The sequence below is a fragment of the Coregonus lavaretus genome (genome assembly GCF_964263955.1).
Source record: "Coregonus lavaretus genome assembly, chromosome: 20".
NCBI lineage: Eukaryota > Metazoa > Chordata > Actinopteri > Salmoniformes > Salmonidae > Coregonus > Coregonus lavaretus.
In genome coordinates, this window is record NC_140007.1 from 39986153 (window position 1) to 40058241 (window position 72089).

The 72089-nt window shown below is 43.2% G+C and overlaps 3 protein-coding genes and 1 pseudogene across 4 annotated transcripts in view; 2 read left to right on the forward strand and 2 right to left on the reverse strand.

Annotated features, from left to right (window-relative positions):
• Positions 1-3916: 3916 nt before the first annotated feature.
• Positions 3917-17419, reverse strand: LOC311148165 (protein FAM3A-like; annotated as a pseudogene). Its single transcript, XR_014615643.1, has 8 exons — positions 17302-17419; positions 16671-16778; positions 11017-11140; positions 10409-10467; positions 10233-10281; positions 9898-9981; positions 9248-9374; positions 3917-5719 (listed from the first exon to the last, which is right to left on the reverse strand). The product of XR_014615643.1 is annotated as a protein FAM3A-like (transcript).
• An 898-nt stretch (positions 17420-18317) lies between these two features.
• LOC311147725 (isocitrate dehydrogenase [NAD] subunit gamma, mitochondrial-like) lies at positions 18318-40740 on the forward strand. The gene is made up of 12 exons (XM_084184483.1): positions 18318-18417; positions 18714-18758; positions 20918-21015; positions 25067-25176; positions 25709-25769; positions 26510-26642; positions 31922-32055; positions 35929-36031; positions 36290-36436; positions 37224-37318; positions 37458-37518; positions 38212-40740. Exons 1-12 carry the CDS (start codon positions 18337-18339, stop codon positions 38311-38313), a joined length of 1170 nt encoding a protein of 389 aa, XP_084040609.1. The 5' UTR covers positions 18318-18336; the 3' UTR covers positions 38314-40740.
• A 409-nt stretch (positions 40741-41149) lies between these two features.
• Positions 41150-46575, forward strand: LOC311147937 (translocon-associated protein subunit delta-like). The gene is made up of 6 exons (XM_084184785.1): positions 41150-41354; positions 41753-41871; positions 42576-42650; positions 42895-42984; positions 45374-45439; positions 45595-46575. Exons 1-6 carry the CDS (start codon positions 41306-41308, stop codon positions 45697-45699), a joined length of 504 nt encoding a protein of 167 aa, XP_084040911.1. The 5' UTR covers positions 41150-41305; the 3' UTR covers positions 45700-46575.
• Positions 46576-68796: 22221 nt separating this feature from the next.
• The window catches only part of LOC311148166 (vasopressin V2 receptor-like), a gene marked incomplete at both ends in the record, with an annotated part of 10930 nt that continues 7637 nt past the window's right edge, over positions 68797-72089 (reverse strand). The window contains one exon of the mRNA XM_084185054.1: positions 68797-68996. Within this exon, the coding sequence (XP_084041180.1) occupies positions 68797-68996 (200 nt within the window). The remainder of the gene's footprint in view (positions 68997-72089) is intronic.

Genomic DNA, 72089 nt, shown 5'->3' on the forward strand with positions numbered 1-72089 from the left:
TGTTTGGTCTTGGCCATAGTGGAGTTTGGAGTGTGACTGTTTGAGGTTGTGGACAGGTGTCTTTTATACTGATAACAAGTTCAAACCGGTGCCATTAATACAGGTAACGAGTGGAGGACAGAGGAGCCTCTTAAAGAAGAAGTTACAGGTCTGTGAGAGCCAGAAATCTTGCTTGTTTGTAGGTGACCAAATACTTATTTTCCACCATAATTTGCAAATAAATTCATTAAAAGTCCTACAATGTGATTTTCTAGAAAAAATGCTCAATTTGTCTGTCATAGTTGACGTGTACCTATGATGAAAATTACAGGCCTCTCTCATCTTTTTAAGTGGGAGAACATGCACAATTGGTGGCTGACTAAATACTTTTTTTCCCCACTGTATCATACTACTGATCAAATTGGATTAACAGAATGGCCAAAGCCTCTCAGACCACGGTACTTACTCTATTTCTATGTTACTGAGAGCATCACCTCTGAACCAAACTGTTTCATAGTTTATATTACAATAGTGAATTACTATAAGCATATGGATGCTCTACTCTTTATGGCTTTCAGTGACTGGGTTCAGGGTGTTAACGTATGAAGTCATCAGCATTTCTATCAAGGAGGAGTGGTCTGATAATGACTAGAGTACATCACTGTTATAGACCATGGCTGAATCCAAAATGGCACCATATGCCCTATACAGTGCATTACTTTTGACCAGAGCCCTATTGGCTCAGGTCAAAGTAGTGCACTATATAGGGAATAGGGTGCCATTTCAGACGCAGCCTATCTGCTATTATTCCCAGTAGGGTGATCCAATAAAACATTATAACCAGTATTTTGAGGCTCTCTCTTAACAAAAAAAAAAATATATATATATATTTTTAAATAATTACTATGTGTATATATATAACAAATAATAAAATTATAAGAATTACTATATATGTACATATATATGAATTATTATATTTCCATTAATTTCATTATATGAAGGTCCACCATCCCAAGTGATTATTCACTTTCATCATTTTCAATCTTTAAAAAGTGATGTTTGCTCATCAAATAGTCTACCTACAACTAATAACCAAATAGGCTACCTGTCAGAAAGAACATTGCTTGCTGTTAGTTTAAAAGGCAAAAGAGGACAATAATTTTACATAGGCAATTCTGATTTACAAATAGACATTTTTACAGGCTGTTGTATAGGGGCATGTGTGGTTGTCGTCAGAAGACACATCATGTTGATTGATTCTAGATTGACCATAACCTAAAAGTAAAACGCAATTAATTATGGCGTTTGTAGCCTATAGCCTGATATTGTTTACAAAAAACACTACACGGCCAAGCGCAGGTCCTTCCTCAAAAGGCTCCTCTTGCTTGCTTTTCGCTGGCTGCTGGAGCAGACTAGAAGCCGTGGCAGGATAAATGTTGTAACCTAGGCGCCAGCGCGCGAGGGTTTGCTATAATTTATGATTGACACGTCAGATTGAAATCCCTCCCCAAAAATGTTTTATGGATACACTACGTTATAATAACACAATATATGTATTGTTTCAGCAGGGGAAGCTAAACTAACGTAACAAGCAACTGGCAAATAATACATTTGATGGCATTTTCCATGGAGCAGCCGCACGGGCGCGAATACTAGGCTATCCCCACACTACTGACATCTGACATAACGTAAACAATGTAGACTATGAAATAATGTATGAATATTGTAGCCTACCCTGTGCTGGCGATTAAATAAGAAAATGTGTGGCACGATATCACCGGGTAGAAGAAGTTAAATCCCCAATCAGACATCACGGTAGTTAGCGTACAATAACAGATTGCAACACCCTAAGCTACTCTGGTGAACAGAAATAGAGATTCTATTCCAAGCTGTCGAGTACGGTTGGAAATTCGTTAACAATTTAAACAATGTAGCACGCAAACTGCACTTACCTAAATGTATCATCTCGTTGACGTCCGTTCTGATTTATTAGGCAAACTGGTAACCCAGACAGCTAGCAAGCTAGCTAACCGAGCCCAATAATATATATTCCGTTATGTAGCTACACAAATTATTTCAAACGTTGGTCAAGCGACCTTTAAATTGCACTTCATTGCCTATAATTGTTTTAACATCAATATACCATCAAATTATGCAAAATACGACTAATTTTCAAATTATATCCTTTTTTTATTTTGAGCTTCACCATGGGTGCTGCGTGTCGGTAAATCCAAGTTTGAAAATCCCAACTAGAGTCGAGTCTCTATACTAGAGCAGGCAGGATGTCTAACCATTCATGCCACACAGATGATGCTTGCCTTTCGTTGGTTTGATCTTTGATGTACAGATATCCCCGTCAGCCGTCGATGTGGCGACATAAATGTATACACTTATACATGCAGATACCTTCAGACGTTAATTTATGTACATAATTTACAAGATACGAGTCACACCGCCATCTGTGTACAAGGTGTAACTGCATGCGCTTGCTTGCTTCTCCATTCCTCCCGACAATCGGCGAAGAGGCACTTGCCACAGGCTCCAATGTGCGCACGCGTGCGCTGCTGAACAGGGCCACAAGAGGGCGGCATGCAGCTCGCGTGCATTCTGTTGTGGCCTCCAGTTGAATTAAGTATTGCAATACACAGTAGTAGGCCCCATTATATTGTTGTCATGCAAATACGATTATGTAAATGACCTGCTCTACATTGCATTGGAGTTAATTCTTCTTCTTTTTACAGTTAGATTTGGGCATGCTAGACATCATGTCTGGAATTGCACAAAACTCAGAAGTCAATGACTTGTCATTTGTGAAATTGATGTTTAGCTGTCATTTCCCCATTACTTATGCATCTGCTCAAAGTCAAGGACAGAGTTTAGCATATAATTTTCGTAATGCCCAAAAAGCATATACATTTAATAATGATCAAAGCTCTATGCCACAAAACCTGACAGACAGAGAAAGAGGGAAAAGAGATCTTCAGTGAAAGGGGGTGGGCCATTTTCCTCCCATTCCGCCGACCCCTGTTAAGGCACTCAGGCATGTACAGAATGAACTGAATAACCCCATCTTTTGGCGCCCCCTAATGGGTATGACTGCTGTCTGTCCACGGCGCTTGACACTTCTCCCTATTCTTCATGAATGAACGGAGCATGCAGATGGGAAATTATGCATGACTTCACACTGATCTGGGGCTGCATGTATCAAGTCTCAGAGTAGGCGTGCTGATCTAGGATCAGTTTTGCTATTAAGATGATAATACGATTATATGGACAGGAGGGACCCAATCAATCAATCAATCAATTTTATTTTATATAGCCCTTCTTACATCAGCTAATATCTCGAAGTGCTGTACAGAAACCCAGCCTAAAACCCCAAACAGCTAGTAATGCAGGTGTAGAAGCACGGTGGCTAGGAAAAACTCCCTAGGGCTGTACTGTATGTCTCAAGAGCATCAGTGCTGACCTAGGGTCAGTTTTGCCTTTTAGATGTCTTCTGTATGTTCAGTTGACATCAGCTTCTTCAATCTTTCACATTGTCATTACATCAACCCATAAAGGACATTGGTAATCTGATTACTGTAAATACATACTTTACATGCACTCATACTCCACAAAGGATAGCCTATAAAATTAACTCAAGGTAGTATTTTCATTGACTGACCTAAACCTAACCTGGTCCCAGATCTTTGTGCTCTTGCGAACTCCATTGCTCATTGTCAAGCCATGACAATCATTGACAAGGAGTTGGCATGATAGCACAGACAGACTGGCACTCAGGCAAAACCACACCGCATACACAGAGAATATTTAGATCTTTTAATATTTTACAAAATAGTATAAATCACAAAAATGAATAGTAGAACTCTATAGTACACTTGGTCTTAAAGCACTTATATTTCTGGACCAAAACCCAAAACGTTCTGCTAAGCTTGTTTTCAGTGTATTGAAAATGCAACAAATGATGTATATTTTATTATCAAATTCACAGAGAAGGAAACACGTGACATAAATATCAAACCTTTTCGACACGGAAAGAAAAATATTTGAAAATACAAATAAAGTGATACAATATCCAAATAAACAACATAGTAAGGACAAGGCCTGAGACACACAGGTAAAGGCATGAAGTGTTGTTATCCAACAGTAGAAATTCAAATGATAATGTTTATTTTAGGCACTAAAGTCCACTCTAGTGTGAAATCAAACCATGAATATAGCCTACGAGGTGTAAAAATAAGTATCTTTAGGATTCTAGACTAGGCTAGTTCTATTCCAAGTCAAATACACAAGATTACTCATAAATACACTCTGTCAACATTCGCCAAACTTGCTGTGCAGCATTCAATGTTCTCTCTAAGAAAAGGTTATTAGCACTTTAACCTGGTCCCAGATCTGTTTGATGGCACAAACAGACTGGTACTCAGGCTAGCACAACTATATTTAAATCTACAATTTAATATATTAAACTAATCGATACAAAATATTCATGCATTTTAATCTTCATTTATCACAAAATACAAGATCCTTCCTAGAACAGCCAGCAATTGCTCGTGAAGTACTAGTGTATCTATTAACCCTAATTGTATTCTGTTCGCAATTTCCATTCATCTAGGCAGTATTCTCTGGCCTCTTCCTGTTCATTTGCAGGGTTTTACAGACATGACTTCTTTCATGTATTCATTGTTTTCTATTCAGCATCTGATTATTGGATTCTTTTTCCTTTTCCAAGTCTGTGCATTTTGGTCATCAAACATTTGGTCTCTGAAATATCCCTGTCCTCTTATGTGTTCATTCTTCAATAACATTATTAAGCCTCAAATGATTTAATACATTCCTTAGTTAAAATGTCAAGTCCAAAAGGTTGCTTCAAAAAGTGTGCATATTATCAACCATCAGGCCAGCTAGCCTATTGAGCTCCAGCATTGTTACAGTGAGTCAGTCCACTCGAGAGAAGATGTCCTTTGCAGCACGTGTTACTTGACCAAAACCAAAAAGTGAAGAAAAAAATGGAGTATTGTAGGAGCCTTCACCTCCCTGTTGGTCCATGATATTGTAACAGAGCATCATTCATCCAACTGTAGTCTTGCATTACCAATGCCATACTCTCAAGTCTCATCAAGGCCAAACTGGCCATAGGGCAGTTCTGGCAAATGCCAGATGGGCTGGTCCATCTTAAGCCCATTAAGTGGGCCTGTCTAAATGGTTTGCTTTTATGCACAAAATGATCATTATTTGCCTAATAATGGGTGCCTCGATAGACAAAAGAGGGTGTGATAGAAATGCCGGGGCAGGTTTATGGTCCCAGTCCGTCCCAAGTTTCATTCATGAGAAGGAATGTGAGGAAGCCTGTAAATCGAGGCTAGTCAAAATGTCATAGTCAATGCTTCTGCTGCTACAGTTTCTCCAGATAGATATGTGCTGCTAATCATTAGAACCAGAGAGCCCTTAGCTCTCAAAAGGTGCTAATCCTTAGAACCAGAGAGGCATTAGCTCTCAAAAGGTGCTAATCCTTAGAAACAGGCCAACTCTCTACCCTTCTCCCAAAGTGTGCACTTGTCTTGCACACTCCCTGTTATTAAAAGTATTGGATGGATGTAGGGAATAGGCATCGTCTGAGAAGAGTGGAGGAAGGGAGGGATATATGCAGAGTGTTTAACTCTCTGAAGGGGAGCGGAGGGGGATACAGCCGTCCATTTCCAGAGACCCAGGCCAGCCTTCGTACTTGTTACTGTTCTTACTGTTTTTCATACGGGTGGGGGGGGGGGGGGGGGGGGGTGAGAGCGAGAGACAGACACAGACAGAGAGGGCAAGAACATTAGGCTTTACAGAACAAACACACTGACAGAGCCATAGATACACTGCTCAAAAAAATAAAAGGGAACACTAAAATAACACATCCTAGATCTGAATGAATGAAATAATCTTATTAAATACTTTTTTCTTTACATAGTTGAATGTGCTGACAACAAAATCACACAAATTATCAATGGAAATCAAATTTATCAACCCATGGAGGTCTGGATTTGGAGTCACCCTCAAAATTAAAGTGGAAAACCACACTACAGGCTGATCCAACTTTGATGTAATGTCCTTAAAACAAGTCAAAATGAGGCTCAGTAGTGTGTGTGGCCTCCACGTGCCTGTATGACCTCCCTACAACGCCTGGGCATGCTCCTGATGAGGTGGCGGATGGTCTCCTGAGGGATCTCCTCCCAGACCTGGACTAAAGCATCCGCCAACTCCTGGACAGTCTGTGGTGCAACGTGGCGTTGGTGGATGGAGCGAGACATGATGTCCCAGATGTGCTCAATTGGATTCAGGTCTGGGGAACGGGCGGGCCAGTCCATAGCATCAATGCCTTCCTCTTGCAGGAACTGCTGACACACTCCAGCCACATGAGGTCTAGCATTGTCTTGCATTAGGAGGAACCCAGGGCCAACCTCACCAGCATATGGTCTCACAAGGGGTCTGAGGATCTCATCTCGGTACCTAATGGCAGTCAGGCTACCTCTGGCGAGGACATGGAGGGCTGTGCGCCCCCCAAATAAATGCCACCCCACACCATGACTGACCCACCGCCAAACCGGTCATGCTGGAGGATGTTGCAGGCAGCAGAACGTTCTCCACGGCGTCTCCAGACTCTGTCACGTCTGTCACATGTGCTCAGTGTGAACCTGCTTTCATCTGTGAAGAGCACAGGGCGCCAGTGGCGAATTTGCCAATCTTGGTGTTCTCTGGCAAATGCCAAACGTCCTGCACGGTGTTGGGCTGTAAGCACAACCCCCACCTGTGGACTTCGGGCCCTCATACCACCCTCATGGAGTCTGTTTCTGACTGTTTGAGCAGACACATGCACATTTGTGGCCTGCTGGAGGTCATTTTGCAGGGCTTTGGCAGTGCTCCTCCTGCTCCTCCTTGCACAAAGGCGGAGGTAGCAGTCCTGCTGCTGGGTTGTTGCCCTCCTACGGCCTCCTCCACGTCTCCTGATGTACTGGCCTGTCTCCTGGTAGCGCCTCCATGCTCTGGACACTACGCTGACAGACACAGCAAACCTTCTTGCCACAGCTCGCATTGATGTGCCATCCTGGATGAGCTGCAATACCTGAGCCACTTGTGAGGGTTGTAGACTCCGTCTCATGCTACCACTAGAGTGAAAGCACCGCCAGCATTCAAATGTGACCAAAACATCAGCCAGGAAGCATAGGAACTGAGAAGTGGTCTGTGGTCACCACCTGCAAAACCAGTCCTTTATTGGGGGTGTCTTGCTAATTGCCTATAATTTCCACCTGTTGTCTATTCCATTTGCACAACAGCATGTGCAATTTATCAATCAGTGTTGCTTCCTAAGTGGACGGTTTGATTTCACAGAAGTGTGATTGACTTGGAGTTACATTGTGTTGTTTAAGTGTTCCCTTTATTTTTTTGAGCAGTGTATATAACACATAGTGTAGCTATAATATGGACAGAGCTACGAGCAGAGCTATGAGGAGAACAGATGCTTCACAGAGGTCACATATCCTTCTTATCTCATGCACATATGTACAGTGAGGGAAAAAAGTATTTGATCCCCTGCTGATTTTGTACGTTTGCCCACTGACAAATAAATGATCAGTCTATAATTTTAATGGTAGGTTTATTTGAACAGTGAGAGACAGAATACCAACAAAATAATCCAGAAAAACGCATGTCAAAAATGTTATAAATTGATTTGCATTTTAATGAGGGAAATAAGTATTTGACCCCTCTGCAAAACATGACTTAGTACTTGGTGGCAAAACCCTTGTTGGCAATCACAGAGGTCAGACGTTTCTTGTAGTTGGCCACCAGGTTTGCACACATCTCAGGAGGGATTTTGTCCCACTCCTCTTTGCAGATCTTCTCCAAGTCATTAAGGTTTCGAGGCTGACGTTTGGCAACTCGAACCTTCAGCTCCCTCCACAGATTTTCAATGGGATTAAGGTCTGGAGACTGGCTAGGCCACTCCAGGACCTTAATGTGCTTCTTCTTGAGCCACTCCTTTGTTGCCTTGGCCGTGTGTTTTGGGTCATTGTCATGCTGGAATACCGATCACGACCCATTTTCAATGCCCTGGCTGAGGGAAGGAGGTTCTCACCCAATATTTGACGGTACATGGCCCCGTCCATCGTCCCTTTGATGCGGTGAAGTTGTCCTGTCCCCTTAGCAGAAAAACACCCCCAAAGCATAATGTTTCCACCTCCATGTTTGACGGTGGGGATGGTGTTCTTGGGGTCATAGGCAGCATTCCTCCTCCTCCAAACACGGCTAGTTGAGTTGATGCCAAAGAGCTCCATTTTGGTCTCATCTGACCACAACACTTTCACCCAGTTCTCCTCTGAATCATTCAGATGTTCATTGGCAAACGTCAGACGGGCCTGTATATGTGCTTTCTTGAGCAGGGGGACCTTGCGGGCGCTGCAGGATTTCAGTCCTTCACGGCGTAGTGTGTTACCAATTGTTTTCTTGGTGACTATGGTCCCAGCTGCCTTGAGATCATTGACAAGATCCTCCCGTGTAGTTCTGGGCTGATTCCTCACCGTTCTCATGATCATTGCAACTCCACGAGGTGAGATCTTGCATGGAGCCCCAGGCCGAGGGAGATTGACAGTTCTTTTGTGTTTCTTCCATTTGCGAATAATCGCACCAACTGTTGTCACCTTCTCACCAAGCTGCTTGGCGATGGTCTTGTAGCCCATTCCAGCCTTGTGTAGATCTACAATCTTGTCCCTGACATCCTTGGAGAGCTCTTTGGTCTTGGCCATGGTGGAGAGTTTGGAATCTGATTGATTGATTGCTTCTGTGGACAGGTGTCTTTTATACAGGTAACAAGCTGAGATTAGGAGCACTCCCTTTAAGAGTGTGCTCCTAATCTCAGCTCGTTACCTGTATAAAATACACCTGGGAGCCAGAAATCTTTCTGATTGAGAGGGGGTCAAATACTTATTTCCCTCATTAAAATGCAAATCAATTTATAACATTTTTGACATGCGTTTTTCTGGATTTTGTTGTTGTTATTCTGTCTCACTGTTCAAATAAACCTACCATTAAAATGATAGACTGATCATTTCTTTGTCAGTGGGCAAACGTACAAAATCAGCAGGGGATCAAATACTTTTTTCCCTCACTGTATATGTATAAGCACATCCAATTATAAACTTGACGCAACTAAGCAGGATCGCCATTTTGCTTTGCGCTCTTGCGCTGTGTTCGAACGGTATAATTTAGGCTTAAAGTAAAGGTAGTCTACCTGTTCGAATGGGCTCTTGTTCTCGATGCCCTTGGCTCCTACAAACACCCAGCTGTCTCTGAAGGTGAGCTCCTTCACTGCTGTGCTACCCAGCTCCTCAAACAGATGACGAGCCTCGTCATTTAACCTGACACAGGTGTTAGGAGAGGGAGACAGACCGTTACAGTAAAGTAGGATAGCTAGATGAATGTCCATTTAACCTTACAGTACTATATACAATTTTTGTATAGTTTGACACCACACATAACATTGTCTTAGAAATGTTTACAGTGGTAAGAAATAGACTGGTAGATTTACAAGTTATGTCAATGGTAATTTGGTTCTGTTAAGCATTTTACAAGATTGTGGTGACTGTAAAACAACCCCTATAGTATTGTGTGTGTGAGTCATGCACCACAAAGCATAATATTATAACCACACAGCGCTGAAAGCATTGCACGGGACTGAGGCTCACTTAGTACTGTCCAGGGGGCTGAAACTACACAATAACAACTCTATAATCAGGGGGAGGGGAGATAACTATCAACAGTACAACATTAACCGTTCTCAGAGTGAAGAGGCTTCCATGTGTGTCTTCGGGGTAAGGGAGGGAGGGAGGGAGGGAGGGAGGGGGGGGGGGGGGAGAGAGAGAGAACATGCTAGACTCTTACTTTGTGCAGGATCATCAAAGGAAGCTACAAACACAAGTGTTCCCTCTTGTAAAGGCAGGAGATACTTCAACAGGTCAGTAACATCTGAGAATTGAAGACAGACGGGGAGGATGTAGCCTATTAAAGCACCTGTATTTAACTGAACAATATGTAGAGGGGCGTCAAGCTACTTTTAACCTCTTGTATAATGAAAATATAGAAGATATTGTTTATTTTATACATAATTCATTCAAATAGAACGAATTTGGCCATCAACGCACCTTTAAAAAAGAAGTGCATTAGGCATGCATCAAATGACAACAGCACATCAGTATAAACTTGTTTAATCCTCTCACCTCCTGCCCACGTATCAAATGATTGTGTCCAAGAGCTCTCCACATACCCCTGATGAGCAGAAACATCAATTCATTTAAAGTTAGCAATCTGTGCAACAGTCAAGTCAAAATCACAACTGCACAAATGTACTTATGAAACATAACTATCAAGAATTGTCAGAGATTGTTCTAATTACCATTTACTAAAGCAACGTTTAGTCCTCTACCAACATTGTTGTTGACACGGCTGACAAGGCTGAGGGAGAAGAAAAGGAGAGGTTGGGGGAACCATAAGTACCAACACTTTACCTGGGCTGTTTAACGTACTAACTTACTGGTCAAATTTCCCAAAAGCCCATCATAAACCCATTGTAGGCAGTAGACGAAAGATGAGCTTAGAGCTACTAAGCTTTCAGGAAACTAACCCCTGAAGAGTTCATCTATACATTGTTACACACCGACACTGAAGGAGCCACCATAGACAGACAGAATGACAGGCAGACAGAAGGGGTGATGCTACCGACAAAACCACCCCTTTGGTCATTTTTCATAGGAGTTGGCAAGATGGCCCAAACAGATCTGGTTTGGGCCATCTTGAAGGAAAGCAAGAAAGACCGAGAGAAATACTTGCATTCAGCTCTTCAGACAAATTTTAGGGTTAAAATGAGATTATGGCAGAAAGAGAGTGATATGAGAATTAAAAGGAAACAGAGAGGCAGGGGGAGAGAGTGAGATGGTTGGCGGTGACGTTCCATACATTGGTGTAAGAATTGGGACGGCCCCAATGATTTACAATAATTCTCACATCTTATCCTCCAGGCAGATCTTAGGCCCAATGACGTTGGCAGCTCCAGAGACGACGCGGAAGGCCAGATGTTTCTGAGGACAGGGAGCCGACAGACCACACTTGTACCTGCGTGGTTTGGGCTCTGCAAGAGGAGAGGACAAACACAAATTAGCACATTTACATTTTAGTCATTTAGCAGACGCTCTTATCCAGAGCGACTTACAGTTAGTGAGTGCATACATTTTTCATATCCCATTTAAAGCCACGGGAATTAAGCTAAAACCTTATTGTATCCATTCCAAAGATCCCCACATCATCCATGCATTCATTAGTTATCATCTCCCAGAAATGACAGCTCAAACACAGCTGCTATAGCTAGCTAACAATTACATGTAACGTTAACAGAGATCTTTGAAAGTAGCATAGCCATGTAGCTAGCACAATAGAATGAAAGCGTACCCAAGCGGGGAATATGTTGCTCAACTGAGGGACATCAATTAGCACTGTCCCACTGACGTTGAAATGGTTAGGTTCCAAAGGACAATGCTTTTGTGACTGCCACTGTAAATAATGGTCTTAACTTGCCACATACCAGCCATTGGCCTCATGGTGAAATCCCTGAGCGGTTTCCTTCCTCTCCGGCAACTGAGTTAGGAAGGATGCCTGTATCTTTGTAGTGACAGGGTGTATTATACACCATCCAAATGGGTAATTCATAACCTCACCATGCTCAAAGGGAGGAATTGGAAAACCTCCCTGGTCTTTGTGGTTGAAATTCACTGCTCGACTGAGGGACTTTACAGAATTGTGTGTGTGGGGTACAGAGATTAGGTCAAAAGTTTGGACACACCTACTCATTCAAGGGTTCTTCTTTATTTTTTATTATTTTTTACATTGTAGAATAATAGTGAAGACATAAACTATGAAATAACACATATGCAATCATGTAGTAACCAAAGAAGTGTTTTACAAATCAAAATATATTTTAGATTTGATATTCTTCAAAGTAGCCACCCATTGCCTTGATGACAGCTTTGCACATCCTTGGCATTCTCTCAACCAGCTTCATGAGGAATGCTTTTCCAACAGTCTTGAAGGAGTTCCCACATATGCTGAGCACTTGTTGGCTACTTTTCCTTCACTCTGCGGTCCAACTCATCCCAAACCATCTGATGCAGCGCTACATCAATCTCCTTCTTGGTCAAATAGCCCTTACACAGCCTGGAGTTGTGTTTTGGGTCACTGTCCTGTTGAAAAACAAATGATAGTCCCACTAAGCGCAAACCAGATAGGATGGTGTATCGCTGCAGAATGCTGTGGTAGCCATGCTGGTTAATTGTGCCTTGAATTCTAAATTAATCACAGACAGGGTCACCAGTAAAGCATCCCCACACCATCACACCTCCTCCTCCATGCTTCACGGTGGGAACCACACACGTGGAGATCATCCGTTCACCTACTCCACGACTCACAAAGACACGGCGGTTTGAACCAAAAATCTAATGTCCATTGCTCGTGTTTCTTGGCCCAAGCAAGTCTCTTCTACTTATTGGTGTCCTTTAGTAGTGGTTTCTTTGCAGCAATTCGACCATGAAGGCCTGATTCACGCAGTCTCCTCTGAACAGTTAATGTTGAGATATGTCTGTTACTTGAACTCTGTGAAGCTTTTACTTGGGCTGCAATTTCTGAGGCTGGTAACTCTAATGAACTTGAGAGCCAGTTTCATCATAGCGATTGATGGTTTTTACGACTGCACTTGAAGAAACTTTCAAAGTTCTTCAAATTTTCCGGATTGACTGACCTTCATGTCTTAAAAGCAATGATGGAATGTCGTTACTCTTTGCTTATTTGAGCTGTTCTTGCCATAATATGGACTTGGTCTTTTACCAAATAGGGCTATCTTCTGTATACCACCTCTACCTTGTCAAAACACAACTGATTGGCTCAAACACATTAAGGAAAGAAATTCCACAAATTACATTTTAACAAGGCACACCTGTAAATTAAAATGCATTCCAGGTGACTACCTCATGAAGCTGGTTGAGAGAATGCCAAGAGTGTGCAAAGCTGTCATCAAGGAAAAAGGTGGCTACTTTGAAGAATCTCAAATATAAAATATATTTTGATTTTTTAAACTTTTTTGGTTACTACATGATTCCATATGTGTTATTTCATAGTTTTGATGTCTTCAATATTATTCTACAATGTAGAAAATAGTAAACATTACGAAAAACCCTGGAATGAGTAGGTGTGTCCAACCTTTTGACTGGTACTGTATATAAATTATTTTAATAGCAGGACACTGTAAAGTCCATTATTCCACTGAAGGGTATGAATTCGGCTGTTTGAAAAGGTTTGAATCCCAAGCAACTTGCAAGAAAGGAAATTCACATTAGCACTACAATTCTACTCCATCCAAGCTCTACTGTTTTTCAGCACACAGCTTTGAGCTACTACATTAGCAATTTTTGGTCTATTGTACTTCAAACAATGTGTATGCAGGTTGCTTAGAATTCAAACCGTCTCAAACAGCCTAATTCATACTCTTCAGTGGAATAATGGACTTTACAGTGTCCTGCTATTAAAATAATTAATATATATGAGCATACAAAACATTAGGAACACCTTCCTATTATTGAGTTGCACCCCCTTTTGCCCACAGAACATTTTACATTTTAGTAATTTAGCAGACACTCTTATCCAGAGCGACTTACAGTTAGTGAGTGCATACATTTTCATACTGGCCCCCCGTGGGAAACGAACCCACAACCCTGGCGTTGCAAGCGCCATGCTCTACCAACTGAGCTACACGGGGCCAGTCTCAATTCGTCAGGGCATGGACTTTACAATGTGTCGAAAGCGTTCCACAGAGATGCTGGCACATGTTGACTCCAACGCTTCCCACAGTTGTGTCAAGTTGGCTGGTAGTGGATCTCTACTCTGAATAGCTCATTCCATCTCATCCCACAGATGCTCAATTGGATTGATGTTCGAGGAACCATTCCTGGACAATACTAGCCTCGTGGCAAGGGGCATTATCCTGCTGAAAAATTCATTAGCAGATGGATACACTGCTGCCACGAAGGGATGCACCTGATTGGCAATGATGTTAAGATATTCTGTGGAATTCAAACGTTGCTCCACTTCTATCAAAGGACCCAATGTGTGCCATGAAAACACACCACACACCATCATCACCAGCCTGCAATGTTGACACGTGGCATGATGAATGCATGTACTAATGTGGTTTTCTCCATACCCTAGTGCTCTCATCAACGTGAAACAGCAGGAACTGGGATTCATCAGTTAAGTCAAAGGTCGCGCAAGCAAGCAATGATGTTGGCGTTGTTTAACCTTGGTGTGTTTAATCTGGGTGCACCAACACCCCCTGGCTACTTTTTACTTGGATGGCGACTTCAGGTTTTCAGGAATACACTGAAAAGTATCTTGACACTATTAATCAGTCTGCACAAATTTTGATAATAATGACATTAAGAAAATTGCATTGACAGAGGGAGTGTACTTAATCAATGCATAAGGTAAGGGCTGTATCGTTAGCTAGCTACATTGCTAAGCATGCCAGATTGACTAGTGTATGGAGTAACATTAGCCAACATTAACATTAGATGAGTATTGACCATTGCATGTCTTATACATTAGCAGCGTGGCAGTTTCCCAAAGTTTGGTGTTGACTATGAACTTTACTTAGCTAGCTGTGCTTTGTTTGTGGAAGAACGTGGGATAGCTATATTGTCAACTAGGGCTGACCTCGTTTAGTCGACTGGTTGATTGTTTGGTCGACCAATACTTTTTTATTAAAGCACTCGCAAACAGATTTAAAAAAATTCATGGCACACAAGACACCTGTCTGATTCGCGCCTGTCTCAGTGGACTAATCCATTAAGGAGGCCGCAGGGAGGCCACGGTCCAAGAAAAAGGAGTGTGGCTCAGATGCACAAGGCAAGTCTCTCTCCAGAATGCGCTCTCTCCTGCCATTTGGTGTGTATTCATTGTTTCATAACTTAATTGTGTGCGTTGTTTGCTGTGTATCAATTCCCCATTACATACAGTGCATTCGGAAAGTATTCAGACCCCTTGACTTTTTCCACATTTTGTTATGTCACAGCCTTATTCTAAAATGGATTAAATAGTTTTTTCCCTTATCAATCTACATGCAATACCCATGATGACAACGCAAAGACAGATTTTTATACATTTTTGAAAATGTATAAAAAATAAAAATGGATTTATCACATTTACATAAGTATTCAGACCCGTTACTCAGTACTTTGTTAAAGCACCTTTGGCAACGACTACAGCCTAGAGTCTTCTTGGCTATGACTCTACAAGCTTGGCATACCTGTATTTGGGAAGTTTCTCCCATACCTCTCTGCCGATCCTTTAAAAGTTCTGTCAAGGTTGGATGGGGAGCGTCGCTGCACAGCTATTTTCAGGTCTCTCCAGAGATGTTAGATCGGGTTCAAGTCCGGGCTCTGGCTGGGCCACACAAGGACATTCGGAGACTTGTCCCGAAGCCACTCCTGCATTGTCTTGGCTGTGTGCTTAGGGTCATTGTCCTTCGCCCCAGTCTGAGGTCCTGAGCGCACTGGAGCAGGTTTTCATCAAGGATCTCTCTGTACTTTGCTCCGTTCATCTTTCCCTCGATCCTGACTAGTCTCCCAGTCCCTGCCGCTGAAAAACATCCTCACAACATGATGCTGCCACCACCATTCTTCACTGTAGGGATGGTGCCAGGTTTCCTCCAGACGTGACATTTGGCATTCAGGCCAATGAGCTCAATCTTGGTTTCATCAGACCAGAGAATCTTGTTTCTCATGGTCTGAGAGTCCTTTAGGTGCCTTTTGGCAAACTCCAAGCGGGCTGTCATGTGCCTTTTACTGAGGAGTGGTTTCCGTCTGGCCACTACCATAAAGGCCTGATTGGTGAAGTGCTGCAGAGATGGTTGTCCTTCTGGAAGGTTCTCCCATCTCCATAGAGGAACTCTGGAGCTCTGTCAGAGTGACCATCGGATTCTTGGTCACCTCCCTGACCAAGGCCCTTCTCCCCCGATTGCTCAGTTTGGCCGGGTGGCCAGCTCTAGGAAGAGTCTTGGTGGTTGCAAACTTCTGCCATTTAAGAATGATGGAGGCCACTGTGTTCTTGGGGACCTTCAATGCTGCAGAATTATTGTGGTACCCTTCCACAGATCTGTGCCTCGACCCAATCCTGTTTCGGAGCTCTACGGACAATTCCTTCGACCTCATGGCTTGGTTTTTGCTCTGACGTGCACAGTCAACTGTGGGACCTTATATAGACAGGTGTGTGCCTTTCCAAATCATTCCAATCAAGTTGTAGAAACACCTCAACAATGATCAATGGAAACAGGATGCACCTGAGCTCAATTTCGAGTCTCATAGCAAAGGGTGTGAATATGTATGTAAATAAGTCTTTTTTTATTTGTAATAAATGTGCACACAAAAAAACAGTTTTCACTTTCTCATTATGTGGTATTGTGTGTAGATTTATGAGATGTTTTATTTATTTAATCCATTTTAGAATAAGGCGGTAACGTAAACAAAATCTGGTAAAAGTCAAGGGGTCTGAATACTTTCCGAATGCACTGTACTATTGTGGCAGCTAGATATCAGACAGTAGAATTGTCTTAATCTTACCACTAAATAAGTGTTTGACCACTGAGTTGCTGTCCCCTCCGAGGATGGAGCTGGCTAACACCCAGATGAAGCCCACCAATAGCAGCACAGCTACAGCTCGCAGAGGTCCTGGCACACACACAGACACATTCCATTAGAATGGGCTCTCTCGCAGTAACAATACATTACATTCATTAGATAAAACTAAAAGACAGATGGACACTTTCACAGACATGACGCACACATTCCTACCTGCCAATCTCATTATTGATTTTCTTAAGAAGCAAAGGCAGACAGGCTAGTAGTCCTATAGAAATCTCTTGAAAAATAGATTTAAAATCTCAATGAGCACTTCCTGGTTAAATAAAGGTTAAATAAAATAATAGAAATAAATAGAAAACAAACAATGAGACATAAGATAGTCACGTTAGAATGCACATGGGCTTTCCTGGTAATGTCCTGGCAGTTTCACTGAAGCAACCATGTTTGGAATCTTAAAAGGATTCATTTGAGCAAATTACAGGAATCTCTATCAATTATACAATGTAGCAACAGAGTGGCAAGTAAGTAAGATGGCACTTTCGAGATGCATTCGACAAGACAAGGGCAACAAGTGGAGAGAAGGCGTCCACTGCAAAGAGGCAACACCCACTGTTATTTATTCCAAGGCAACTTCGTCGAGATTTCCCTCGTGAAAATTCACCTTTCCTGGCAAGACAAACTTTGACACAAAAAAGTAAGCCAATAAAATATGATTTGGACGGCTTAGTTCACCACCTGTAGTGGTTGCATCGTTCCAGTTACGACAAGCATGACGGAATTGTCTTTATTTCATCAGCGTGCGATCTTCCGATTAGTTTTGAGCCTTTCATTTTCGGTATCGTCAGTCTGGAGTCTGCGCATGCATTTTTCAACGGTTATACCATGTTCAAGACACTCGGAAAAATACGACGTAAAATCATGAAGTCAGTGATTTTCACATCGGAAAGTCTGAAGCTCTAGAAAGAGGCCCGAGTAACCGAGTTGGAATTCAGAGTTGGATGACCGTTCAAATCGATCTTTCCCAGGATAAGCTCGTTTTTTTTCCAAGTTCCCAGTTGTTTTGAACGCAGTGAAGTCGGAAGTCAATGATTTCCGAGTTCCCAGTTGTTTTGAACGCGGCATTACTCCCATGAGTATACATGCTGTAAATAATTGCTACGCTTTGAACACACCGACTGTGTTTTTGCGCAAAAAAGTATGTAGCATCATGTAGATATGTGTGCAACAAAAATTCAACATTCACCTTCTACGACCATTTCTGTCAACCCCTTTACACATACAGTTTGACGATACGTCCGATAAATCCAACGTAAGGACCACACAGAACGCACGGCAACTGCCTCTGCAACGCAACGCTGCAAAGCAAACGCAGCGTTCCTTTGGAAATGAATGTACTTCTGGTGTACCAAAACACAAAACACAGTCAGTGTGTTCGAAGCAACCCTATGGTGTCTCCATGCGTCATACATAATGTGGCAATTATCTTCCATAGAATTGGGAATTAGAATACTAATAATTATTAATAATTTAATAATATGAATAATGTTATATTATTAGTAATTTAATAGGAGCTCTATCGATTATTCTCTCTGCTGTGTTGGCACGAGCAGATGCGCGTTCACACCATCAGTCAGATTGCATCAAGATGGCCGCCTCCATTGCAGTGATATCAATGTCTAAAATCATTAAACCCATTTGGGGTGGACGGTTGGCAACGACAGCAAAAGTAAGACAGATTTGATGATTCACAGTTATGATGATACATAAACTACATAAAACTAGAAAAAAAATAGTGTTGTTAGACTAGAATACAAGGTAATGTCTAGTTAGCTAGCTTGCTGGTTAGCATCAGCAAGAAGCGCATGTCACTGATCACCAATATCTCTCCCTTTGCTATTTTCTAATTTGACATTCATACGGTATACTATACTGTTGCTTATCTCTAGAAAGCACCAAAGGGACTTAACGACCACATAAACCACAAGTTGAGTTAGTTAACGTCCTGTTCTGCTGTTTCCTCAGGTGCTTGGACCCACAGTGAGCAGTCGCAGAGAGAAGTCAACAGTAGTGAGTGCCCATCTTGGAAACTGCATCGGATAGACTATCTGTGGTGGTTTGAGTAGGCCTAGCTCTTGTGAATTCTGTCTGGCAGAGTGTGCAGAGATCACAGTTACCTGGAAACCAACCTGATGTTGAATTGCATTGAATTCTACTTAAGGCAGATATTAGTGTTTGAATCAACAAAGTTTCCTCTCATGACCACTACAAGCCAGAATGTTGAAGAAAATGATATTTTAACTTACTTTAGGGTGGTCCTTTTGCAGGTAGGAATGTGAGACAATATAGTCACAGGAAAGTATAATTAAATCAACTTTTTAAAGCGCTGGTAGTGCGTTCAGATTTCTATCACCTGAAGCATGTGCACAAGATGAAAATGGATGCATACTTGTTGAGCTCGTGCACGTGTTTACATGGTTCTGCCCATGCCTCAGGTGATAGAAATCTGAATTCACTACCAGCACTTTGATAAGGTGATTTAATGATACTTCCCTGTGGATATGTTGTCTCACATTCCTACTGCCAAAAGGACCAACCGCACGGACAACCGGTAAAATATAATTTTATTCAATATTCTGGCTTGTAGAACTTGTGAGAGGAAATTTTTCAAACGAATGTATGGCATTAATCTAACTGAACCAGACGTATCACAGTCTGATTGTCAGGCAAAGATCACAGTAGCTAGCGATCTGGCAGAGTGTGCAGAGATCACAGTAGCTAGCGGTCTGTCAGAGTGTGCAGAGATCACAGTAGCTAGCGGTCTGGCAGAGTGTGTAGAGATCACAGTAGCTAGCGGTCTGGCAGTGTGCAGAGCTCACAGTAGCTAGCGGTCTGGCAGTGTGCAGAGATCACAGTAGCTAGCGGTCTGGCAGAGTGTGCAGAGATCACAGTAGCTAGCGGTCTGGCAGTGTGCAGAGATCACAGTAGCTAGCGGTATCGCAGAGTGTGCAGAGATCACAGTAGCTAGCGGTCTCGCAGAGTGTGCAGAGATCACAGTAGCTAGCGGTCTGGCAGAGTGTGCAGAGATCACAGTAGCTAGCGGTCTGGCAGAGTGTGCAGAGATCACAGTAGCTAGCGGTCTGGCAGTGTGCAGAGATCACAGTAGCTAGCGGTCTGGCAGAGTGTGCAGAGATCACAGTAGCTAGCGGTCTGGCAGAGTGTGCAGAGATCACAGTAGCTAGCGGTCTGGCAGAGTGTGCAGAGATCACAGTAGCTAGCGGTCTCGCAGAGTGTGCAGAGATCACAGTAGCTAGCGGTCTGGCAGTGTGCAGAGATCACAGTAGCTAGCGGTCTGGCAGTGTGCAGAGATCACAGTAGCTAGCGGTCTGGCAGTGTGCAGAGATCACAGTAGCTAGCGGTCTGGCAGTGTGCAGAGATCACAGTAGCTAGCGGTCTGGCAGAGTGTGCAGAGATCACAGTAGCTAGCGGTCTGGCAGAGTGTGCAGAGATCACAGTAGCTAGCGGTCTGGCAGTGTGCAGAGATCACAGTAGCTAGGCCTCTTAACTGTGCATTGTAGCTACATGATGAGCTGCCTAGTACACTTGACTGTCAGAAATCACAAGGCTTGCTTGCTGTCAAGTATGTCTATTTGAAGCATGGTACTGGTGATGTAGCTAGCCTACCCAGGTCTCGTACTATGAACAGCTCAGGATTCACACTGCCACTCTGTTAGATTTAAACATTTCAGAGGGAGCTCTAGATACTTCTGCTTGGTATTGGTTATTGCTGGGTTGATTTGGTGTGACAAAGTTGGCTAGCTAACTCCGTGAACTAAATCAGTTGTCAGCATTAGGCTGAGCATTTGTAACCTGATCAAGACCATTTCCCCCCCCCCAAAAAAAAGTGGACCACTTTGGGGAGAGGGGATCAGGGATGAGCTAGCAATCTGAGGTGTAGGGGAACTGTTTGTTTTCTGGTGCTTTGCTAATTTCTCACTGTATTGTTCTTCTTTTCCGGCCGCGTTTCTACAACTAATAGGGACAAATCATTGTAAGTACCGCATTACATTGCATCACCGCACATCACATTCCCACGTTACACATCACACACAATACACCTTATTCACACCACTGGCACGCAACCACATTTTTATTTACTTTCAGTACAGCCTGGTAATAACTCTGACAGAAAAATGTGCAAGGATGACAAAACAAATTATGCATTTCAGCCCCCTCCTGCGAAGTATGGTGGCAGACACACTGTAACTCTGATACCTGGAGATGGTATTGGACCAGAACTGCTCAATCACGTAAAGGAGCTCTTCCGGTCAGTCAAATATGTATTATAACAGTCTATAACATGTTAATGTCCTCTGTAGCTCAGCTGGTAGAGCACGGCGCTTGTAACGCCAAGGTAGTGGGTTCGATCCCCGGGACCACCCATACACAAAAATGTATGCACGCATGACTGTAAGTCGCCTTGGATAAAAGCATCTGCTAAATGGCATATTATTATTATTAATAAGCTAATAAGTTATTCCCACCTCATAAATGTCTTATAAACACATAGCCACTAATATGTCCCTGGGAGCTCTTAAGGGCGGCTAAGTGTATTATAACTGGTCATAACATTCATGGCTTATAGACACTTATAACAGTTAATTAATTCAACAGTTTATTAAAGGGATACTTCAGGATTGTATCTAATTCCCCAAGATGAACTCATGGATACCATTTTTTTGTCTCTTCATCCAGTATGAAGGAAGTTAGAGGTAGTTTCGCTAGCCAATGCGAACTAGCTTTAGTGCAATGACTTGAAGTCTATGGTGTCTACTAGCATGCTAGCAGTTACCATAGACTTCCAATCATTGCGCTAACGCTAGTTAGCAACTTCTTTTAAACTGCACACAGAAAAAAAAATGATTCATCTGACTCTGGGGAAGTACACTGAACAAAAATATAAATGAACATGCAACAATTTAAAATATTTTACTGAGTTACAGTTCATATAAAGAAATCAGTCAATTAAAATACATTAATTAGGCCCTAATCTAAGGATTTCACATGACTGGGATTACAGATATGCATCTGTTGGTCACAGATACCTTAAAAAACATGTATGTATGGGCGTGGATCACAAAACCATTCAGTATCTGGTGCGAAGTTGCTGGATATTGGCGGGAACTGGAACACGCTGTCGTACACGTCGATCCAGAGCATCCCAAACATGGTCAATGGGTGACAAGTCTGGTGAGTATGCAGGCCATGGAAGAATTGGGACATTTTCAGCTTCCAGGAATTGGGTACAGATTCTTGCGACATTATCATGCTCAAACATGATGTGATAACGGCGGATGAATGGCACGACAATGGGCCTCGATAAAATGCAATTTTGTTCGTTGTCCGTAGCTTATACCTGCCCATACCATAACCCCACCTCCACCATGGGGTAGTCTGTTTACAACATTGACATCAGCAAACCGCCTAACCCACACGATGCCATACACACTGTCTGCCATCTGCCTGGTACAGTTGAAACCAGGATTCATCCGTGAAGAGCACACTTCTCCAGCATGCCAGTGGCCATCGAAGTTGAGCGTTTTCCCACTGAAGTCGGCTACGACACAGAACTACAGTCAGGTCAACACCCTGATGAGGACGACGAGCACGCAGATTACCTTCCCTGAGACGGTTTCTCACAGTTTGTGCAGAAATGATTTGGTTGTGCAAACCTACAGTTTCATCAGCTGTCCGGGTGGCTGGTCTCCGACCATCCCACAGGTGAAGAAGCTGGATTTGCTTACCGCCCCAATAGATCCACAGACGATGCAATCGCCATCACACTGCACACTGCCCTATCCCATCTGGACAAGAGGATTACCTATGTAAGAATGCTGTTCATCGACTATAGCTCAGCTTTCAACACCGTAGTACCCTCCAAGCTCATCATTAATCTCGAGGCCCTGGGTCTGAACCCCGCCCTGTGCAACTGGGTCCTGGACTTCCTGACGGGCCGCCCCCAGGTGGTGAAGGTAGGAAACAACATCTCCACTTCGCTGATCCTCAACACTGGGGCCCCACAAGGGTGTGTGCTCAGCCCCGTCCTGTACTCCCTGTTCACCCATGACTGCGTGGCCAAGCACGCCTCCAACTCAATCATCAAGTTTGCAGACGACACAACAGTAGTAGGCTTGATTACCAACAATGACGAGACCGCCTACAGGGAGGAGGTGAGGGCTCTGAGAGTGTGGTGCCAGGAAAATAACCTCTCACTCAACGTCAACAAAACAAAGGAGATGATCGACTTCAGGAAACAGCAAAGGGTGCACCCCCCTATCCACATCGACGGGACCACAGTGGAGAAAGTGAAAAGCTTCAAGTTCCTTGGCGTACACATGACTGACAAACTGAAATGGTCCACCCACGCAGACAGTGTGGTGAAGCAGGCGCAACAGAGCCTCTTCAACCTCAGGAGGCTGAAGAAGTTTGGCTTGGCACCTAAAACCCTCACAAACTTTTACAGATGCATCTTGTCGGGCTGTATCACCGCCTGGTACAGCAACTGCACCACCCGCAACCGCAGGGCTCTCCAGAGGGTGGTGCGGTCTGCCGAACGCATTACCGGGGGCAAACTACCCGCCCTCCAAGAAACCTACAGCACCCGATGTCACAGGAAGGCCAAAGAGATCATCAAGGACATCAACCACCCGAGCCACTGCCTGTTCATCCCGGTATCATCCAGAAGGCGAGGTCAGTACAGGTGCATCAAAGCTGGGACCGAGAGAATGAAAAACAGCTTCTCTCTCAAGGCCATCAGACTGTTAAATAGCCATCACTAGCACATTAAAGGCTGCTGCTGCCTATTGAAATCACTGGCCACTTTAAGAAATGGAACACTAGTCACTTTAATAATGTTTACATATCTTGCACTACTCATCTCATATGTATATACTGCATTCTATTCTATAATATTCTACTGTATCTTAGTCCATGCCACTCTGTCATTGCTTCTCCATATATGTATATATTCTTAAATTCCATTCCTTACTAGATTTGTGTGTATTGGGTATATGTTGTGAAATTGTTAGATATTACTGCACTGTCGGAGCTAGAAGCACAAGCATTTCGCTACACCTGCAATAACATCTGCTAAACACGTGTATGTGACAAATACAATTTGATTTGATTTGGATATGGAGGTCCTGCGCTGGCGTGGTTACACGTGGTCTGCAGTTGTGAGGCAGGTTGGATGTACTGCCAAATTCCCTAAAACGACGTTGGTGGTGGCTTATGGAAGAGAAATTAACATTCAATTCTCTGGCAACAGCTCTGGTGGACATTCCTGCAGTCAGCATGTCAATTGCACGCTCTCTCAACTTGAGACATCTGTGACATTGTGTTCTGTGACAAAACTGCACATTTTAGAGTGGCCTTTTATTGTCCCCAGCACAAGGTGCACCTGTGTAATGATCATGCTGTTTAATCAGTTTATTGATATGCCAGACCTGTAAATTGGATGGATTATCTTGGCAAATGAGAAATGCTCACTAACAGGGATGTAAACAAAATTTGAGAGAAATAAGCTTGTTGTGCGTATGGAAAATGTCTGGGATCTTTTATTTCAGCTCATGAAACATGGGACCAACACTTTTGTAGAGGGTTCTTTGCACAGTGCTGATATTCTCTTATTCTTAAACTTTCAATTTTAGAAAATGACACAGAAAACGGCTTCTGAGTATATGTAAAATATCTTTAGTTTTGCAATTGCAGGCAGAAGTTAATACAGAGTCAACAGGATTTGTATAGCTCTTCATAAGTTCTGCAAAGTGTCTAAAACAATCTCTGCTTTTTATACTAACACTCCCTTCCCATAGTGTGATGTTTACCTCTGACCCTGAACTTGCCCTAGCAACAACAAAGTATTCTTCCTAATCCTGTCTTCCCACAAACTCAGTATCAGGGGGTGAGGTGTCAGACAATAAAACCAGACATGTCTAAAAACAATGTGGCAATTGTGGTTGCATGTTTCTGAGAACTTTCTGCTGTCAAGGCCTCCATAGTTTTTAATAATGTAAGCAAATGCGCATAATAGATCACATATTCCCCATCACTTTACATGTTGCGTTTTATATTTTTGTTCAGTGTAGATAAAGGGCTTCATTGCCAAAATCCTGAAGTATCCCTTTAAATGCATTGGATTGGAATGGTAGTGAGTGGCTACCTTGTTCCAAGTTCATAACAGGATATTCACAGCTTATAAACACAGACATCAATATGTCTCATGCATGCCCATAGTTGTACAGTACAACCAATGAGTTGAGGTAGAACGACTGAGTCGTTGGGTTGTCCCTCCCATATTGTGTTAATGTGCTCTATAGGTTCAGCTGTGTGCCTGTGGACTTTGAGGTTGTGAACGTCAGCTCAGCTACCGAGGATGACATCAACAACGCCATCACAGCCATCCGCCGTAATGGAGTGGCCCTCAAAGGTAGGAGAAACCATAAAAACCATGGAAAGGGCTTGGAAGCTCTAACCCTGGTCATTTGACTGGTAAACTCATGGGTACATTCGCAATGGCTGCCAGTCCACCCTTTATGCCATCATTGACTTGAATGGGGAGGCCCTTTTCTATGGGTTTTATTTCTATGGGAGAAATACTGAAGCGCTTATAGCACCATGCTTTTGTACTAAAATTGTAGGCAGCTTCCAGTTATTTAATGTAGTTGTCCATAACTGTCACTGCATCATATGATAGGTTGTGTGTATGTATTCTATAGCAGGGTTTCCCAAACTCGGTCCTGGCCCCCTCCCGTTTTGGTTTTTGCTCTAGCACTACACAGCTGATTTGAAATAATCACAGCCTGATGATGAGTTGGTAATTTGAATCAGCTGTTTAGTGCTAGGGCAAAAACCAAAATGTGCACCCAAGGGGGGTCCCAGGACCGAGTTTGGGAAACCCTGTTCTATAGAATGCCTATAACACTGGCAACATGCTTATGTTTTTGTTTGTGTGTTTGTAGGTAACATTGAGACCCTCCACACCCTGCCTGCTTCCCACAAGTCCAGAAACAACCTCCTTCGGTAAGTAAAGGTTTCTATCCAATCGTTTATTTGAAAAAGACAGAGGTCCTCTTCCTTGAGTGCTCTGTTGTTGCTCACGGGGTACCTATCTCTGTCTCAAACGGTCCTCTGTGGCTCTCTCTGTCCAGTCCTGTCAGCTTACACGGTCTCCCACATCTCTCTATCCAGACCTTTCAGCTTACACTGTCTCTCCCATCTGTCTATCCAGACCTGTCAGCTTACTGTCTCCCTCATGTCTCTGTCTAGTCCTGTCAGCTTACTGTCTCCCCCATCTCTCTATCCAGACCTGTCAGCTTACTGTCTCCCCCGTCTCTCTATCCAGACCTGTCAGCTTACTGTCTCCCCCATGTCTCTGTCTAGTCCTGTCAGCTTACTGTCTCCCCCATCTCTCTATCCAGTCCTGTCAGCTTACTGTCTCCCCCATCTCTCTAGCCAGACCTGTCAGCTTACTGTCTCCCCCATGTCTCTGTCTAGTCCTGTCAGCTTACTGTCTCCCCCATCTCTCTATCCAGACCTGTCAGCTTACTGTCTCCCCCATGTCTCTGTCCAGTCCTGTCAGCTTACTGTCTCCCCCATCTCTCTAGCCAGACCTGTCAGTTTACTGTCTCCGCCATCTCTCTGTCCCCTAGTACCAGTTTGGACCTGTATGCCAACGTCATGCACTGTCTGTCCCTCTCCATGTCTCTCTGAATGCCAACAGCTCACAGTCTCTCCCCTGTCTCTGTCTTTCTGTCCCACAGTACCAGTCTGGACCTGTATGCCAACGTCATGCACTGTAAATCCCTCCCTGGAGTTCAGACTCGCCACAACAACATTGACATCATGATCATCAGGGAGAACACTGAGGGAGAGTACAGCAGTCTGGAGCATGAGGTTAGACACACAGACAGAAACATGCGCAGACACACATGCGCAGACACACTTTTACTCCACTCAATTCATCCCTTTCTTTTCCATTCACACTCTTTGCTGTATATAATATATACAGTTGAAGTCGGAAGTTTACATACACTTAGGTTGGAGTCATTAAAACTTGTTTTTCAACCACTCCACAAATTTCTTGTTAACGAACTATAGTTAGTCGGTTAGGACATCTACTTTGTGCATGACACAAGTAATTTTTCCAACAATTGTTTACAGACAGATTATTTCACTTATAATTCACTGTATCACAATTCCAGCGGGTCAGAAGTTTACATACACTAAGTTGACTGTGCCTTTAAACAGCTTGGAAAATTCCAGAAAATGATGTCATGGCTTTAGAAGCTTCTGATAGGCTATTTGACATCATTTGAGTCAATTGGAGGTGTACCTGTGGATGTATTTCAAGGCCTACCTTCAAACTCAGTGCCTCTTTGCTTGACATCATGGGAAAATCAAAAGAGATCAGCCAAGACCTCAGAATTTTTTTTTTAAACCTCCACAAGTCTGGTTCATCCTTGGGAGCAATTACCAAATGCCTGAAGGTACCACGTTCATCTGTACAAACAATACGACGCAAGTATAAACACCATGGGACCACGCAGCTATCATAGCGCTCAGGAAGGAGACGCGTTCTGTCTACTAGAGATGAACGTACTTTGGTGCGAAAAGTGCAAATCAATCCCAGATCAACAGCAAAGGACCTTGTGAAGATGCTGGAGGAAACCGGTACAAAAGTATCTATATCCACAGTAAAACAAGTCCTATATCGACATAACCTGAAAGGCCGCTCAGCAAGGAAGAAGCCACTGCTCCAAAACCGCCATAAAAAAGCCAGACTACTGTTTGCAACTGCACATGGGGACAAAGATCTTACTTTTTGGAGAAATGTCCTCTGGTATGATGAAACAAAAATAGAACTGTTTGGCCATAATGACCATCGTTATGTTTGGAGGAAAAAGGGGGGTCTTGCAAGCTGAAGAACACCTTCCCACGGGGGGCCAGTATGAAAAATGTATGCACTCACTAATTGTAAGTCGCTCTGGATAAGAGCGTCTGCTAAATGACTAAAATGTAAATTGGATCACACAAAAAACAACAACAACCGTGAAGCACGGGGGTGGCAGCATCATGCTGTGGGGGTGCTTTGCTGCAGGAGGGACTGGTGCACTTCACAAAATAGATGGCATCATGAGGAAGGAAAATTATGTGGATATATTGAAGCAAGATCTCAAGACATCAGTCAGGAAGTTAAAGCTTGGTCGCAAATGGGTCTTCCAAATGGACTATGACCCCAAGCATACTTCCAAAGTTGGACAACGAAGTCAAGGTACTGGAGTGGCCATCACAAAGCCCTGACCTCAATCCTATAGAAAATGTGTGGGCAGAACAGAAAAGGTGTGTGCGAGCAAGGAGGCAAACAAACCTGACTCAGTTACACCAGCTCTGTCAGGAGGAAAGGGCTAAAATTCACCCAACTTATTGTGGGAAGCTTGTGGAAGGCTACCAGAAACGTTTGACCCAAGTGAAACAATTTAAAGGCAATGCTACCAAATACTAATTGAGTGTATGTAAACATCTGACCCACTGGGAATGTGATGAAAGAAATAAAAGCTGAAAGAAATCATTCTCTCTACTATTATTCTGACATTTCACATTCTTAAAATAAAGTGGTGATCCTAACTGACCTAAGACAGGGAATTTTTACTTGGATTAGATGTCAGGAATTGTGAAAAACTGAGTTTAAATGTATTTGGCTAAGGTGTATGTAAACTTCCGACTTCAACTGTGTGTATATATATATATATATATATATATATATATATATACAGTGCCTTGCAAAAGTATTCATCCCCCTTGGCGTTTTTCCTATTTTGTTGCATTACAACCTGTAATTGAAATTGATTTTTATTTGGATTTCATGTAATCGACATACACAAAATAGTGAAATGAAATAACTTTTTTCAAAAAATTCTAAAAAATAAATAATGGAAAAGTGGTGCGTGCATATGTATTCACCCCCTTTGCTATGAAGCCCCTAAATAAGATCTGGTGCAACCAATTACCTTCAGAAGTCACATAATTTGTTAAATAAAGTGTGCAATCTAAGTGTCACATGAAAGTTGTGGAGAAGTACAGATCAGGGTTGGGTTATAAAAACAAATCAGAAACTTTGAACATCCCTTGGAGCACCATTTAAATCCATTATTAAAAAATGGATAGAATATGGCACCACAACAAACCTGCCAAGAGAGGGCCGCCCACCAAAACTCACGGACCAGGCAAGGAGGGCATTAATCAGAGAGGCAACAAAGACACCAAAGATAACCCTGAAGGAGCTGCAAAGCTCCACAGCGGAGATTGGAGTATCTGTCCATAGGACCACTTTTTAAGCCGTACACTCCACAGAGCTGGGCTTTACGGAAGAGTGGCCAGATAAAAGCCATTGCTTAAAGAAAAAAATAAGCAAACACGTTTGGTGTTCGCCAAAAGCAATGTGGGAGACTCCCCAAACATATGGAAGAATGTATTCTGTTCAGATGAGACTAAAATTGAGCTTTTTGGCCATCAAGGAAAACGCTATGTCTGGCACAAACCCAACACCTCTCATCACCCCGAGAACACCATCCCCACAGTGAAGCATGGTGGTGGCAGCATCATGCTGTGGGGATGTTTTTCATCGGCAGGGACTAGGAAACTGGTCAGAATTGAAGGAATGATGGCTGGCACTAAATACAGGGATATTCTTGAGGGAAACCTGTTTGTCTTCCAGAGATTTGAGACTGGGACGGAGGTTCACCTTCCAGCAGGACAATGACCCTAAGCATACTGCTAAAGCAACACTCGAGTGGTTTAAGGGGCAACATTTAAATGTCTTGGAATAGCCTAGTCAAAGCCCAGACCTCAATCCAATTGAGAATCTGTGGTATGACTTAAAGATTGCTGTACACCAGCAGAACCCATTCAAGCTGGAGCAGTTTTGCCTTGAAGAATGAGCAAAAATCCCAGTGGCTAGATGTGCCAAGCTTATATAGACATACCCCAAGAGACTTGCACCTGTAATTGCTGCAAAAGGTGGCTCTACAAAGTATTGACTTTGGGGGGGGTGAATAGTTATGCCTGCTCAAGTTTTCTGTTTTTTTTTTCTTATTTCTTGTTTGTTTCACAATAAAATATATTTTGCATCTTCAAAGTGGTAGGCATGTTGTGTAAATCAAATGATACAATTCCATTTTAATTCCAGGTTGTAAGGCAACAAAATAGGAAAAATGCCAAGGGGGGTGAAGACTTTCGTAAGCCACTGTATGAAGGTTTGGGTCTGTGTGCAATGAGTTGGCACGGGAGTCCCCTGCAGCATTGCCCTACACACAGTGAGTGAGTGAGTGAGTGAGTGAGTGAGTGAGTGAGTGAGTGAGTGAGTGAGTGAGTGAGTGAGTGAGTGAGTGAGTGAGTGAGTGAGTGAGTGAGTGAGTGAGTGAGTGAGTGAGTGAGTGAGTGAGACTGCCAAGGGGGGTGAATACTTTCGCAAGCCACTGTATGTATATAGACAACATCATCAGGGGGAACACTGAGGGAGAGTACGCCATTCACACTCTTTGCTGTATATAATATACAGTGGGGGGAAAAAGTATTTAGTCAGCCACCAATTGTGCAAGTTCTCCCACTTAAAAAGATGAGAGAGGCCTGTAATTTTCATCATAGGTACACGTAAACTATGACAGACAAAATGAGAATTTTTTTTCCAGAAAATCACATTGTAGGATTTTTTATGAATTTATTTGCAAATTATGGTGGAAAATAAGTATTTGGTCAATAACAAAAGTTTCTCAATACTTTGTTATATACCCTTTGTTGGCAATGACACAGGTCAAACGTTTTCTGTAAGTCTTCACAAGGTTTTCACACACTGTTGCTGGTATTTTGGCCCATTCCTCCATGCAGATCTCCTCTAGAGCAGTGATGTTTTGGGGCTGTCGCTGGGCAACACGGACTTTCAACTCCCTCCAAAGATTTTCAATGGGGTTGAGATCTGGAGACTGGCTAGGCCACTCCAGGACCTTGAAATGCTTCTTACGAAGCCACTCCTTCGTTGCCCGGGCGGTGTGTTTGGGATCATTGTCATGCTGAAAGACCCAGCCACGTTTCATCTTCAATGCCCTTGCTGATGGAAGGAGGTTTTCACTCAAAATCTCACGATACATGGCCCCATTCATTCTTTCCTTTACACGGATCAGTCGTCCTGGTCTCTTTGCAGAAAAACAGCCCCAAAGCATGATGTTTCCACCCCCATGCTTCACAGTAGGTATGGTGTTCTTTGGATGCAACTCAGCATTCTTTGTCCTCCAAACACAACGAGTTGAGTTTTTACCAAAAAGTTATATTTTGGGTTCATCTGACCATATGACATTCTCCCAATCCTCTTCTGGATCATCCAAATGCACTCTAGCAAACTTCAGACGGGCCTGGACATGTACTGGCTTAAACAGTGTGTTACTGATGGTAGGCTTTGTTACTTTGGTCCCAGCTCTCTGCAGGTCATTCACTAGGTCCCCCCGTGTGGTTCTGGGATTTTTGCTCACCGTTCTTGTGATCATTTTGACCCCACGAGGTGAGATCTTGCGTGGAGCCCCAGATCGAGGGAGATTATCAGTGGTCTTGTATGTCTTCCATTTCCTAATAATTGCTCCCACAGCTGATTTCTTCAAACCAAGCTGCTTACCTATTGCAGATTCAGTCTTCCCAGCCTGGTGCAGGTCTACAATTTTGTTTCTGGTGTCCTTTGACAGCTCTTTGGTCTTGGCCATAGTGGAGTTTGAAGTGTGACTGTTTGAGGTTGTGGACAGGTGTCTTTTATACTGATAACAAGTTCAAACAGGTGCCATTAATACAGGTAACGAGTGGAGGACAGAGGAGCCTCTTAAAGAAGAAGTTACAGGTCTGTGAGAGCCAGAAATCTTGCTTGTTTGTAGGTGACCAAATACTTATTTTCCACCATAATTTGCAAATAAATTCATTAAAAATCCTACAATGTGATTTTCTGGATTTTTTTTCTCTCAATTTGTCTGTCATAGTTGACGTGTACCTATGATGAAAATTACAGGCCTCTCTCATCTTTTTAAGTGGGAGAACTTGCACAATTGGTGGCTGACTAAATACACTTTTTCCCCACTGTATATGTATGTCTATATAACCAGCATTAACATCCCTCTTTCCTTCCCTTCCTCCTGTAGAGTGTATCAGGGGTGGTGGAGTGTCTAAAGATCATCACCCGGACTAACTCCCTGAGAATCGCTGAGTATGCCTTTAAATTGGCCCGGGAGAAAGGTCGCAAGAGGGTCACTGCAGTTCACAAGGCCAACATCATGTAAGTCAGTCAATGAGGGCAGGTCAGTCAGTCAGTCAGTCAGTGAGGGCAGGTCAGTCAGTCAGTCAGTGAGGGCAGGTCAGGTCAGGTCAGGTCAGTGAGGCCAGGTCAGTCAGTCAGTCAGTGAGGTCAGGTCAGGTCAGTCAGTCTGTGAGGTGTATGTATTCTACCAGTTGTGTGTTATAATGACTCCCACTCTGAGTGCTTTGGGGCTGCGGTCCAATTCTCTACCCTTTTCCCCAAAGTGTGCACTCGTTCACTCCCCCTCATAGATTTGAAAAGGAAGCACTTGTGTAAGAAATATGGTGGAAACTGATCCCGCCCCCTAGTCCATGCATACACTATTCCATGCTTTGAAAAGCATGAGGTGGCGTGAACAAGTCAAGTGCACACTTCCGGAAGAAGGGTAGATTCTGAATGCAACCAATGTACACTACCAGTCAAAAGTTTGGTCACACCTACTCATTCAAGGGTTTTTCTTTATTTTTTCAATTTTTTACATTGTAGAATAAGAGTGAAGACATCAAAACTATGAAATAATACATATGGAATCATGTAGTAACCAAAAAAGTGTGAAACAAATACAAATATATTTTATATTTGAGATTCTTTAAATTGCCACCCTTTGCCTTGATGACAGCTTTGCACACTCTTGGCATTCTCTCAACCAGCTTCATGAGGTAGTCACCTGGAATGCATTTCAATTAACAGGTGTGCCTTCTTAAAAGTTAATTTGTGGAATTTCTTTCCTTAATGCATTTGAGCCAATCAGTTGTGTTGTGACAAGGTATACAGAAGATAGGCCTATTTGGTAAAAGACCAAGTCCATATTATGGCAAGAACAGCTCAAATAAGCAAAGAGAAATGACAGTCCATCATTACTTTAAGACATGAAGGTCAGTGAATACGGAACATTTCAAGAACTTTGAAAGTTTCTTCACGTGCAGTCGCAAAAACCATCAAGCGGTATGATGAAACTGGCTCTCATGAGGACTGCCACAGTAATGGAAGACCCAGAGTTACCTCTGCTGCAGAGGATAAGTTCATTAGAGTTACCAGCCTCAGAAATTGCAGCCCAAATAAATGCTTCGCAGAGTTCAAGTAACAGACATCTCAACATCAACTGTTCAGAGGGGACTGTGTGACTCAGGCCTTCATGGTCGAATTGCTGTAAAGAAACCACTACTAAAGGACACCAATAAGAAGAAGAGACCTGCTTGGGCCAAGAAACACGAGCAATGGACATTAGACCGGTGGATATCTGTCCTTTGGTCTGATGAGTCCAAATTTGAGATTTTTGTTTCCAACCGCCGTGTCTTTGTGAGACGTGGTGTGGGTGAACTGATAATCTCCGCATGTGTATTTCCCACCGTAAAGCATGGAGGAGGAGGTGTTATGGTGTGGGGGTGTTTTGCTGGTGACACGGTCTGTGATTTATTTAGAATTCAAGGCACACTTAACCAGCATGGCTACCACAGCATTCTGCAGCGATACGCCATCCCATCTGGTTTGGGCTTAGTGGGACTATCATTTGTTTTTCAACAGGGCAATGACCCAACACACCTCCAGGCTGTGTAAGGGCTATTTGACCAAGAAGGAGAGTGATGGAGTGCTGCATCAGATGACCTGGCCTCCACATTCCCCCGACCTCAACCCAATTGAGATGGTTTGGGATGAGTCGGACGGCAGAGTGAAGGAAAACCAGCCAACAAGTGCTCAGCATATGTGGGAACTCCTTCAAGACTGTTGGAAAAGCATTCCAGGTGAAGCTGGTTAAGAGAATGCCAACAAGTGCTCAGCATATGTGGGAACTCCTTCAAGACTGTTGGAAAAGCATTCCAGGTGAATCTGGTTGAGAGAATTTCAAGAGTGGGCATAGCTGTCATCAAGGCAAAGGGTGGCTATTTGAAGAATCTCAAATATGAAATATATTTTGATTTGTTTAACACTTTGTTGGTTACTACATGATTCCATATGTGTTATTTCATAGTTTTGATGTCTTCACTGTTATTCTACAATGTAGAAAATAGTAAAAATAAAGAAAACCCTTGAATGAGTAGGTGTGTCCAAACTTTTGACTGGTACTGTATATATACACTGCTCAAAAAAATTAAGGGAACACTTAAACAACACATCCTAGATCTGAATGAATGAAATAATCTTATTAAATACTTTTTTCTTTACATAGTTGAATGTGCTGACAACAAAATCACACAAAAATTATCAATGGAAATCAAATGTATCAACCCATGGAGGTCTGGATTTGGAGTCACCCTCAAAATTAAAGTGGAAAACCACACTACAGGCTGATCCAACTTTGATGGAATGTCCTTAAAACAAGTCAAAATGAGGCTCAGTAGTGTGTGTGGCCTCCACGTGCCTGTATGACCTCCCTACAATGCCTGGGCATGCTCCTGAGGGATCTCCTCTCAGACCTGGACTAAAGCATCCGCCAACTCCTGGACAGTCTGTGGTGCAACGTGGCGTTGGTGGATGGAGCGAGACATGATGTCCCAGATGTGCTCAATTGAATTCAGGTCTGGGGAACGGGCGGTCGATAGCATCAATGCCTTCCTCTTGCAGGAACTGCTGACACACTCCAGCCACATGAGGTCTAGCATTGTCTTGCATTAGGAGGAACCCAGGGCCAACCGCACCAGCATATGGTCTCACAAGGGGTCTGAGGATCTCATCTCGGTACCTAATGGCAGTCAGGCTACCTCCGGCGAGCACATGGAGGGCTGTGCGGCCCCCCAAAGAAATGCCACCCCACACCATGACTGACCCACCGCCAAACCGGTCATGCTGGAGGATGTTGCAGGCAGCAGAACGTTCTCCACGGCGTCTCCAGACTCTGTCACGTCTGTCACATGTGCTCAGTGTGAACCTGCTTTCATCTGTGAAGAGCACAGGGCGCCAGTGGCGAATTTGCCAATCTTGGTGTTCTCTGGCAAATGCCAAACGTCCTGCACGGTGTTGGGCTGTAAGCACAACCCCCACCTGTGGACGTCAGGCCCTCATACCACCCTCATGGAGTCTGTTTCTGACCGTTTGAGCAGACACATGCACATTTGTGGCCTGCTGGAGGTCATTTTGCAGGGCTCTGGCAGTGCTCCTCCTGTTCCTCCTTGCACAAAGGCGGAGGTAGCGGTCCTGCTGCTGGGTTGTTGCCCTCCTACGGCCTCCTCCACGTCTCCTGATGTACTGGCCTGTCTCCTGGTAGCGCCTCCATGCTCTGGACACTACGCTGACAGACACAGCAAACCTTCTTGCCACAGCTCGCATTGATGTGCCATCCTGGATGAGCTGCACTACCTGAGCCACTTGTGTGGGTTGTAGACTCCGTCTCATGCTACCACTAGAGTGAAAGCACCGCCAGCATTCAAATGTGACCAAAACATCAGCCAGGAAGCATAGGAACTGAGAAGTGGTCTGTGGTCACCACCTGCAAAACCAGTCCTTTATTGGGGGTGTCTTGCTAATTGCCTATAATTTCCACCTGTTGTCTATTCCATTTGCACAACAGCATGTGAAATGTATTGTCAATCAGTGTTGCTTCCTAAGTGGACAGTTTGATTTCACAGAAGTGTGATTGACTTGGAGTTACATTGTGTTGTGTAAGTGTTCCCTTTATTTTTTTGAGCAGTGTATTTTTTATTGGCCCATACACCTCTTCGGATGAGAAATTAAACTTTGTTTTACACTTTTTTGTTACATATATATTTTACTTTTTTCATTTATTTTTACACAGTAGTTACATAGCGAAGATATATTTTTTTGATATACATTACATTTGGATAGATAGTACTATCTGGTATACATTATATATAGTACAACCAAGGTGTTGAACGTCCCCGCTTCTCCCCTTCACAGGAAGCTGGGCGATGGTCTGTTCCTGCAGTGCTGTAGAGAGGTGGCTGCTGGGTACCCTGACATTACCTTCGACGCCATGATCGTCGACAACACCACCATGCAGGTATGAAACTCAATGCTCTCTTAATGATAGGGGCACACCAGTAAGTTTTAGCCTGGTCCCAGATCTGTTTGTGCTGACTCGCCAACTCCTACGGTCTTTTACATTGCCATGAGTTGGCACTTGGGGAGACAGCACAAACAGATCTGGGACCAGGCTAAGAATGTTCATATCCCTGCTTTTAAATATATTTGAAGTGTGTTTTGTCTGTGTTCCTCATGCTTATTGGTGGTATTAACCTATCCCTCTCTCATTCCCTAGCTGGTGTCTAAGCCCCAGCAGTTTGACGTGATGGTGATGCCCAACCTGTATGGTAACGTGGTCAGCAACGTGTGTGCCGGCCTGGTGGGAGGACCAGGGCTGGTGCCAGGGGCTAACTACGGCCGTGACTATGCTGTCTTCGAAACGGTCAGTCCAGTGGGCACCTGTAGTGTCCGCAACTCTGATAATATGATATTATGCTTCCACAGTGGTTTATTGAGACGCCCTAACAACAATGTTTCGATCCCATTGAGATCTTCGTTAAATTTCAATAGGGCTCAGCATTTTCATTAAATATAATAGATGCCTTTTAGTAGACGCTTTTATCCGAAGCGACTTAGTCATTTGTGCATAGATTTTTTATACTTGGGTGGTCCCGGGTATCGAACCCACTATCCTGGCATTACAAGCGCCATGCTCTACCAACTGAGCTACAGAGGACCGTATGCTTATGTAAATTGAGGAGTGAATGCTGGACTCTCAACAGTAGTCCGTTGACTTGGCAGTTGACAGTGAGCTCCAAAAGTATTGTGACAGAGACATTCTTTATGTTTTGGCTCTGTACTCCAGCACTTTAGAAATTACAGCACTTTTTGTACATAGTCCCCCCAAAAGGATTGGGAAAAATTCACTTATGTGAATTAAAGTAGTAAGAAGTGAAGTATTTGGTCCCATATTCATACCACTACAAGCTTGTGACTCTACAAATTTGTTGGATGCAGTTGCTGTTTAATTTCTAAACGGTTCACCCGATATGAATGAAAATACCCTCAAATTAAAGCTGACAGTCTGCACTTTAACCTAGTCATTGTATCATTTCAAATCCAAAGTGATGGAGCCAAAACAACAACAAATGTGTCACTGTCCCAATACTTTTGGAGCTCAGTTCATATCGATGATCTCTCAATATGCTCTTTCTCTATGTGACTCTCAGGCCACCAGGAACACAGGAAAGAGTATTGCTGACAGGAACATTGCTAACCCCACTGCCATGCTACTGGCCAGCTGCATGATGCTGGACCACCTCAAGTGAGTTCACCTTGCATAGTCTAATGAAGGTGCTGTTTCTAAACCATGACAATGTGTATGTACTGGATGATCTGAGCTGCAGTTGACTTGTTGAACAGAACAGAGGGTGTGAAAGTCATTGTCCTTCCGTGTTTCTCAGGCTCCATGATTATGCCACTATGATAAGGAATGCGGTCCTTACGACCATGAACGAGACTCAGGTAAGTCAAGTCCTCTCACCTCACTGCACACTTGTCACAATGCGCAATACACTGGCCTGCGCAATACTCTCACCTGGCCTGCTCAATACTCTCACCTCACTTGCTCAATACTCTCACCTCACCTACTCAACACTCACCTCACCTGCTCAACACTCTCACCTCACCTGCTCAATACTCTCACCTGATGTAACACCTGAGTACCCACTCACCACCTGAGAGACAGGTCTGGCCAGTTATCAACAGAGCACAGGCCAATAAAGAGCTATTCACATAGTTTCTAGTTTTTAATTGTCTGTTACTATAGCTTGGCATTTCTCAAATTAGTCCAACCTGTAATCAAATGTATGCTGCTCTATAGAGTCTCTTCTAGTGTACAAAATTTTGCAATTGTACCTACTGATTTATTATCGGCGTAGAATGCCTCTGAGTTGATGCAGAGGAGGTTGGTGGGAGGAGCTATAGGAGGACGGCCATTCCAATGAGCCCGTCCTCCTATAGCATCCAATGGTTGGGTGTGATGGATAGTCATTCTGAGGCCTGTACAGGGGAGAGCAATGTTGCAGAATATTCTGAAAGAAATGTATTGTGTAGAACAACAATTGTGTTAGCTCTGTCGGCAACATTGTGAAATGTTTCACCTCTGAATGTTGACCGACGCAGGCAATGTGATTGGTATTTGTTCTTCTCTTGCAGTTGCACACAGCTGACATCGGGGGGCAGGGCACCACCTCTGAGGTGGTTCAGGCTATCATGAGGAACATCCAGAGCAAGGGGCCTCTCACCAGCGAGCTCTGAACACGCACACACAGAACACGCACACACACACACACACACTCCGACCACACACATAGCAAGTCAATGCTGCTGGATAACATACAAATCCTTGGTGTGTCTCGTATGTTTGAACAACTGTGTGCCGTATGAGTGAGTGGGGGTGTGTTTGTGCATGTTTGTTTCCATAGTAATGCTCCTCCTTTGAGCGGTTCAGTCCTGTCTGTACACACACACCTTTCAGACGAGCAGAGTTATTCATCACTTTACATTTGAACCATTTAGCAGATACTCTTATCCAGAGCAACTTACAGTAGTGAGTGCATACAGTTTCATACTGGTCCCCCGTGGGAATCGAACCCACAACCCTAGCTTTGCAAGTGCATGCTCTACCAACTGAGCCACACGGGGCCATGTTATCTTCTCCTCTGCATGCCTTTCATTAATTAATTAATTAATGTCTGTCTTTCAATGTTATTTTAATTTAACACCATTCTGTCTTTCCATAACCATTCCCTGGCTGTTTCACGCATATTAATGTTTGAGCATAAACAAAGGAAGTAGGAGGCCCAAACTACATCTGTAATAACATGCTGTAGTGAAGAAGTAAAAGCAAGGATCTATCTTGGGTTTAACCCCGGCACTTTATAGCTACTCTCTGCTAGGTTCATCCTACATCCCAGGACATGATAGCTAGACAGCAACACTTCCAGCTCCACTTTAAACATATTGTATGTAGATATTGTGTTTGTTTGATTATAGTTGAGCGACTGTTTCTTAGGTACATGGGTTCACTGCAGTCTTTTGTGAGACTTGAAACGGTTATACTGTCGACCTATTTTCCTAATTGCAATTTTTCATACAGTAGAAAAGAGAGAGTGTAAACGTTTATGTTTCTTACGGTACTGCAATGTTGCTGAAAGATTATAAACGGTTTTATCTTCTTCTCACAGTTCAGCGCTTAGCCTTACGTCTGCAGTTAGCCTGGTGGGTAGGAGCGCTGATTCAGAGGGGTTGGGTTACATTTTCAGTTGAATGCATTCAGTTGTACAACTGACTAGGTATCCCCCTTTCTCTGTGTGACTTCATCAGATGCATCTTTCCCACAGATACCAAAGTCTTATGATTTACCAATGCCCTTTCTGTGATCTTGGAATCAATTTAAGTACTCTTTATTTGCCTTAGATGCAATATGTAACTTTTTGGGTGACCTGACCAAATTCACATAGAAATGTATGTTTATAGATCTGTAATTCTCATTGAAAGCAAGTCTAAGAAGCGGTAGATCTGTTCTATGTGCGCTATTTCTACGCTTCCTGTTCTTAAGTTTAGTTTTTTCATCTTTTACTGTACACCAGCTTCAAACACAATATTTTAGTTTATGGAAAATATATTTACATTTACATCATTTAGCAGATGCTCTTATCCAGAGCGACTTACAAACCACTATTTCACAGTGGTTTAGATGGTACAATGATTCTCTACACTATACTTGCTTGTTTTGTCACAAACTGAAATTAGGTGAACTATTAGAATTTTGGCAACAAGGAAATGGCGGAGCGATTTAAGGTTGTTATACTGGTCTATAACTTGTCATCTTTTTATCTGTTACATTTATTGTTATTTTATTTATACTGTGTCTTTAAATGAACTACTCAGAACTGTACCCTAAAATGGAATATGTTGTTATACTCTGTCATATATACTCTGTATTTCACTTGATCCATTGAAAAAACCCAACTGGAAACCAGAAGTGCATATTTATCTCTGTGTTGTATTAAAAAACAAACAATGTGTTTGTGCCACAAATACCTACACAGTATACAAAACATTAACGCCTTCCTAATATTGAGTTGAACCCCCTTTTGCCCTCAGAACGTCTTCAATTTGTCGGGGCATGGACTCTACAGGGTTAAATGTTCCACAGGGCTGCTGGCCCATGTTGATTCCACAGTTATGTCAAGTTGGCTGGATATCCTTTGGGTAGTGGACCATTCTTGATACACACAGGAAACTGTTCAGCATGAAAAACCCAGCAGCGTTGCAGTTCTTGACACATTCAAACTGGTGTGCCTGGCACCTACTACCATACCCTGTTCAAAGGCATTTCAATATTTTGTCTTGCCCATTCACCCTCAATGGCCCACACACACAATCTATGTCCCATGGCTTAAAAATCCTTCTTTAACCTGTTTTATTTAACAGGTGATATCAATAAGGGATCATAGCTTTCACCTGATCGGTCTATGTCATGGAAACAGCTGGTGTTCTTAATGTTTTGTACACTCAGGGTATTTACTGCCTCTTATTAACTTAGTGATTTAAATTTAGAGTGAACAAAGCACATTAACCTGCTAAATGAAATGGGTTTGTTTCGGTTTCATCTACTATAGCGGTGGCTGTATTAAATACATTAATATTGTTATTGATCAAATAAAAAGGTCTAAGCCTACTTTTGTTACTTTGTTTTCAGGGGAAAGTCAGGACTCAAAACATTGCACAGCAGTTGGTAGGTAATAAATCAAGTTCAGTACAATAAAAGTTGTAACAAAGGAAAGTATCGACTTCAGAGCAGGCAAATTCAAAGTTTGCAACCCAATCCCTTTTATAGTGCATTACCCTCTCAGAGTATCTGTTACCTGGAATGAAATAACCCTCAAATGCTTATTTAAAGAGCCGATCTAGGATTGGTACATCCATTTTAAAATTGTTATTTTGAATTAAATGTAAATGTACCAACATGCAGTATGTTTTTGTCTTAGGAGTTTATTCTAAGGGCCTTTAATAAAGGAATTTAATAAATTCTCAGTGAGAGGTGACGTGTCAACACAGCCACGTTCCCATAATGCATCATGCGGATACGGTTCACGTCATTACAGCGCACCGGTCTGAAAGCTGAAGTAGACTTTTGTGGGGGGTTTTTTTTTAAGGAAGACGTGGCTGTAATAATTGGTACAATCTCGAAATAACGCTCCACAATTCTTAGTCGTGTTAAACACATTTTGAGAAATCAACCATGATGACCAGAATAGCAGCGTTTCTTGCTCTTGTATGCCTGTGCACGGGTAAGTAATTTCAGAGAAATACTTAACGTCAAGGAAATGTAGCTATTAGCTAGCTAGCATCAGTAGGTAATTAACGTTAACTGATGAGAATTTTCTAGCGAGTTGTGTCTTCATATTTTGCCGTGTTTGATACCATAAGTCTCTAGTTAAGAAGTTCTAACTAGCTATGTTTTTGATAGCTAGATAAGGCGAAGGTTAGCTAGTGAACTAGTAGATCGCTGGCTAGCTACAGTAGTAGCAATTATTATACATTTAACTGAATATTCAGATTTAGTATCTGCACCATGATTTTGTTATGCACTAGCTCTCAGCTGATATAATAGAGTATAAATGAACACGACCATCAGCTTGAGGTAGTAATGACTTTGCTTGACATGCCATTGCTGTATGTTGTTTAGGGGAGAGCTGTTCAGACCCTGTGATTACCCCGTCTGCCTACACCACTTCTGATGCCGTCATCTCCTCTGAGTCTGTCTTCATCGTAGAGCTCAGCCTGGCCTGTGCCAATGGAGCCCAGGTACTGTAGTTATCAGACACACACGTCTCTCTCTCCATTCCATTTTCAATTTAAGGGCTTTATTGGCATGGGAAACGTATGTTAACATTGCCAAAGCAAGTGAAGTAGATAGTAAACAAAAGTGAAATAAACAATAAATATTAACAGTAAACATTACACTCAGAAGTTCCAAAAGAATAAAGACATTTCAAATGTCATATTATGTCTATATACAGTGTTGTAACAATGCGCAAATAGTTAAAGTACAAATGGGAAAATACATAAACATAAATATGGGTTGTATTTACAATGTTTGTTCTTCACTGGTTGCCCTTTTCTTGTGGCAACATGTCACAAATCTTGCTGCTGTAATGGCACACTGTGATATTTCACCCAGTAGATATGGGAGTTTATCAAAATTGGGTTTGTTTTCTAATTCTTTGTGGGTCTCAGTAATCTGAGGGAAATATGTGTCTCTAATATGGTCATACATTTGGCAGGAGGTTAGGAAGTGCAGCTCAGTTTCCACCTCATTTTGTGGGCTGTGTGCACATAGCCTGTCTTCTCTTGAGAGCCAGATCTGCCTACGGCGGCCTTTCTCAATAGCAAGGCTATGCTCACTGAGTCTGTATATAGTCAAAGCTTTCCTTAAGTTTGGGTGTGTCTCTCTCGTGCTCACTCTTGCTCGCTCTCTCTCTCTCTCTGTGTGTGTCTTCCTTCAACAGAGTGTGGCTCTGTATGCTGATGTCAATGGAAGGCAGTTCCCTGTGACTAGAGGCCAGGATGTTGGCAAGTACCAGGTAATACATGGCTCTGGTCACACACACACACTCTATGGGCCGTCTCCCAGACACAGATGAAGTTAATCCTGGCCTAAAAAAGTATGCTCAATGGAGAATCTCAGTTGAAAGTGCTTTATAGTCCATGACTAGGCTTAATCTGTGTCCAGGAAATCTATGTCTAAGAAACCGTCCCTTATATGCACTTATGAAGAGTAACTTGTGTGTTTAGCTATATGACAGCTCTTCACTCTGTGTTTCTCAGGTGTCCTGGAGCATGCCCCATAAACAGGCCAGCTCTGGTACGTACCAGGTCAAGTTCTTTGATGAAGAGTCCTACAGCTCTCTACGCAAGGTAGGCCCTATAGTGTCTCACACACACACCTGTCCTATCTGTGTAATGTAGGTGCAGTCCAGGAATTTGGCGCCGGACAATGTGACCGGCAAGACTTTAATTTACCGGACGTTTGAGAAATGTCCATACACATTGGGTGCTTAAAGCATTAGGGCGTCCACCTACGGTGCTCAAAATCACATTTTGATTATTGTAATTCATCTTAACAGAATAGAAATTAGCCTGTGAAGTTGTAATAAAGTAAAATGATGTTCTTATACTAACATGACAGGTTTTATTGAAAAGCAAAACATTGCCCGTTGTCTTCATCCCTGCTATAAATCATAAATGAATATAATAAAAAAACAAAAAAACATTTAGCCTAGAAGAACATGTCACCTACACAGTAATAAAACACACATTTGTATAATATATAATTAGTAAACGACCTGTCCTATAGGCTATTTGTATGAACATTTTCATAAATAACAAAACAAGGCTTGTTTAATTTAGCCTAGGCATGATCATTTTAATTAGGCCTAATAAATAACAAAACGTGTCTGTCTACGAACACCAGGGCCGGCCGGTCATGGCTAGAAGGGATCCTGCTTTTGTCAAATTAACGTCCGATTTGACTTTTCGTAGCAGGTTAGGGGAATTTATGCAGCATAGTAGGATAATGAATGTAGCAGGTTAGGAGAATTAGGAAAAGGGTTAGGGGTTAGAAGAAGACAAAATAATCTACTTTTGAAGATAGTTTGACAAAAGCTGGATCCCGTCTACCCATGACCGACCCCGCCCCACTCATTTTACATTGACATTTTAGTCATTTAGCAGACGCTCTTATCCAGAGCGACTTACAGTTAGTGAATACATATTTTTTATACTGGCCCCCCGTGGGAATCAAACCCACAACCCTGGCGTTGCAAACGCCATGCTCTATCAACTGAGCTACATCCCTGCCGGCCATTCCCTCCCCTACCCTGGACGACGCTGGGCCAATTGTGCGCCGCCCATGAGTCTCCCGGTCGCGGCCGGCTGCGACAGAGCCTGGATTCGAACCAGGATCTCTAGTGGCACAGTTAGCACTGCGATGCAGTGCCTTAGACCACTGCGCCACTCAGTAGTACTCCCCATTCCTGCTGCGATTCAGCACCATAGCGGTGGATAGAGAACACTCGAGGTGGCCACAAAATTTAAGAAATTATAAAACTAATGTTGGACAATCCTAATTTGATATGTAAATAAACTACATTCGTTAAGGCTGGTTCATTGAGAACTTATTTTACAATGCTCCTGTGAAACGAGGCCCGCGCCATGCATTAATGAAAGCACTTATTTCCTAAGTTAAAATGATCTATTTTTACAGTTCTACTGGATGTTAATAAATGTTATGTTTATTGTAATTTAATCTATCGTGGGGTCGTGAATCGTGTAATATATGTGGCTTATTGAAAATAACTCTGTTTCCTACTATAGGCAGTTGGCTGCATTGTAACTCTCTGATGTGCATAGTTGGCAATTATGTTTTGTTTCAAAGTGCTACTGAATACGCTAAACTGAAATGCACCAATTGTGCATGATACACATCATTACTCTATCAATCCATTCCAAATCTTTATACTATACATAACACGGGTGCAACATATGTTGATCTTACCTAGGGTGGCAGCAAAACTGCTAGGACTGGGCCTGAAGAACACAATAATTTGCCTCTAATTTACTTGCGTTTGCGGCAGACCTTGGCCTTCTCAAAGTGAGCCACTGCTATTGGGAAGTCAAAACTGTACAACTCCTTGGAGCAGCTTGATGCACATCAGCCTCGTTACTTTGTCCTCAAGAAGGCGCGATCTTGATGCCGTCTTTACTGTTTTGGAGAAAGAATCCCTTCTCGGCGGGAACACAGGAAACAGGGATAATCAACACAATCTTCACCAATTTTGCCCAGTCCCTTATGAGGACCTGGCGCCAGTTTTGCCCAGTCCCTTATGAGGATCTGGCGCCAGATTTGCCCAGTCCCTTATGAGGACCTGGCGGCAGTTTTGCCCAGTCCCTTATGAGGACCTGGCGCAAGTTTTGCCCAGTCCCTTATGAGGACCTGGCGCCTTTTGTGTGAGTGAACAATAGAAACAAAACCGACAGCTTGAAGATTTATCAGCCTATGAATTATATTTGTCTTTGAAGTTGGAGCACAGCCACTGGTATTTCCATCAATGAATAAAAATCATTTATTGGCTTTTCATTTTTTTTATAGGCAAAAAGCCGTCATTTACCGGCTAAGGGAAACCCTGGTGCATTCATGCTTGTCTGTTTGTGCCCCTGTCATTTGATTTAAATAAATACTGTCGCTTTTAGCCATATGCAAATGTTTGTCTGTTGATATTGATGTTTGTTTGTTTGTTTAATCCAGGCCCAGAGGAACAACGAGGATGTAGAATCCATCCAGCCTCTCTTCTCTGTCAATGTAGATCACAGGGTGAGTCTGTGAACAGTATAACAAATGAATACCGATCTCCACTTATGGATGTGTTGATTCTATGCACAATACAATTTGGAAATTGGAAACACCTAGTGTGCCTCATTCTCATCTGAGATTCCTTCCTAACTGCAGCTTTATCTTGTTGATTCTAGGGAGCGTGGAACGGCCCGTGGGTGCCTACTGAGGTTATGGCTGCTCTCATCGGCATCCTGGTGTACTACCTGGCCTTCAGCGCTAAGAGCACCATCCAGGCATAAAGGACTACAAGTCCCACCGTTCTCTAAGCGCACCATCCAGTCATAAAGGACTACACGTCCCAAGGTTCTCTACAACTGGATCTCTAAAAGATTGTTGAATGCTGGTGACTTTTCTAACCATCCAACCTGAGCATACCTGTGGCAGAACAACGGTATGCCACCATCCATTTTGAGATACGAAACTAGAACAAATTGTTTTGTAGTTATTTTTTATTTTGAACGCAGACTGTCTGATTCTTTTCGGTCAATTCCTAGAAGAAGATGCAATTTCTGTTTTGTCAATTTGTGCAAAATAAAATACAATGTACACACCTCAATCGAACCCAATGTACCCCACTAACTGAGCACAGTAATTTTGTGTTTAAAAGCAAATCAAGGTTTTGATAGCGAAATGACTGTTTCTATAGACCAATGCTGACTTCCTTCCACAGCCTCATGCTTATTGCTTATCTACCGGTGGACTTGACCTCTGAAAGACAAGAACATCTGTCCATCAGTTCATGGTCTTTCTTGTAAAGGACTTTGGTATTGTGTGATATCTGTGCTGATACTAAACACTCTAAAATGACTTGTTCTGTACGTACAAGGGTCTGAGTAGGACTGCTGATCTAGGATCAGGTCCCCTCGGTTTTATTAATTATGATCTGAAAGGCAAAACTGATCCCAGATCAGCAATTATACGCTGAGACACTTTGTGACAATGAACCATGGCGTTGCAGGAGTCTAAAGCCCCTGTGAACGTTGTAGTGGCTGACTGGCTGTGTCTTACCTACGCGTAACTGTTGTTGCACTGGCTGGCTGATGAGGCCAAATGTTTCAGGATTGGTGATTATTTGTTGCTCGTGGTCAAATTAATAAATAAATGGTTTGATTTTGTCCTACTGTGTCTTTAATTTCTCCCTGTATGTGTGTGGCATGATGTTCTACAGCACCCTTAATGCAATACTGTCTATTGCATTATGGATACTGTAGTACATCATGCTACGGTCTGATGGGGTGCGTGAGGTGACAAACCAGCTGCTTCATACATTCATTACCATGGCTGGATTACTGACTGGGTATGCAGGATGTGCCCCAGGGGCCCCCCTTCATTTCATTGAAATGTCTTAGTCACAGACAACACATGAGGCATTACAAAATATTGTAGGAAGTGAGCTTTAAAATGTCAACATTTTCTGTCTTAACAGGCAAGAGGTGGGGGGTGGATGTGTGAAATGGGATGCCTGTTATACTGTAGTAGGTTTTACATCTTGACTCGCAGGTTGAAATTTATTGGGATGAATATTGTCCTGGAGTCAGCTCTACAGAGTGGTCACTAGCTGGCCTAGCAACAAAGTTATAAAATATGATTTTAACATTAACCACACTGCTAACCTTAAATTATGACCAAAAAGCAAATTTTAGTTTTTATGCATTTTTTATGATATAGCCAATTTTGACTTTGAGCTGGCCCATCTAATGGAAACCACTCAGCTCTGCCTCCAGGACAAGATTAATCCCAATAAATGTCAACCTGCGATTGACTCACAACAATCTTTACAATGTACTCGCAACATCCTTTCTACTTTACCTATGGAGATACATTCTGAAAAAAAACTGCTTCAAATCAGTTTTTCCCTAACGTAGATATCTTCTTTAGCAACCGTATTAAGTATTTTATTTTCTCTCTCCTCTCACAGTTGTTTGTGTGGTAAACATTTCCACAAATCCCTGCATCACATGATGCCTACTGCTGTAAACAGGGTCACATGCATGACTTTAAAGAGGCTGAGGCCTCCTCGAAACCCTGATTGTGTCCCAAGTGGACATATACAGTTGAAGTCGGAAGTTTACAGACACCTTAGCCAAATTCCTGACATTTAATCCTAGTAAAAATTCCCTGTCTTAGGTCAGTTAGGATCACCACTTCATTTTAAGAATGTGAAATGTCAGAATAATAGAGATAATTATTTATTTCAGCTTTTATTTATTTCATCACATTCCAAGTGGGTCAGAAGTTTACATACACTCAATTAGTATTTGGTAGCATTGCCTTTAAATTGTTTAACTTGGGTCAAGCGTTTCGGGTAGCCTTCCACAAGCTTCCCTCAATAAGTTGGGTGAATTTTGGCCCATTCCTCCTGACATAGCTGGTGTAACTGAGTCAGGTTTGTAGGCCTCCTTGCTCGCACACGCTTTTTCAGTTCTTCCCACAAATGTTCTATATGATTGAGGTCAGGGCTTTGTGATGGCCACTCCAATACCTTGACTTTGTTGTCCTTAAGCCATTTTGCCACAACTTTGGAAGTATGCTTGGGGTCAGTGTCCATTTGGAAGACCCATGTCTTGAGATGTTGCTTCAATATATCAACATAATTTTCCTTCCTCATGATGCCATCTATTTTGTGAAGTGCACCAGTCCCTCCTGCAGCAAAGCACCCCCACAGCATGATGCTGCCACCCCTGTGCATCACGGTTGGGATGGAAACTACCCCCTTTTTCCTCCAAACATAACGATGGTCATTATGGCCAAACAGTTCTATTTTTGTTTCATCAGACCAGAGGACATTTCTCCAAAAAGTAAGATCTTTGTCCCCATGTGCAGTTGCAAACCGTAGTCTGGCTTTTCTATGGCGGTTTTGGAGCAGTGGCTTCTTCCTTGCTGAGCGGCCTTTCAGGTTATGTCGATATAGGACTCGTTTTACTGTGGATATAGATACTTTTGTACCTGTTTCCTCCAGCATCTTCACAAGGTCCTTTGCTGTTGTTCTGGGATTGATTTGCACTTTTCGCACCAAAGTACGTTAATCTCCAGGAGACAGAACGCGTCTCCTTCCTGAGCGGTATGATAGCTGCGTGGTCCCATGGTGTTTATACTTGCGTGCTATTGTTTGTACAGATGAACGTGGTACCTTCAGGCATTTGAAAATTGCTCCCAAGGATGAACCAGACTTGTGGAGGTCTACCATTTTTTTTCTGAGGTCTTGGCTGATTTCTTTTGATTTTCCCATGATGTCAAGCAAAGAGGCACTGAGTTTGAAGGTAGGCCTTGAAATACATCCACAGGTACACCTCCAATTGACTCAAATGATGTCAATCAGAAGCTTCTAAAGCCATGACATCATTTTCTGGAATTTTCCAAGCTGTTTAAAGGCACAGTCAACTTAGTGTATGTAAACTTCTGACCCGCTGGAATTGTGATACAGTGAATTATAAGTGAAATAATCTGTCTGTAAACAATTGTTGGAAAAATTACTTGTGTCATGCACAAAGTAGATGTCGTAACCGACTTGCCAAAACTATAGTTTGTTAACAAGACATTTGTGGAGTGGTTGAAAAATGAGTTTTAATGACTCCAACCTAAGTGTATGTAAACTTCCGACTTCAACTGTATATGTTCTATATAGTGCACTACTTTTGACCAGAGCCCTAGGGGTTCTGGTCAAAAGTAGTACACTAAATAAGGAATAGGGTGCCGTTTAGAACGCAAACCCTTAATGGAACCAGTGGTTATTTTCATCTTGTGGAAGAAGGCTCAGGGGGTAGGAATAACTGTCACACCGTGGTATGCCTTGATGGAGAGGAGAGAGCATGCTCTACATTTCAAGAGAGGAGGAAGGAGCCTGTTTTTAAGTGGCTGTTGCAATCTCTCTCTCGCTCTCTCTCGCTCTCTCTCGTGTCAAATACACTGAGTATACCAAAAATTATGAACACCTTCCAAATTTTGAGTTGAACCCCAACCCCCCCCCCCCCCCTTTTGCCCTCAGAGCAGCCTCAATTTGTCGGGGCATGGACTCCACAAGGTCGAAAGCATTCCACAGGGATGCTGGCACATGTTGACTCCAATGCTTCCCACAGTTGTGTCAAGTTGACTGGATGTAATTTGGGTGGTGGACCATTCTTGATTCACAAGGAAACTGTAGAGCGTAAAAAACTAGCAGCATTGCAGTTCTTGACACAAACAGGTGACAGATTGAGACCTAGATCTCTATTTCAAATGCGCCATGTACATAAATATACACATAATAAAAAATTAAAAAATAAAAATATATATACACTACCAGTCAAAAGTTTGGACACACCTACTCATTCAAGGGTTTTTCTTTATTTTGACTATTTTCTACATTGTAGAATAATAGTGAAGACATCAAAAATATGAAATAACACATATGGAATCATGTAGTAACCAAAAAAGTGTTAAACAAATCAAAATATATTTGAGATTTGAGATTCTTCAAATAGCCACCCTTTGCCTTGATGACAGCTTTGCACACTCTTGGCATTCTCTCAACCAGCTTCACCTGGAATGCATTTCAATTAACAAGTGTGCCTTCTTAAAAGTTAATTTAATGCGTTCGAGCCAATCAGTTGTGTTGTGACAAAGTAGGGGATGTATACAGAAGATAGCCCTATTTGGTAAAAAATGACAGTCCATCATTACTTTAAGACATGAAGGTCAGTCAATCTGGAAAATGTCAAGAACTTTGAATGTTTCTTCAAGTGCAGTCGCAAAAACCATCAAGCGCTATGATGAAACTGACTCATGAGGACCACCACAGGAATGGAAGACCCAGAGTTCCCTCTGCTGCAGAGGATAAGTTCATTAGAGTTCCCAGGCTCAGAAATTGCAGCCCAAATAAATGCTTCACAGAGTTCAAGTAACAGACACATCTCAACATCAACTGTTCAGAGGAGACTGTGTGAATCAGGCCTTCATGGTCAAATTGCTGCAAAGAAACCACTACTAAAGGACACCAATAATAAGAAGTGACTTGCTTGGGCCAAGAAACACGAGCAATGGACATTAGACCGGTGGAAATGTGTCCTTTGGTCTGGAGTCCAAATTGGAGATTGTTGGTTCCAACCGCCGTGTCTTTGTGAGACGCGGTGTGGGTGAACGGATGATCTCCGCATGTGTAGTTCCCACCGTAAAGCATGGAGGAGGAGGTGTTATGTTGTGGGGGTGCTTTGCTGGTGACACTGTCTGTGATTTATTTAGAATTCAATGGGACAATGACCCAACACACCTGCAGGCTGTGTAAGGGCTATGTTACCAAGAAGGAGAGTGATGGAGTGCTACATCAGATGACCTGGCCTCCACAATCCCCCAACCTCAACCCAATTGAGATGGTTTGGGATGAGTCGGACGTGAAGGAAAAGCAGCCAACAAGTGCTTAGCATATGTGGGAACTCCCTCAAGACTGGTCAGTCTGTCATGGAAAGAGCAGGTGTTCTTAATGTTTTTATAGCTCATTCATTTCAACATTTACTGTAGAATTGGTTTCATTCAAAGTTTTTTCCATCAGCAGTTAGCAGTACACCCAACTGGACAGTGTGTGGCAGCTGTGTGCTGCATATCTGTTGTTCACTACCATTATAATTAAACAGTGTTGCTACATACCCTCCCACTCTCTCCAGCTGAAACACCATCACTTGATATATATATAGGTCGCTCTACGGATGATCTAAGATTGTCACAGGAACCAATACATTTAAAGCCAGTATGAAAATGTATGCACTCACTAACTTTAAGTCGCTCTGGATAAGAGCGTCTGCTAAATGACTAAAATGTAAATGTAAAATATAATATCAATACAATGCTCAAAAACCTTCCCCCTATGTTTTATCATTAAACTTTTGTCTGTTCTATGTTTTTTCTTTTGTCTGTTCTCAACTTTTCCCTTCATTCATGACACATTGTGAATGATTCATATGCCTCTATGGCAGTGTCTGGCCTCTATGGCAGTGTCTGGCCTCTATGGCAGTGTCTGGCCTCTATGGCAGAGTCTGGCCTCTATGGCAGTGTCTGGCCTCTATACAGTAGCAGTGTCTGGCCTCTATACAGTAGCAGAGTCTGGCTTCTATGGCAGTGTCTGGCCTCTATACAGTAGAAGTGTCTGGCCTCTATGGTAGTGTCTGGCCTCTATGGCAGAGTCTGGCCTCTATGGCAGTGTCTGGCCTCTATACAGTAGCAGAGTCTGGACTCTATGGCAGTGTCTGGCCTCTATGGCAGAGTCTGGCCTCTATGGCAGTGTCTGGCCTCTATACAGTAGCAGAGTCTGGCCTCTATGGCAGTGTCTGGCCTCTAAACAGTAGCAGAGTCTGGCCTCTATGGCAGTGTCTGGACTCTATGGCAGTGTCTGGACTCTATAGAGTAGAAGAGTCTGGCCTCTGTGGCAGAGTCTGGCCTCTATACAGTAGCAGTGTCTGTCCTCTATACAGTAGCAGTATCTGGCCTCTATACAGTAGCAGAGTCTGGCCTCTATGGCAGTGTCTGGCCTCTATGGCAGTGTCTGGCCTCTATACAGTAGCAGTTTCTGGCCTCTATACAGTAGCATTGTCTGGCCTCTATACAGTAGAAGTGTCTGGCCTCTATACAGTAGCAGAGTCTGGCCTCTATACAGTAGCAGTGTCTGGCCTCTATACAGTAGCAGTATCTGGCCTCTATACAGTAGCAGTGTCTGGCCTCTATACAGTAGCAGTGTCTGGCCTCTATGGCAGTGTCTGGCCTCTATACAGTAGCAGTGTCTGGCCTCTATGGCAGTGTCTGGCCTCTATACAGTAGAAGTGTCTGTCCTCTATGCAGTAGCAGTGTCTGGCCTCTATACAGTAGCAGTGTCTGGCCTCAAAACAGTAGCAGTGTCTGGCCTCTATGGCAGTATCTGGCCTCTATACAGTAGCAGTGTCTGGCCTCTATGGCAGTGTCTGGCCTCTATACAGTAGAAGTGTCTGTCCTCTATACAGTAGCAGTTTCTGGCCTCTATACAGTAGCAGAGTCTGGCCTCTATACAGTAGCAGTGTCTGGCCTCTATACAGTAGAAGAGTCTGGCCTCTATACAGTAGCAGTGTCTGGCCTCTATGGCAGTGTCTGGCCTCTATACAGTAGCAGAGTCTGGCCTCTATGGCAGTGTCTGGACTCTATGGCAGTGTCTGGCCTCTATACAGTAGAAGAGTCTGGTCTCTGTGGCAGAGTCTGGCCTCTATACAGTAGCAGTGTCTGTCCTCTATACAGTAGCAGTATCTGGCCTCTATACAGTAGCGGTGTCTGGCCTCTATACAGTAGAAGTGTCTGGCCTCTATACAGTAGCAGTGTCTGGGCTCTATACAGTAGATGTGTCTGGCCTCTATACAGTAGCAGTGTCTGGCCTCTATACAGTAGCAGTGTCTGGCCTCTATACAGTAGCAGTGTCTGGCCTCTATACAGTAGCAGTGTCTGTCCTCTATACAGTAGCAGTGTCTGGCCTCTATACAGTAGCAGTGTCTGTCCTCTATACAGTAGAAGTGTCTGTCCTCTATACAGTAGAAGTGTCTGGCCTCCATACAGTAGAAGTGTTTGGCCTCTATACAGTAGCAGTGTCTGGCCTCTATACAGTAGCAGTGTCTGTCCTCTATACAGTAGCAGTGTCTGGCCTCTATACAGTAGAAGAGTCTGGCCTCTATACAGTAGCAGTGTCTGGCCTCTATACAGTAGCAGTGTCTGTCCTCTATACAGTAGCAGAGTCTGGCCTCTATACAGTAGCAGTGTCTGGCCTCTATACAGTAGAAGTGTCTGTCCTCTATACAGTAGCAGTGTCTGGCCTCTATACAGTAGCAGTGTCTGGCCTCTATACAGTAGCAGTGTCTGTCCTCTATACAGTAGCAGAGTCTGGCCTCTATACAGTAGCAGTGTCTGGCCTCTATACAGTAGAAGAGTCTGGCCTCTATACAGTAGCAGTGTCTGGCCTCTATGGCAGTGTCTGGCCTCTATGGCAGTGTCTGGCCTCTATACAGTAGCAGAGTCTGGCCTCTATACAGTAGCAGAGTCTGGCCTCTATACAGTAGCAGTGTCTGGCCTCTATACAGTAGCAGTGTCTGGCCTCTATACAGTAGCAGTGTCTGTCCTCTATACAGTAGCAGAGTCTGGCCTCTATACAGTAGCAGTGTCTGTCCTCTATACAGTAGAAGTGTCTGTCCTCTATACAGTAGCAGTGTCTGTCCTCTATACAGTAGCAGAGTCTGGCCTCTATACAGGAGCAGTGTCTGGCCTCTATACAGTAGCAGAGTCTGACCTCTATACAGTAGCAGTGTCTGGCCTCTATACAGTAGAAGTGTCTGTCCTCTATACAGTAGCAGTGTCTGGCCTCTATACAGTAGCAGTGTCTGGCCTCTATACAGTAGAAGTGTCTGTCCTCTATACAGTAGAAGTGTCTGGCCTCTATACAGTAGCAGTGTCTGGCCTCTATACAGTAGCAGTGTCTGTCCTCTATACAGTAGCAGAGTCTGGCCTCTATACAGTAGCAGTGTCTGGCCTCTATACAGTAGAAGAGTCTGGCCTCTATACAGTAGCAGTGTCTGGCCTCTATGGCAGTGTCTGGCCTCTATGGCAGTGTCTGGCCTCTATACAGTAGCAGAGTCTGGCCTCTATACAGTAGCAGAGTCTGGCCTCTATACAGTAGCAGTTTCTGGCCTCTATGGCAGTGTCTGGCCTCTATGGCAGTGTCTGTCCACTATACAGTAGCAGAGTCTGGCCTCTATACAGTAGCAGAGTCTGGCCTCTATACAGTAGAAGTATCTGGCCTCTATACAGTAGCAGTGTCTGGCCTCTATGGCAGTGTCTGGCCTCTATACAGTAGCAGAGTCTGGCCTCCATACAGTAGCAGTGTCTGTCCTCTATACAGTAGAAGTGTCTGTCCTCTATACAGTAGAAGTGTCTGGCCTCTATACAGTAGCAGTGTCTGGCCTCTATACAGTAGAAGTGTCTGGCCTCTATACAGTAGCAGTGTCTGTCCTCTATACAGTAGCAGTGTCTGTCCTCTATACAGTAGCAGTGTCTGTCCTCTATACAGTAGCAGAGTCTGGCGTCTATACAGTAGAAGTGTCTGGCCTCTATACAGTAGAAGAGTCTGGCCTCTATACAGTACCAGTGTCTGGCCTCTATGGCAGTGTCTGGCCTCTATGGCAGTGTCTGGCCTCTATACAGTAGCAGAGTCTGGCCTCTATACAGTAGCAGAGTCTGGCCTCTATACAGTAGAAGTGTCTGTCCTCTATACAGTAGCAGAGTCTGGCCTCTGTACAGTAGCAGAGTCTGGCCTCTATGCAGTAGCAGTGTCTGTCCTCTATACAGTAGCAGTGTCTGTCCTCTATGGCTGTGTCTGGCCTCTAAACAGTAGCAGTGTCTGGTCTAGGCTTATCTATGGATTTAAAGAAAGCATTTCTATTTTAGTGATTGTCTGCTGAGATCTAGACAGTGTGACAGGGAGTATTACAGTATAATACAGTTTTGTGTGGACCCCAGGAAGAGTAGGACATTTTTTTTCTCCTTATTTTCCACCATAATTTGCAAATAAATTCATAAAAAATCCTACAATGTGATTTTCTGGATTTTTTCTCCTCAATTTGTCTGTCATAGTTGACGTGTACCTATGATGAAAATTACAGGCCTCTCTCATCTTTTTAAGTGGGAGAACTTGCACAATTGGTGGCTGATTAAATACTTTTTTCCCCCACTGTATACAGTGCCTAAATGCCCCAAAAAAAGTCTACACCCCCCTTGGATTTCTTCACATTTTATTGTGTTACAAAGTGGGATTAAAATTGATTTCATTGTAATTTTTTGTCAACGATCTACACAAAATACTATGTAAAAGTGTAAGAAATATTCTAACATACATTTTTTGTTTTTGTTTTTGTTTTTTTAAACACTAATATACCTTTATTAGGTAAGTATTCCCCCCCCCGAGTCAATACATGTTAGAAACACCTTTGGCAGCGATTACAGCTGTGAGTCTTCTTGGGTAAGTATCATAAGAGCTTTGCACACCCGCATTGTGTAATATTTGCTCATTATTGAACGGGCAAGACCAAATATTGAGGTGCCTTTGAACTGGGTATGGTAGTAGGAGCACCAGGAGCACCGATTTGTGCCAAGCACTGTAATGCTGCTGGGTTTTTCATTCTCCACAGTTTTCCGTGTGTATCAAGAATGGTCCACCACCCAAAGGACATCCAGCCAACTTGACACAACTGTGGGAAGCATTGGAGTCAACGTGTGCCAGCATCCCTGTGGAACGCTTTTGACAACTTGTAGAGTGCAACTCGATATTATGAAGGTTTCTTAATGTTTTGTACACTCAGTGTATTTTAGTTATTTCATTTTCATTCATTTGTAAAAAGTTGTATAATTTTTTTTCCACTTTGACATAATGGAATATTTAGTGAAGATCAGTGATAAGATAATAATGTACTTTAGTTCAGGTAACAAGATATACACTGTATTACCTAAACAAAGTACACATTAGCTTTCTCATATGTCCATCTTTTCTTTAACTGCTTTAATCAAATCAAATCAAATCAAATCAAATTTTATTGGTCACATGCGCCGAATACAACAGGTGCAGACATTACAGTGAAATGCTTACTTACAGCCCTTAACCAACAGTGCATTTATTTTTAACAAAAAAAGTAAAAATAAAACAACAACAAAAAAAGTGTTGAGAAAAAAAAGAGCAGAAGTAAAATAAAGTGACAGTAGGGAGGCTATATATACAGGGGGGTACCGTTGCAGAGTCAATGTGCGGGGGCACCGGCTAGTTGAGGTAGTTGAGGTAATATGTACATGTGGGTAGAGTTAAAGTGACTATGCATAAATAATTAACAGAGTAGCAGCAGCGTAAAAAGGATGGGGTGGGGGGGCAGTGCAAATAGTCCGGGTAGCCATGATTAGCTGTTCAGGAGTCTTATGGCTTGGGGGTAGAAGCTGTTGAGAAGTCTTTTGGACCTAGACTTGTTACTCCGGTACCGCTTGCCGTGCGGTAGCAGAGAGAACAGTCTATGACTAGGGTGGCTGGAGTCTTTGACAATTTTGAGGGCCTTCCTCTGACACCGCCTGGTATAGAGGTCCTGGATGGCAGGAAGCTTGGCCCTAGTGACTACCCTCTGTAGTGCCTTGCGGTCGGAGGCCAAGCAGTTGCCATACCAGGCGGTGATGCAACCAGTCAGGATGCTCTCGATGTTGCAGCTGTAGAATTTTTTGAGGATCTGAGGACCCATGCCAAATCTTTTCAGTCTCCTGAGGGGGAATAGGCTTTGTCGTGCCCTCTTCACGACTGTCTTGGTGTGTTTGGACCATGATAGTTCGTTGGTGATGTGGACACCAAGGAACTTGAAGCTCTCAACCTGTTCCACTACAGCCCCGTTAACAACACAATAGTTCAGAAACATCCTCTTCTGGAGCAGAAACCTATTACCATATGTCAGTCTCTCTCTGTTAACGTTTAGCAGTGACAATGCTACACGGTAAATCTGACTGATAACATGTAGTGTGTGTGCGTGTGTGTGTGCGTGCGAGAGAGTATGTATGGAAGACACTCCCAACTTGTAATCACCAAGCCTGTTCCTGTGATATGGTGTGAGTGGGAAGGGAAACGAGGGAACAAGTGGATGAAGAGATATACTGTAAATGCAATTAACAAATAAACTGGGACAAAACCTGGGACTGACACATACAGTACGTACTGATATGGCTAACCCTTCCTTTCTTCCTCCCTGCTCTCTGTCTAACGGCCCTCCGCTGCGTTGCTAGGGCCTCTTGGACTAACACCCCTGTCTAATGGCCCTCCGCTGCGTTGCTAGGGCCTCTTGGACTAACACCACCTATCTAATGGCCCTCCGCTGCGTTGCTAGGGCCTCTTGGACTAACACCACCTATCTAATGGCCCTCCGCTGCGTTGCTAGGGCCTCTTGGACTAACACCACCTATCTAATGGCCCTCCGCTGCGTTGCTAGGGCCTCTTGGACTAACACCACCTATCTAATGGCCCTCCGCTGCGTTGCTAGGGCCTCTTGGACTAACACCACCTATCTAATGGCCCTCCGCTGCGTTGCTAGGGCCTCTTGGACTAACACCACCTATCTAATGGCCCTCCGCTGCGTTGCTAGGGCCTCTTGGACTAACACCACCTATCCAAGAGGCCCTCCGCTGCGTTGCTAGGGCCTCTTGGACTAACACCACCTATCTAATGGCCCTCCGCTGCGTTGCTAGGGCCTCTTGGACTAACACCACCTATCTAATGGCCCTCCGCTGCGTTGCTAGGGCCTCTTGGACTAACACCACCTATCTAATGGCCCTCCGCTGCGTTGCTAGGGCCTCTTGGACTAACACCACCTATCTAATGGCCCTCTGCTGCGTTGCTAGGGCCTCTTGGACTAACATCACCTGTCTAATGGCCCTCCGCTGCGTTGCTAGGGCCTCTTGGACTAACACCACCTATCTCAAATCAAATCAAATCCAATTTTATTTGTCACATGCGCCGAATACAACAGGTGTAGACCTTACAGTGAAATGCTTACTTACAAGCCCTTAACCAACAATGCAGTTTTAAGAAAAATAAGTGTTAAGTAAAAAATAGATAACAAAAAAATTTAAATAACAAATAATTAAAGAGCAGCAGTAAAATAACAGTAGTGAGGCTATATACAAGGGGTACCGGTACAGAGTCAATGTGCGGGGGGCACAGGTTAGTCAAGGTAATTGAGGTAATACGTACATGTAGGTAGAGTTAAAGTGACTATGCATAGATAATAAACAGAGAGTAGCAGCAGCGTAAAAGAGGGGGTGGGGGGGAACAATGCAAATAATCCGGGAAGCCATTTGATTAGCTGTTCAGGAGTCTTATGGCTTGGAGGTAGAAGCTGTTAAGAAGCCTTTTGGAGCTAGACTTGGCACTCCGGTACCGCTTGCCGTGCGGCAGCAGAGAGAACAGTCTATGACTAGGGTGGCTGGAGTCTTGGTATAGAGGTCCTGGATGGCAGGAAGCTTGGCCCCAAAGATGTACTGGGCCGTACGCACTACCCTCTGTAGTGCCTTGCGGTCAGAGGCCGAGCAGTTACCATACCAGGCAGTGATGCAACCAGTCAGGATGCTCTCGATAGTGCAGCTGTATAAATGTTGAGGATCTGAGGACCCATGCCAAATCTTTTCAGTCTCCTGAGGGGAAATAGGCTTTGTCGTGCCCTCTTCACGACTGTCTTAGTGTGTTTGGACCATGATAGTTTGTTGGTGATGTGGACACCAAGGAACTTGAAGCTCTCAACCTGCTTCACTACAGCCCCGTCGATGAGAATGGGGGTGTGCTCAGTCCTCCTTTTCCTGTAGTCCACAATCATCTCCTTTGTCTTGATCACGTTGAGGGAGAGGTTGTTATCCTGGCACCACACGGCCAGGTCTCTGACCTCCTCCCTATAGGCTGTCTCATCGTTGTCGGTGATCAGGCCTACCACTGTTGTGTCGTCGGCAAACTTAATGTTGGTGTTGGAGTCGTGCCTGGCCATGCAGTCATGGGTGAACAGGGAGTACAGGAGGGGACTGAGCACGCACCCCTGAGGGGCCCCTGTGTTGAGGATCAGCGTGGCGGATGTGTTGTTACCTACCCTTACCACCTGGGGGTGGCCCGTCAGGAAGTCCAGGATCCAGTTGGAGAGGGAGGTGTTTAGTCCCAGGGTCCTTAGCTTAGTGATGAGCTTTGAGAGCACTGTGGTGTTGAATGCTGAGCTGTAGTCAATGAATAGCATTCTCACTTCGGTGTTCCTTTTGTCCAGGTAGGAAAGGGCAGTGTGGAGTGCAATAGAGATTGCATCATCTGTGGATCTGTTGGGGCGGTATGCAAATTGGAGTGGGTCTAGGATTTCTGGGATAATGGTGTTGATGTGAGTCATGACCAGCCTTTCAAAGCACTTCATGGCTACAGACGTGAGTGCTACGGGTCGGTAGTCATTTAGGCAGCTTACTTTGGTGTTCTTGGGCACAGGGACTATGGTGGTCTGCTTGAAACATGTTGGTATTACAGACTCAGTCAGGAACAGGTTGAAAATGTCAGTGAAGACACTTGCCTGTTGGTCAGCGCATGCTCGGAGTGCACGTCCTGGTAATCCGTCTAGCCCTGCATTGATGTTTTGCCTGTTTGATGGTTCGTCGGAGGGCATAGCATGATTTCTTATAAGCGTCCGGGTTAGAGTCCCACTCATTGAAAGCGGCAGCTCTACCCTTTAGCTCAGTGTGGATGTTGCCTGTAATCCATGGCTTCTGGTTGGGGTATGTACGTCCGGTCACTGTGGGGACGAATTCATCGATGCACTTATTGATGAAGCCAGTGACTGATGTGGTGTGCTCCTCAATGCCATCGGAAGAATCCCGGGAAAATATTCCAGTCTGTGCTAGCAAAACAGTCCTGTACCTTAGCATCTGCGTCATCTGACCACTTCTTTATTGACCGAGTCACTGGTGCTTCCTACTTTAGTTTTTGCTTGTAAGCAGGAATCAGGGGGATAGAGTTATGGTCAGATTTGCCAAATGGAGGGCAAGGGAGAGCTTTGTACGCGTCTCTGTGTGTGGAGTAAAGGTGGTGTAGAGTTTTTTTCCCTCTGGTTGCACATTTAACATGCTGGTAGAAATCCTTACAGATCCTTACAAGGCACCCTGACCTACACTACCAGTCAAAAGTTTGGATACACCTACTCATTCAAGGGTTTTTCTTTATTTTTTACTGTTTTTAACATTGTAGAATAATAGTGAAGACATCAAAACTATGAAATAACACGTGGAATTATGTAGTAACCAAAATATGTTTTATATTTGAGATTCTTCAAATAGCCACCCTTTGCCATGATGACAGCTTTGCACACTCTTGCCATTCTCTCAACCAGCTTCATGAGGTAGTCACCTGGAATGCATTTCAATTAACAGGTGTGCCTTCTTAAAAGTTAATTTGTGGAATTTCTTTCCTTCTCAATGTGTTTGAGCCAATCAGTTGTGTTGTGACAAGGTTGGGGGGTATACAGAAGATAGCCCTATTTGGTAAAAGACCAAGTCCATATTATGGCAAGAACAGCTCAAATAAGCAAAGAGAAACAACAGTCCATCATTACTTTAAGACATGAAGGTCAGTCAATACGGAAAATGTCAAGAACTTTGAATGTTTCGCAAAAACCATCAAGCGCTATGATGAAACTGGCTCTCATGAGGACCGCCACAGGAATGGAAGACCCAGAGTTACCTCTGCTGCAGAGGAGAAGTTCATTAGAGGTACCAGGCTCAGAAATTGCAGCCCAAATAAATGCTTCACAGAGTTCAAGTCACAGACACATCTCAACATCAACTGTTCAGAGGGGACTGTGTGAATCAGGCCTTCGTGGTCGAATTGCTGCAAAGAAACCAATACTAAAGGACACCAATAATAAGAAGAGACCTGCTTGGGCCAAGAAACACGAGCAATGGACATTAGACCAGTGGAAATGTGTCCTTTGGTCTGTAGTCCAAATGGGAGATGTTTGGTTCCAACCACTGTGTCTTTGTGAGACGCGGTGTGGGTGAACGGATGATCTCCGTATGTGTAGTTCCCACCGTAAAGCATGGAGGAGGAGGTGTTATGGTGTGGGGGTGCTTTGTTGGTGACACTGTCTGTGAATTACCTACAGGACAGTAGCTCTCCAGGAACAGGGTTGGAGAGCCCTGATGTAGAGCATAGTTTCTCAAACTCGGTCCTGGGGCCACATTTTGGTTTTTGCCCTAGCACTACACAACTGATTCAAATAATCAAAGCTTGATGATGAGTTGGTTATTTGAATCAGCTGTGTAGTGCTAGGGCAAAAAACAAAACGTGTACCCAGGGGGGCCTCAGGACCGAGTTTGGAAACCCTGATTTAGAGTCGGCGGCCCGCCAGGCTGTGGCTCCGGGCCGCAGACACCATAGGAGTGGAAACTGGCGTCACGCAAATGAATCTCACATGAAGTAGCTACCGGTCCCGACTGGCTGTTTTCCACCACAGACAGACACGCAGGCAGACAGATAGACAGACAGCGAGAGAGAGAGAGAGAGAGAGAGAGAGAGAGAGAGAGAGAGAGAGAGAGAGAGAGAGAGAGAGAGAGAGAGAGAGAGAGAGAGAGAGAGAGAGAGAGAGAGAGAGAGAGAGAGCGAGAGCGAGAGCGAGAGCGAGAGCGAGAGAGAGAGAGAGAGAGAGAGAGAGAGAGAGAGCGAGAGAGAGCGAGAGAGAGAGAGAGAGAGAGAGAGAGAGAGAGAGAGCAAGACAGACAGACAGACAGGCAGACAGTAGCCTTTGTTAAGGTCCTTCAGTTTGGAAGAGGGTTTTAGTTGCTAAAGAGCTAAACATAACATAACAGTTTAATAAGCCATTATCCGTAATCGAAGAGTTATTATGTCAGACATCTCTTCTGTTTGATATAGTATAGTACCACCCGTAGCTGAACACCACACACTGGTATGTTATTGAGAATAATGGATGGTTCTTCTGCTGTAATGCTCACCATTGATCTATGGGAAGTGTTTTGGAGTATGTCTCTGACAGTAGGCCAATGGGGCCATCCCAAATGGCACCCTATTCCCTATATTAGAGCTCTAGTCAAAAGTAGTGCACTTCATAGGGAATACCCACTGGGAACAGATGTCAGTTCAACATTTTGATTTACATTTGGTTGAGTTCACATTTGGTGAATTCAACTTGAAATCAACAAAACATTTCCCCATGTCAATGGATTTAGGTTAAAAGTTGGGTGAAAAAAAGCCGAAATGCCCTTACGTTGATTACTTTTTGCAAATCCAATCAGTTTTCCTCATTGATTCAATGTCCTCACATAGATGTTTGGGTTGAAATTATGTGGAAACAATGTTTATTCAACCAGTTTTTGCCCAGTGGGCTCCTAGTAAATTATTTGAGAGTTTCTTTGTCTCTCACACCCACTGGTCACAGCACCATGACACAGCAATTTAGTTTTTAAACACACATTTCAAAAGACTCAGACATGCTAACATACTATATTTCAGTGTCTGTGAACTGAAATTGTAAAGTGCGCAAGAGCAGGTATTTTTCTTAGACCTTTGTTTCCCATAAAACCTGTAAAATATCACTTTTTTCTCTCTGGACCACATGTCTGTTTTTACCAGGTTGGACAAATCCCAGGTTCTTCAACAGACATGGAAAAACACAGGCCTAAAAAAAACACACTCCATAACCATGGCAACAACAGGTGGGTGTTAAGTAACAAACTTTCACCCTGATTCTATTGGCCGCTAAACAAAACAACCTCAAGCGATGATAAAAATGCAAACTCCTGTCAAAGGTATTCACAGAGCATTTTAGGGGATTTTGATATCCAGCATAATAAAAGAACGTGTGACTATATTTGGAGTATGACTGATGAGGTTGCAAACAGTTGCAGTTAAACTTTAGTTGTAAGTGTAGGCACTGCAATTGCCTGTCCTGGTAAGAAACAAACTCCCAAAATAATATTTGCAGCTGTTCTGACCGACTAGTCCCTAGATACGCCTCGCTAAATAAAAAGTAATCAAGGGAATGAAAGAGAGAAAGAAAGAAAGAAAGAAAGAAAGAAAGAAAGAAAGAAAAGCTTATTATTATTTGTTTGACAAGATTGTTTGCTTTTCCTATTCTGTTACATCAAGTTATGTTGCATCAACCTTGTATGTCCCCGGCCAGGCCATTCATAGTCATACAGTCACACAGCTGGTTGTTCATTTCTCTAATACCCTGTCACACACACATACCTGTCATACCCTGTCATACATACCCTGTCACACACATGCACGCTGGTGCGACCCAGGCAGCCGACCCTGCAGAGCCGTCTCTGTAATGAAGAAGTGACCTTGACTGGAGACATCAGACAGAGTGAGCCGAGCCCAGATGCCATCAGCATGAGTCCTGTAGATGGACACAGTCCTGGGTTCAAATACTATTTAAAATAATTTAAAATGCCTTTATCTGTGCTTGATTGAGCTTGGCTGACTTAACGGGCCAATAGAATAGTCCCATAACTGCAAACCTTGTCGATCTGGGACTCCAGGCAGGCCAAAGCAGACGCTTAAAGTAATAAGAAAATGTTGAACCCAGGTCTGTCATATGGACACAGCCGGAGCTCTGAGCTGAGCACCTGGCAGATTGCAAATGACCACTGGTCCTGCTCTGACTGCCATCTATAAAGGTCCTCTGACAGCATTCAAGATTATAACAGCCATTGGTGTGTCATGCTCGTCCCCGGGCAGGCAAGTCTGAGACGCAAGACTGCCCCTGCAATAGAAAAGAAGGAAATATTTCTAGGAATGATGTTGTAATTCTTGAGGAAATCTTGTTTGTGTTTTTCATCCCATCCTCTTATGAAGTCTTTAGTTGTGGTTGTGCCACAGATGGACACGCTTAGCCACCTTGAAAACGTATTTTGCTTGGTTCATGCATCTGTACAAATTGAATGGATAAGAGGCATAAAAAACATTCTCAACATAAAATGTCCCGGGTCCCTTAAAGCTCTAAACAACAACAATAAACAACAACAACAATCCACTTCGTTTGTTAACAGAAATGTGTTTGTTTGTTGCTGCCAGAGGACATTACCATGTTATTCCCAGAGAACGTAGCTGTGTGACCATGTTATTCCTAGAGAACATACCTGTAGCTGTGTGACCATGTTATTCCTAGAGAATGTAGCTGTGTGACCATGTTATTCCTAGAGAATGTAGCTGTGTGACCATGTTATTCCTATAGAAAATAGCTGTGTGACCATGTTATTCCTAGAGAATATAGCTGTGTGACCATATTATTCCTAGAGAATGTAGCTGTGTGACCATGTTATTCCTAGAGAATGTAGCTGTGTGACCATGTTATTCCTAGAGAAAATAGCTGTGTGACCATGTTATTCCTAGAGAATATAGCTGTGTGACCATGTTATTCCTAGAGAATATAGCTGTGTGACCATGTTATTCATAGAGAATGTAGCTGTGTGACCATGTTATTCCTAGAGAACATAGCTGTGTTACCATGTTATTCCTAGAGAACATAGCTGTGTGACCATGTTATTCCTAGAGAACGTAGCTGTGTGACCATGTTATTCCTAGAGAACGTAGCTGTGTGACCATGTTATTCCTACAGAATGTAGCTGTGTGACCATGTTATTCCTAGAGAACATAGCTGTGTGACCATGTTATTCCTAGAGAACGTAGCTGTGTGACCATGTTATTCCTAGAGAACATAGCTGTGTGACCATGTTATTCCTAGAGAAAATAGCTGTGTGACCATGTTATTCCTAGAGAATATAGCTGTGTGACCATGTTATTCCTAGAGAAAATAGCTGTGTGACCATGTTATTTCTAGAGAATATAGCTGTGTGACCATGTTATTCCTAGATAATATAGCTGTGTGACCATGCTCTGTCGTAGCCGGCCGCGCCCGGGAGACCCATTGGCGGCGCACAATTGGCCCAGCGTCGTAGGGGGTAGGGGAGTGAATGGCCGGCAGGGATGTAGCTCAGTTGGTAGAGCATGGCGTTTGCAACGCCAGGGTTGTGGGTTCGATTCCCACGGGGGGCCAGTATTAATAAAAAAAATAATAATAATAAAAAATAAAAGACTACAAATAAAATAAATAAATAATGTATACACTCACTAACTGTAAGTCGCTCTGGATAAGAGCGTCTGCTGAATGACTAAAATGTAAATGTAAAATGTTATTCCTTGTGAACATAACTGTGTGACCATGTTATTCCTAGAGAACATAGCTGTGTGACCATGTTATTCCTAGTGAACGTAGCTGTAACGGATTGAAAAGATATGAAAGCTAGGCTAGAGAGTGTCCTGGACAGATAAAGATCATCTCTGTTCCGAAAGAGAAGAGAACCCACAGAAGTGTATTACCCTTTTTTGACACTGGCTCGGATATTTCGTTATCACATCATTCCTTCAAGGTTACCGCAACAATGGTGGATAATGCGTAACCAGACTGGAAAACTATGGTTCTGCTTGGCTTGGCTTGGCTCAGTAGTGTGAAAAGGATATAATGTTGAGCCACCGTGACCATCAGTCTACTGGACTGATGCCTGTTCCTTTACTTTATACCGTCTGGTCACACAAACCACACTGGTCAAAGTCTGATTTGAAATCGGTAGACACATTGAAATATGGATTTAATTTTATACACACATAAAGATACAACGTGTACGTACACTGAGTGTACAAAACATTATGAACACCCGCTTTTTCCATGACGTAGACTGACCAGGTGAATCCAGGTGAAAGCTATGATACCTTATTGATGTCACTTGTTAAATCCACTTCAATCAGTGTAGATGAAGGGGAGGAGACAGGTTTAAAGAATGATTTTTAAGCCTTGAGACAAGGATTGTGTATGTGTGCCATTCAGAGGGTGAATGGGCAAGACAAAATATTTCAGTGTCTTTGTATGGTAGTAGGTAGCAGGCGCACCGGTTTATGTCAAGAACTGCAATTAACTTTCGACACCTTGTAGAGTCCAGGCCCCAACGAATTGAGGCTGGGGGGGGGGGGGGGCTCAATATTAGGAAGGTTTCCTAATGTTTGGTATACTCAGTGTACGTAGTAATAATGATCTTATAAAACATTATTGTCGTCATAAGCATGTCATGCAGTTTAAGGACCTATGCAGTGTATTATAAGTAAGGGAATGGAAAATATAACAAAAACATACATACATCTGTACATACATCAACATAAGGTAGTAACAACGTGAACTCAAATATTTAAATTTCTCGTTTGTTTAGACGTAGAATAAATAAGAGATATAAACATATCTGGAACATATAGCATGACTCGAGGTCTGACGTAATATTAAACTGATCCCTGCTCTTTGTGGTTCGTCTGTCTGCCTAATAATAACCTGGTTAGATTAATCCTGAAACAGAGGGAGGCCCCTCTACTACAGTAAACACAGTATTATATTGTCCTAGGAAGGAAGGCCCCTCTACTACAGTAAATACAGTATTATATAATTCTAGGAAGGAAGGCCCCTACTATATTTTACATTGCTGCTACAAAAATAGAGGCACTTTGCTTGGCTGTGAGTGACTTGGATCTAGACTGGCCCCAGATCTGTTTGGTCTGCCTTGCCATGACAATGACCATAGCTGTCGGCAAAGCAGCACAAACAGATCTGAGACCAGGCTAATTTGGATCCTGATATCAACGGAATGATAGTTTCACCATAATACACAAAGCATTACTTTTGTTATTTTCTTTTACTTTAGTTTATTTAGTAAATATTTTCTTAACTCTATTTTCTTACAACTGCATTGTTGGTTAAGGGCTTGTAAGTAAGCATTTCACGGTAAAGTCTACACCTGTTGTATTTGGCGCATGTGACAAATAAAATTGGATTTGATGCTCTCATTCTATATTTAAACAATACAACTCATCTTAGGCCTACTAAAGTGTACTAAATTCATCTTCTCTGCATTGTTACTGTGCGTAAGACCTGAATATGTGACTATTCTTTGTTTCCTATGTAAATTTAGATATTGTAGTATAAAAATATTTGGTATATCGTCTTTTTTTGTTCTGTATCACTTTTCTCAAATACATTTCTGTTGGAGCTTTTACAATTATTGGATAAATATCGTACATACATTCATCATAATCTCTTACACAATCTATAAATACTAGTGATCGTACTGTTCCTCTGCCATACTTTAAATAAATATATTATACCATTTTTAATCGATTTAAATGGAATGGTCATACATTGGTGTGTGCTGTCGCAAAAAGTGATATTTGTAGTTTCCTTTGTTGTGTGGTCTGCGTGCGATCAATAATTGTATTTATTTTATACACTGTGTTATTACTTGTGTGTGCACTTGACACCATATATCCAAGATATGGTCATCACTGCATATTAGCAATGTGATATCTTTCTTCTCATATCTTTTCATGTTATTTACAGAAGTTCATTTGTTGTTGTGCACCTCAGTGTGTGAAAAGTCACGTTTCCTTGTGTTTATGAGTTATACACATGACACTCAGACATGAGAGTGGTGTTGCACTTCTAACAAGTACTGTATATCTGTATGAAATATAATCACATAACAGCTTATTGATGAAGCCTTGGCCTGTTAACTTAATTCACTCCTCTCTCTCTCTCTCTCTCTCTCTCTCTCTCTCTCTCTCTCTCTCTCTCTCTCTCTCTCTCTCTCTCTCTCTCTCTCTCTCTCTCTCTTCTAACATGCTCTCATGTGTCTAGTGTTTATCCAGAGTATTTATTCAGATCCCTCTCTAGGTCTGATGTTACCGCATCGTTGAGTGTTTCTCCTCTCTTCCCCAGCCTTTCACAAGTCACCATTGTTCTTTCTTTCTTTCTTTTCTTGAAACTTGAGTTGCTGAATTCTGAATTCCACCCCAGGCATGCATTTATAATCCATTTTGTTTTGATTTACTGAAGTTTATCCATAATGTTAGCTTTCACTCTTCCGACCGTTCTCGAAGGATTGCTCTCAGAGTCCAAGTCATCCTCTGTTTGTTCTCCTTCCAAGAAAGGTCCTCTCTCTCTCTCGCTCTCTCGCTCTCTCTCTCTCTGCATAGCCGTAGTGAGCTTATGCGCTGCTTTGTACGTTAGGCATGCAGTAATATCCATCCCTCCTGTTCTCTTGCGTGGGGTGAAGTGATTAGCTGTGAAGGGAATCACATTACTACTATAATTGTACTATTCTGTTTAGACGGAGACAGAGATGCAGAGACAGTTGCCTCAAATGAATCGATGTGCAGTGCGTTCCTATTCCATGCTGTATAGGTCTGTATTCCATGACATAGTGTTGATGTCTTCACTCACGTTTGTCCTCTGGTTAAATAACAACCTCCTCGGTGAACGGGTGAGGAGACAGAGGGGACAGGTGATGTTTCATAGGGGTCCTTCCTTCCCGGTCATAACACAGCTGTCCTTGTTTCCGTGTTGGGGGAAATGTGTTCGCTGCCTGGAGGTCAGTGCGGGCTGTCCTCTAGTCTAAGGTGCCGGCGGCAGTGGAGGTGGTGGTGTGTGTGTGTGTGTGTGTGTGTGTGTGTGTGTGTGTGTGTGTGTGTGTGTGTGTGTGTGTGTGTGTGTGTGTGTGTATTTTGTGCTTTTCTATATATCTGCACGTGTGTGTGTGTGTGTGTGTGTGTGTGTGTGTGTGTGTGTGTGTATTTTGTGCTTTTCTATATATCTGCACGTGTGTGTGTGTGTGTGTGTGTGTGTGTGTGTGTGTGTGTGTGTGTGTGTGTGTGTGTGTGTGTGTGTATTTTGTGCTTTTCTATATATCTGCACGTGTGTATATACATGTGTGTGTCAGTAGAGACTGTCCTTGGTGGTGGAGGTGTGTGTGGTGGTGGAGTCGTCAGGAATGGAGCCCCTGCGGGAGGCTCTGGGTCTGCAGTGCAGCAGGGACTGCAGCTCCCTGGATACAGAGCTGCTGAAGAAGGTGTAGATCCAGGGGTTGGTACATGAGTTCAGACTGGCCAGCAGCATCAGGATAGTGAACGCCACGCCTGCAGAGAGAGAGAGAACACATGACGCAAAGACACACACACACAGCAAGACAAAGGCACATACTGTACAGTGCCTATAGAAAGTCTACACCCCTTTTTTCACATATTGTTGTGTTACAAAGTCGGGTTGACTGAATTTAATTGTGATTGTTTGTCATTGATCTACACAAAATACTCCATAATGTCAAAGTGCAAAGAAAACTCTACACATATGTACAAATTAATAGAAATGAAATAACTAAAATATAGTCATTGCATAAGTATTCACCCCCTTGTTTAGGCAAGCCTAAATTACACTGAACAAAAATATAAACGCAACATGTAAATAGCTGAAATAAAAGATCCCAGAAGTTTTCCATTTGCACAAAAAGCTTATTTCGCTCAAATTTTGTAAACATGTTTGTTTACATCCCTGTTAGTGAGCATTTTCTCCTTTGCCAAAATAATCCATCCACCTGACAGGTGTGGCATATCAAGAAGCTGATTAAACAGCATGATCATTACACAGGTGCACCTTGTGCTGGGGACAATAAAAGGCCACTCTAAAATGTGCTGAGGAGTATTTCTGTCTGTAATAAATCCCTTTTGTGGGGACAAACTCATTCTGATTGGCTGTGCCTGACTCCAAAGTGGGTGGGCCCCTGCGCAGTCATGTGAAATCCATAGATTAGGGCCTAATTAATTAATTTAAATTACCTGATTTCCTTATATGAACTGTAACTCAGAAAAATCATTGAAATTGATGCATGTTGCGTTTATATTTTTGTTCAGTATAGTTCAGAAGTAAAATTTCAATCACATAAGTTGTATGGACTCATCCTGTGTGAAATAATAGAGGTTGACATGATTTTTGAATAACTACCCCTTCCTCTGTCCCCCACACATACAACATCTGTAAGGTCCCTCAGAAAAGCATCTGCTAAATGGCATATTATTATTATATTATTATTATTATCAAGTATTGAATTTCAAGCACAGATTCAACAACAAAGACCAGGGAGCTTTTGAAAGCCTCATAAGGGAAGGGATTATTAGATGGGTAACAATAACAAATCAGACATTGAATATATCTCCAGTCGTCTGCTTCAATAGCCCATCCGTGACAAGGATCGACGAGTTGTACCATTTGGGACGCAACAATAGAGAGGTAAAGGTAATGAACCCCCCTTCTCTTTGGGAACAACAGAGAGAAATGAATTCGTAACAGTACCAGTATTCAGTATGGAAACTAACTGTTTACGATTCCCCAGTTTAGTTTGATTTCTCTCTGGCTCTATTACACGTCCTGTAAATGTCCTTCTGGGACAAAAACCTGGAAACATTACCTATTTCATTTGGCTACTTCGAACTTCTGATATGCAGTTTTTATGTAATAAGTAGGACAATCTTCACTGACCTCCGTCCTCTCTAGGACACTCTGCACTGACCTCCTCCCTCTCTGAACTGACCTCTTCCCTCTCTGCACTGACCTCCTCCCTCTCTAGGACACTCTGCACTGACCTCCTCCCTCTCTGTATTGACCTCCTCCCTCTCTGCACTGACCTCCTCCCTCTCTAGGACACTCTGCACTGACCTCCTCCCTCTCTGCACTGACCTCTTCCCTCTCTGCACTGACCTCCTCCCTCTCTAGGACACTCTGCACTGACCTCCTCCCTCTCTGCATTGACCTCCTCCCTCTCTGCACTGACCTCCTCCCTCTCTAGGACACTCTGCACTGACCTCTTCCCTCTCTGCACTGACCTCCTCCCTCTCTAGGACACTCTGCACTGACCTCCTCCCTCTCTGCACTGACCTCCTCCCTCTCTGCACTGACCTCCTCCCTCTCTAGGACACTCTGCACTGACCTCTTCCCTCTCTACTATTGCCAGTTCAGGAAGACAAAGAGGATCTGGGGATTGACTACAGACTACACAGCTAATAACAATCAATGTGACGTATGTGTGTGTATGTATGCGTGCATGTGTGTGTGTGCGCGACTTAATTCCTGTGTGTGTGTGTGTGTGTGTGTGTTTGTGTGTGTCTATTCATGTGTTTGTGTTGAACTCTGTATGCGAGCTGTTGGCAGAGGCTATTGTTGATGAAATGTCAACACCTGGCTGGTGTGTGAGGGCAGCAGGGGATGAAAACAGGTTATTTACTGACACAGATATGTCCTGTGTTCTCCGCTTCAGATGAGAGAAGAAAAAACTAACCCAGAGTTTAGAAGTTGGAAGGCAGCTGTACTGTCAGTAACGACTTGGGCTTATTACTTTGCTCTGCCTGCTTTACCATACACTGCCAAACTGGGACAACAATATAGGCTTTCGCTCCAACACTTGACAGAGTTATGTTACGGTGGCGTTACGTAAATAATAGTTCTAAATCAGTGAATCGGAGGAAGGAATAAATGGAACGGTTTAACCGATCAAACACTTGGTTTTCATGCGTTTTATATTATTATGAGACGTCCTCCCACCAGCCTCCATGTTTCTGGATATGAAGAGAATATATATTTATTAGGACCTCAATTACTCAAATATTATATGCACAGTAGATTTATTCCCAAAATTAAAATTAGATTTTGACTTGGGGGCTAGGGGCACTGAGTTGAAAGGAATCAAATTCACTCTGTATGGAAAACTAAGGCAAACTCCAGGGTGGTTTTGGACATACACAGTGTGCTTAGTGTGTGTATTTGTGTGTTTTTGTGTGTGTGTTTATGTGCGTGCTATGTGCATGCGTGTTTCTGTGTGTGTGCGTGTGTATGTGTAGGGCTGTTACATTGACCGTATTACAGACACACCGGTGGTCACAAGTCATGAAGGCAGTCAAATTCCGCGTGACCGTTTAGTCACGGTAACTAGGCTTCTCCAAGCTTTGATGCTGCGGATGGTCATTAGTAGCCTGCCAAACTTGCTAACTGCCTGGTACTCAGCACACTATTGTCCCTCTAATCACTCTGAAATCAATGCAAATGTAATCGAAAATCAAATCAAACACTTCATGAGAGCCTATGAGTTCATGTTGCGCAACACTTCTATAGGCTATGCAATTGCGTGAGAAAACAGAGATTTGATGGCCTCTATTAAAAAGAGGAGGATCCCATTCGTTTTC

Coding starts and splice junctions, on each gene's coding strand:
- LOC311147725 (XM_084184483.1), top strand. CDS start 18,337: ATGGCCGCCTCCATTGCAGTGATATCAATGTCTAAAATCATTAAACCC. Junction 18,418..18,713: donor GGTTGGCAACGACAGCAAAA/GTAAGACAGATT, acceptor CTGTTTCCTCAG/GTGCTTGGACCCACAGTGAG. Junction 26,643..31,921: donor ACAGCAGTCTGGAGCATGAG/GTTAGACACACA, acceptor TTCCTCCTGTAG/AGTGTATCAGGGGTGGTGGA.
- LOC311147937 (XM_084184785.1), top strand. CDS start 41,306: ATGATGACCAGAATAGCAGCGTTTCTTGCTCTTGTATGCCTGTGCACG. Junction 41,355..41,752: donor TCTTGTATGCCTGTGCACGG/GTAAGTAATTTC, acceptor TATGTTGTTTAG/GGGAGAGCTGTTCAGACCCT. Junction 41,872..42,575: donor CCTGTGCCAATGGAGCCCAG/GTACTGTAGTTA, acceptor TTCCTTCAACAG/AGTGTGGCTCTGTATGCTGA.